Raw genomic sequence first — 72,089 nt, forward strand, 5'->3', positions numbered from 1 at the left:
TCTTTCCATTTCCCAGGTTTTTATTGGTATGCTGCTTGTATATTTTGGAGCTTAATCCTTTGTCAGTTGTTTCATTTGCAATTATTTTCCTTTGCTGTGAAAAAACATTTAAGTTTAATTAAGTTCCATTTGTTTATTTTTGTTTTTATTTCCATTATTCTAGGAGGTGGGTCAAAGAGGATCTTGCTATGGCCACCTTTTTTGGCAAAAGGGGCAAGAATATACAATGGAGAAAAGACAGCCTCTTTAGTAAGTGATGCTGGGAAAACTGGACAGCTACAAGTAAAAGAATGAAAATAGAACACTTTTAACACCACACACAAAAATTAACTCAAAATGGATTAATGATTTAAATGGAAGGCCAGAAGCTATAAAGCTCTTAGAGGAAAATATAGGGAGTGTACACTCTTTAACATACATCACAGCAAGGCCCTCTTTGACCCATCTCCTAAAGTAATGTTACTTCTTTATTTGCATCTCTTTTTGACCACTGGTACACAATCTTGTCTTTTCTGAGTAGAGTATATTGGTTGTACACTTCCTGAAGATTTGCAAATTTGATTTTCCTGTTATCCCTATATGAAAAGGACATTTTACTGAGTTATAGGACTCAGTATTGTGTTCTATTTCATATTATCATTATTTGACTCAATGTTATAGCTATTTCCCTAAAAAAGTAATGATTCTTCTTCTTTTGGCCTTTAATGTTACAAAGAAGCTATCTGACTCCAGTCTGTTTTTTAAAAGAATTTTTCCTCATTGTTTTATGGACAACCTGGAGTGCTGGATTTGTTGGATAATGTTTTCAGTTCAATCATTCAGAAGTCTGAATAGGGTAGCGAGGGAATGGGAGTCACATGTGGATCAGAAATGAGGGAAATCTATACATTTGTCTCCGAAGTTATGCTTCCACTTTTTTGCTGAAATTGTTGTACCAGAGGCCAGATTTTTACATTTGGTATTTTGTTCATCCTTCTAACTCCAAGGATACAGGGTGGGTACAACTTTCTCTGGGATCTTCCTGAGGGATTTTGCCCTCCGAATTGAGAGAGTGACTTGTCATCATGCAGGACTGTCCCTCTACAATGTTCCCAATTACTTCTAATTTGGTAATGTGTTTTGATGTATCAGGAGGAAATGGCTAGGGAGATAAAATTTTGGATGAGAGAAAGCTTGGAGCCAGTACCATGGGCCACTGGTTCAATAGATGCTGGAGTGAGGGCCAGCACAAACGTGCCTCCACGAGGAGTGGTCTCCATCTCTCTCATGGTCTTTCCTACCCTGTCAGAGCGGGATCAAGGGTCCTGCTTCCTTCCCCATTTCGGAAAGTACTTCTTCAGGTCAAAACACATCTGCTGTGAAGCATCTGGGTGGCGGCAAGCTGAGTTGCTGCAGATTTTCTTCTGTCTTCAGGGCTTGCCTTCCCTGCCTGCCCCAGCCTCTGAATCTGTGGTCCATCCGTCATCAATCTCTCCTCTTGCCTTCATCACTCATTATTAGAGATTGCTGGTGAAACTTGTCAAGATTTGCTTTACTCTCTTCCTGTAACCCTGCATTTACAGGTGGGAAAGCTGAACTGATTTTTAGTGACATCTTCTGATCCTGTTTATCCCCTACTTTATAGGTTAGATAATCTTCCTTGTTTGTTGACAACATACCTTACTTTCAGTACTGAGGAACTGTTTCCTATAACTTTTATGATTTTGTCTGTGTCTGAGAAGAGATTTGAAGCTAGTTGTTCCACTGTTACCTTACCTAGGATTTAAAAGATTAAGAAGAATTTTTGCATAAATTGTGGTTTATCTCTTCTTAAGAATCAGAAAGATTTCTTTGCAAATTCTTCTCAGCATGTAGCTTAGCTCATTCATTTTTTCCTTTTTCTGGACAGCCAACCTAGAAAGAGATAGCTAGATCTCTTCATTTTTTAAAAAGATTAAAAAATTTTTTTATTTTGTATTGAAGTATAATCAATTAGCAATATTGTAATAGCTTCAGGTGGACAGCAAAAGAACTCAGCCATACATATACATGTATCCATTCTCCCCCAAACTCCTCTGCCATCCAGGCTGCCACATGATATTTAGCAGAATTCCATGTGCTATACAGTAGGTCCTTGTTGGTAATCCATTTTAAATATAGCAAAGTTTCATTCATTTTCAATAGATTTATATTAGCTTTCCTTATACTTGCCCCCCACCCCACCCACCCTGCAATTTGGAAGTATTTTTTTTTTTGAATAGTAACTATTTTATTGGTAAGCATATGATTTCAGTGGCAACAATACATTCACTTGAACAGGAGACAATAGGCAAGTCAAAGAATAAATGCTTGCTAATCATTGTAAAATCTGTGGCCTTTAAGACATTCACGTAGAAATCCAAATCACTCAGAGGTCAAATCTTAAACAAGACACATTCTCGTATTAGTTTGCATAAAATAGGTCCAACAGTACCTGCAGTCTGTAGAATTCTGTAGATTTTCACCTTCTGACCAAATATGATGTATTGGCACATAACTATAGCTTTAAAAATTATTTATTTATTTATATGGCTGTGCTGGGTCTTGGTTGCTGGATTCTTCAATGCTGTGAGTGAGATTTCTCTAGTTGCAGTGAGTGAGGACTATTCTCTGGTTGTGGTGTGCAGGCTTTGCATTGCAGTGGCTTCTTGTCACAGATCACAGACTCTAGATAGCAGGCTCAGTAGCTGTGGCACATGAGCTCAGTTGCCCTACGGCAGGTGGGATCTTAGTTCCCTGATCAGGGATCAAACCCGTGTCCCCTGCATTGAAAGGTGGATTCTTAACCACTGGACTACCAGGGAAGCCCCAGCTATAGCTTTGAAAGAAACCTGATGGATTATTGCTGAGGATTTTGTCTCCTTCCAAAGCAGTGAGATCAGATCAGATCAGTCACTCAGTCATGTCCGACTCTTTGTGACCCCATGAATCGAAGCATGCCAGGCCTCCCTGTCCATCACCAACTCCTGGAGGTCACCCAGACTCACATCCATCGAGTCAGTGATGCCATCCAGCCATCTCATCCTCTGTCGTCCCCTTCTCCTCCTGCCCCCAATCCCTCCCAGCATCGGAGTCTTTTCCAATGAGTCAACTCTTCCCATAAGGTGGCCAAAGCTGAGGACTTTCAGCTTTAGTATCATTCCTTCCAAAGAAATCCCAGGGCTGATCTCCTTCAGAATGGACTGGTTGGATCTCCTTGCAGTCCAAGGGACTCTCAAGAGTCTTCTCCAACACCACAGTTCAAAAGCATCAATTCTTCAGCGCTCAGCCTTCTTCACAGTCCAACTCTCACATCCATACATGACCACAGGAAAAACCATATCCTTGACTAGACAAACCTTTGTTGGCAAAGTGATGTCTCTGCTTTTCAATATGCTATCTAGGTTGGTCATAACTTTCCTTCCAAGGAGTAAGCGTCTTTTAATTTCATGGCTGCAGTCACCATCTGTAGTGATTTTGAAGCCCAGAAAAATAAAGTCTGACACTGTTTCCACTGTTTCCACTGTTTCCCCATCTATTTCCCATGAAGTGATGGGACCGGATGCCATGATCTTCATTTTCTGAATGTTGAGCTTTAAGCCAACTTTTTCACTCTCCACTTTCACTTTCATCAAGAGGCTTTTGAGTTCCTCTTCACTTTCTGCCAAAAGGGTGGTGTCATCTGCATATCTGAGGTTATTGATATTTCTCCCGGCAATCTTGATTCCAGCTTGTGTTTCTTCCAGTCCAGCGTTTCTCATGATGTACTCTGCATATAAGTTAAATAAACAGGGTGACAATATACAGCCTTGACGAACTCCTTTTCCTATTTGGAACCAGTCTGTTGTTCCATGTCCAGTTCTAACTGTTGCTTCCTGACCTGCATATAGGTTTCTCAAGAGGCACGTCAGATGGCCTGGTATTCCCATCTCTTTCCGAATTTTCCACAGTTTATTGTGATCCACACAGTCAAAGGCTTTGGCATAGTCAATGAAGCAGAAATAGATGTCTTTCTGGAACTCTCTTGCTTTTTCCATGATCCAGCGGATATTGGCAATTTGATCTCTGGTTCCTCTGCCTTTTCTAAAACCAGCTTGAACATCAGGAATTTCATGGTTCACATATTGCTGAAGCCTGGCTTGGAGAATTTTGAGCATTACTTTATTAGCGTGTGAGATGAGTGCAATTGTGCGGTACTTTGAGCATTCTTTGGCATTGCCTTTCTTTGGGATTGGAATGAAAACTGACCTTTTCCAGTCCTGTGGCCACTGCTAAGTTTTCCAAATTTGCTGGCATATTGAGTGCAGCACTTTCACAGCATCATCTTTCAGGATTTGGAATAGCTCAACTGGAATTCCATCACCTCCACTAGCTTTGTTCGTAGTGATGCTTCCTAAGGCCCACTTGACTTCACATTCCAGGATGTCTGGCTCTAGGTCAGTGATCACACCATCGTGATTATCTGGGTTGTGAAGATCTTTTTTGTACAGTTCTTCTGTGTATTCTTGCCATCCCTTCTTAATATCTTCTGCTTCTGTTAGGTCCATACCATTTCTGTCCTTTATCGAGCTCATCTTTGCATGAAATGTTCCTTTGGTATCTCTGATTTTCTTGAAGAGATCCCTAGTCTTTCCCATTCTGTTGTTTTCCTCTATTTCTTTGCATTGATCACTGAAGAAGGCTTTCTTATCTCTTCTTGCTATTCTTTGGAACTCTGAATTCAGATGTTTATATCTTTCCTTTTCTCCTTTGCTTTTCGCTTCTCTTCTCTTCTTCCAAAGCAGTCACTCTTTTACAAATATTTGATTTTGGATCATTTGAGCTTTTTGCAATCACAATGTCACCTTTTTGGATGTCATAAAAATGTTAAGAGTCTCTGCAAATTTGCAAAAATTTTAATATTTGAATTTTGAAATGTAGAATCCACTGATGGTCTAGAATTCATGACAATACCATCAATGTGTTCAACAACACAATAAGCTACACAGTCATACTGAACAGTATAGCCAACAACTTGAAAGGTTTTTTCCAGCAGGTCATGAAGCAGAGTTCTAGGTAGACTCTGCCATCACTGGCTGTCAGTCTGTTCTAAAGTACAATCAATTTTTAGAGTAGTTGCAGGGTTTCTAAAAGAAACATCTAAAACATGTCTCAAAACATACATGGATGATACTTGGTTTCAAAGAAGCCCAGGTGGTCCTTTCTCATGAGCCCCATCCTCCATGATGTTCTAACCATGACAGCCCTGAAGAGGTGAGGTACATGTCTAGAGGAAAGGAGAATTGCAATGAGTAGGCTTGCTGGCAGTCATGCTTCCCTTGGGCTGCCTAGGGTGGCTGATGGACGGCAGAGCCATCAATAACGTGCTTGATCTCACTCCTTTCCACACTCTCAGGGTTCCAGGCTGCATGACCTACTGACAGACACAATTTGCTCTGTTGATTATCTCTGGAAAAATTTTATTTATCTGTGCCCTTGAGAATGCCATTGGGTATGTTTCCCTATCCATCAGGTAATGAATATCCAAAAAGGGAAACAAATCTTAAATATAATTGGGAAGATAAATCTACTGCAAATAATGTGTGTGTGCTTACTCACTCAGTTGCGTCTGACTCTTTGCAACCCCCTGGACTGTAGCCCACCAGGCTCCTCTGTCCATGGGGATTCTCCAGGCAAGAATACTGGAGTGGGTTGCCAATCCTTTCTGCAGGGGATCTTCCCGACCCAGGAATTGAACTGGGGTCTCCTGAATTGCAGTCAGATTCTTTACCAACTGAGCTACAAGGGAAGCCCTCAAAATAGAACAAATATAAAAAATTTTTGGATTATCTTTGCTGCTGTACATGACTAGCATAGATGATGAGTTGGATCTAACAATGTTGATTTACTTGTGCATTATTCTATAATTCTACCTCCATTTCTTAAGTACATTCCTTACTGAAATGGTTTCATGTACTGGCAGTCACATTTCAATGCTTTCAACACAGCACCTTGGCTGTCTTTATGAATGTTATTTTTTAACTATTCCTACCAAATGAGATTTAGATTTTGAATGCTATTATATTTACATTATTTTAACATTTTCTTTTCTGTAAAATGTATGCATTCTAGCTTATTATGTAAGGAATTAAGAATGGGGTCCTAGCTTAGAACATTTCTATTTCTTTCTGACATTTAGTAAGCTGTTACAGAACACTGATGAGGATGACTTACTGTCTTCAAGTTACATCAGCTATTTAGTGAATTGAATGAGAATACATTAAGCTTATTTTTAGAATGTTCCTTCTTATAAATGTATCATGTACGTCATAGAGACAGCAGCCCCGCTAATGTGGGAAGTCAGATATCACTCCCTTTATGGGGTCAGGTTTAATTGAAACTTAAGAAAGGGAAGTAGGGGACCACTAAAGAAAACTCCAAGTGATTCAAGTAGCGGTATTTATAAACCTCTGAGTCAGTAATGATTCAGCACTGAAGCCCCGTGCTAAGGACACTGCTTGGCTAAAGAGACAGTGGGGTAAAATCAAAGCTAGGATTACGTGTGGTTCTTATTTGTGGATCTGTGGCATCACAAGTGGGCAAGAGCATTTGGCATGAGATCCTGTTCACTCCAGGTTCATCTTGTCATTCTGCACAAACTTGAGAAGTAAATTTAAACACTTCCTCCCAACTGCTTTAAAAAAAAAATAGGACAAACAGAAAAAATAATATCTTTTTGAAGTTTATTTGAAAGTAAAATTTGAAGTCTAATTAGATTAAAAAATACTACCAGCATTTCTTAGATACTTTATACCAGATACATTACAACTGTGTTGTTTGTCTTACGATACCCATTTTACAAATGATGAAGCCCTGGCTTAGAGATATTAAAAACTTGCTGAAAGTCACAATGTAGCTCACAAAAAGTTTTTAGTCAAGATTCAAACTCAGATACTGCCCTCAGACAGACCAAATTTCCCAACAGCAGGCTGTCTCCAGTGGAGGAAAGAAGTGAAGTACCATGTCAAATGAGCTGAACTTCTAAACTCAACCTGGGTTAAAAGTAAACTTCCTAAAATTTGAACCACTGAATGAGGGAAAGAACCTCAGAAATCATTTTGAAATTTAGGAAAATAAGAGCATGGTGTAAATGAAGACAATACCTCTCTATCATTGGTTTGATATTGTTAAAATTTTAATCTTCAATTTTAACTTTTTTCTTTTAAATTTTAAGGTAGATTCAGGGCAACTTTGCCATATTTGTGATGATTACTATGGATGTATCTGGGCCAAAGAATTGGTGCTTTTAAACTGTGGTGTTGAAGATTCTTGAGAGTCCCTTGGACAGCAAGATCAAACCAGTTAGTCCTAAAGGAAATCAACCTTAAACATTCATTGGAAGGACTGATGCTGAAGCCGAAGCTCCAATACTTTGACCAACTGATGTGAAGAGATGACTCATTGGAAAAAACCCTGATACTGGGAAAGATTGAGGTCAGGAGGAGAAGGGGATGACAGAAGATGAGGTGGTTGGATGGCATTGCCGACTCGATGGACATGATCTTGGGCAAACTCTGGGAGATGGTGAGGGATAGGGAGGCCTGGTGTGTTGTAGTCCATGGGGTCATGAAGAGTTGGACATGACTTGACGACTGAACAGCGACAACGCCAGTATCTGAGAATTTTTCTTTTAGAGTGACACTGGATTGTGATGTTTCCCCAGTAACATATGTGGGAGACCAAGCTTGTGACATCAATTGACAGTGTGGGAACAGATCCACCAGGCTTAGCAATGCTTGGCAATGCAGTGTATTCTTCTAGTCTTCCAGGACAGGACTCTGTACCATGTAGTCCCCATCCCTCCAGGGGAAATCTGGTTCCTTGAATGACTGGACCATTCCATTGCTGGTCAAGATGTGTTTGCAGATTGAGAGGTAGTGGTAGAAATGTATCTGTGCAGCATGGATAGTCCTTAGAAATACAGAGAAGGGGGGACCTCCCTGGTAGTCCAGTGACTAAGGCTCTAATCTTCCACTGCAGGGAGCATGGGTTTGATCCCTGGTTGGGGAACTAAGATCCTGCATGTGGCACACGATGGCCACACACATTGAAAATGTGTAGGGAGGAAGCCACGGAAAACAGGGGTCCCCACATATTTGAATTCACAGAGTTATACATCTTACATCTATCATAAATTATTCGAGGGGGCATTCATAGGGTTGGCAACATTTTTTTTTCAAGTAAGATTATTAATGATAAACTCTGCCATCTGCTATCATTTCATAAGTTAAAGTCTAAACTATAAAGAGGAAGGACATATTAAATAGTATCAGAATAAAGAGCAATTGTCTAAATAGAATTGATTTAGCTTTACCAAAGCTCACTATCTAGAAACTAAGTCATGGGTCAGCACTGCCTATGGACCATTGTCCCTGAATACGGAGCATTTGGAAGCCACACGTGAGTCCTACAGCTCTGGCACATTCACCAGATCTCAGAAGAGTATTGGGGAAAAAAGAGCCCTAATTAAGAAGACGCTTGTTCCTTGGAAGAAAAGCTCTGATAAACCTAGACATTATATTAAAAAGCAGAAACATCACGTTGTTGATAAATCTCTTTATAGTCAAAGCTCCAGTAATCATGTATGGATGTGAGAGTTGGACCATAAAGAAGGCTGAGCACCAAAGAATTGATGCTTTCAAACTGTGGTGCTGGAGAAGACTCTTGAGAGTCCCTTGGACAACAAGGAGATCAAACCAGCCAATCCTAAAGAAACTCAATTCTGAATATTCATTAGAAGGACTGAGGCTGAAGTTGAAGCTGCAATACTTTGGCCACCTCATGGGAAGAGCCGACTCATTGGAAAAGATCCTGATGCTGGGAAAGATTGAAGGCAGGAGGAGAAGAAAGAGGCAGAGGATGAGATGATTAGATAGCATCACCGACTCAATGGACATGAATTGGAGCAAACTCCAGGAGAAAGTGGAGCCTGGTGTGCTGCAGTCCATGGGGTCACAAAAAATAGTCAGACATAACTTAGTGACTGAAAACGACCAAATAAAGAAATCCAGGACAGGGCCTTGTACATCTGTGTACTCAAAACATGTTTATTGTGGAAACTGAAGAGGGATGAATGCTTTCTAAGTGCCAGGAGTTAATCTAGGGAGTGGCTGGCAGAGGACAGAGAGAACTCCCCATCTCCCTTCAAGACGCTCCCACCGGGGTCAAGCGTTAGTAGTGGGGCTGCAGTGTGAGACTCAGAGGGTCCTGGCGGAGGCCTGGGGTGGAAGGAGGGCCTGAGTTCGTGCTGCACCAGCAGGGCCAGAGCATTTCCTCGGAGGGGCCCCAGGGACTCTGTTCTGCTCTCTCTCTGGTGGGCCCTGTGATGGTCCTGGCTGGGTTCCCTTTGGCCCAAGGGAGTCAGCACAGTGCGGTAAAGGGACCACCAGCTTTCAAAACAAGTAGACTGGTTGGAATCTTTATAAGTAAATTTAATATCTCCAGCCCTTCTTCTATGATTAACTGAACCTCAGGGTCTCAAACTATAAAGTCACCTGCACTAAACACAGCAATATGAATATAAAAGTGATATAATAAATGTAATCATTAAAATAACCCACTATAGAGTTAAGGTTTATGTATAATTTCTTAAGAAGATGATCTTAAGAAGATGTTTCTTAAGAAGAAACATCCTAATGATGTTTGTTTCACATATCTAGCTTTTTAGATATTTGGTACACAGAGATTCGTGACTGTTCTATCCTTTTCGTAAATGGAGTCTACGTTTGGTAAACTTCCTCTTGTCCTGATTAATGCTTTTAGTTAATTCATTAATTTTTGGCTGCGCTGGGTCTTTGTTGCTGCTCATGGGCTTTTCTGTAGTTGCAGCACAGGATCTAGAACGCCGGCTTCAGTACTTGCAGTTCTAGGGCTTAGCTGCTGTGTGGCGTGTAGAATCTTCCCGGATGGACCAGGGAATCAAACCCATGTCCCCTGCATTAACAGGTGTCTTCTTAACCACTAGACCACCAGGGAAGTCTCTGATTAATGCTTTTAATCTTAACTGCTGCTTTGCTAGTTATAATTGTATGCTGCTTTTTCTGCTTAACTTTTCTTAAAAAAAAAAAAAAAAAAGTATTTTCCTGATATCTGTTTGCCTATTTATTTATTTCCTACATTAAAACAAATATGCCTGTGGCGGATTCATTTCAATATATAGCAGAACCAATACAATATTGTAAAGTTTAAAAATAAAATAAAAAAAAAAAGAAAGAAAATGAGAAGTGAAGTGAAGACGCTCAGTCGTGCCCGACTCTTTGCGACCCCATGGACTGTAGCCCACCAGGCTTCTCCATCTGTAGGATTGTCCAGGCAAGAATACTGGAGTGGGTTGCCATTTCCTTCTCCAGAGGATCTTCCCGACCCAGGGATCGAACCCGGGTCTCCCGCATTGTAGGCAGATGCTTTACCGTCTGAGAGACATCCACTAAAAAAAAAAAAAAAATTCAATCTGACAATCTTTGTCTTTGAAAGATGCATCCAATCTATTTACATTTAATTGAAAACAGATATCTTTGATTTTCTTTCTTTCATTTTACCTCATGCATATTATTTATATTATGCTGTCCCCCCCTGCCCTTAATTTTGGAGGGTTGATTGAAGTACAATTAGTTGTCTACATTTTCCTTACTGAATTTAGAGTTTCTATCACATTTCCCCACTCTTCTAGGCATTACTCTCCCATTTCGTTTACTTCTATTGAACCACTTCTTTCTCTGCTGTCAATATGAAAATAAGATACCGACCATATCTCTCCATAGACATGTTCATTTCCTTGCTGTCCTCTTTCACCTTTGTAAAACTTTTACTTCCCTACTCAGTTGAAACCTTAAGAAAACTTCCACTTCCCTTCTCTACTTGTTCCTTCCTCCCTTTCCGAGGACTTGAGATCATTTAGTATTCTTAGACATTTTTAGGTTTTCCCCTGTAGGATGTTCTCTTTATATGATCGTTGTTTGGCACTAATGTTACAGATTCCCTGGCATTCTATCATTTTCAATTTATATTTAAGTATATGTATGTCTGCTTCCCTGGTGGCTCAGCTGGTAAAGAATCCACCTGTGATGCAGGAGACCCCAGTTCAATTCCTGGGTTGGGAAGATCCCTTGGAGGAGGGATAGGCTACCCACTCCAGTATTCTTGGGATTCCCTGGTGGCTCAGCTGGTAAAGAATCCACATGCAATGCGGGAGACCTGGGTTAGATCCCTGGGTTGGGAAGATTCCCTGGAGGAGGGAACGGCTAGCCTCTCCAGTATTCTGGCTTGGAGAATCCCCATGGACTATACAGTCTATGGGGTCACAAAGAGTCAGATATGACTGAGAGACTTTCACTTCACTATATGTATATCTAAGTGGAAAATTTAAAAGCTGAGACATTACTTTGCCAACAAAGGTCCATCTAGTCAAGGCTATGGTTTTTCCAGTGGTCATGTATGGATGTGAGATTTGGACTGTGAAGAAAGCTGAGTGCCGAAGAATTGATGCTTTTGAACTGTGGTGTTGGAGAAGACTCTTGAGAGTCCCTTGGACTGCAAGGAGATCCACCAGTCCATTCTGAAGGCGATCAGCCCTGGGATTTCTTTGGAGGGAATGATGCTAAAGCTGAAACTCCAGTACTTTGGCCACCTCATGCGAAGAGCTGACTCATTGGAAAAGACTCTGATGCTGGGAGGGATTGGGGGCAGGAGGAGAAGGGGACGACAGAGGATGAGATGGCTGGATAGCATCACTGACTCGATGGACATGAGTCTGAGTGAACTCCAGGAGTTGGTGATGGACAGGGAGGCCTGGCCTGCTGTGATTCATGGGGTCACAAAGAGTCGGACATGACTGAGCGACTGAACTGAACTGAACTGAAGTGGAAAATTGTATACAAATGCACCTGCAGAGAGACAGAGATGCATTCTCATGCTATTTCCTCCCCTTCTTGTGCCCTACTGGGAACTCTGTTGTGATCGTCCCGTTGCCTTAGGGTCCTTCCTAAAGCATTGCTGTGGTGGAAGATGTACATGATGTCACACATTTGCCCACACCCTCTCTCACCCTGGCAGGGGGCTGTCTCAATGGGGAGTAGGTTTTGGGGTTGGCGTCCTCTTCCCTCAGTGCTCTATGGGGGTAATTCTGTTTTCTTCTGTCCAGTGCCTCAGTCCTATTTGTGTTGGCCCTTTCCTTTGTATGTGATGCAGTTTTTATGTGTGACAGCCTATACATTTTCTTTATGCTTGAATTTAGGAATTCTGCCTGGATATGCCCAGCTGGGTTTAAAAAAATTTTTTTTCCTCATTAATTATGTCTGGAACTCAATGAGCACTTTAAATTTGTAGACTTGAGCCTTTCCTCAAACAAGGGAAATTTCTTCTATTATTTCCCTAATTAATGCACTCCTACATCTGTTCCCTTTCCCTCCCTTGGAACTTTCATTATTCACATGTTGAGTCTCTGCATCTGTCCTGCAAGCCCTTTTTAAAAATTTCTCTTATGGTTTCCATTTCTTTGTGTTTTTACTTTCTGTGTTGAGAAATGTATTGCTTAATCACATAGGCCTGAATTCAGTCCCCAGCAGAAAATAATAGCTCCTTTAGTTCCTCTGTAGGATTTGTAAAGTTATAAAAAAACAAAAACAAACAAACAAAAAAACACAACTCTTTGAATTCCAGAGTCTCTTTTTTTTTCTCTTCATATATTAAAACCGAATTTTTGAGTACCATTGTTATTGTTCTGTTTTAAATCTCAGAAATTAAAGCATCCTTATTCTCTAGCAGTTCTGGTTTATGAGGGGCTGCCAGTTTTAGGCATTCTGCTGTTTCTCTCTGGTTGCTGGGTCCTGTAGGTGCTACTGTTATTTTCTTTCTCCTATGAGTGGCTCCATTCACCCCTGAGATATTAGCAATAAGTTGAGGAGGCTCTTGAAAGATGGTAAAGCCAGGTGAAGGCAGTAATCTGTGTTATATGGACCTGGCGATGGACCTCCTGGAAAGCAGTCAGTCAGTCCTTGCTCACAGAGGTTCTCCTGGACTGCTCTGCTCCAGGCCGTGACTCAGGCATTCAGGTACCTTCTATTTAATACGCCTTTAATCATTTGGTACTTTTCCATGATCTTCTGCAGGATCTAGTAATTATAGTAAATTGCATACATTTTAGAAAGCCTACTAAAATAGAGCAGGATAAGGAGTATGTGTGAATATATTAGAAATACGTATGGGGGCATAAGTGCACTTAAATAGAGATGATCAGAGTGGACTTTGTTAGGAAGGTAACATTTGTGAAGAACATCAAAGAGTGTTTATGCAGGAGAATAAGTGAAGCAAGAGCATCCTAGGGGAACAGCCAGTGCAAAGGCACTAAAGTGAGAGCAAGTCTGGAGCACTTAGGGAGCAGCTGGTATGGATGGAGTGTAGTGGTAGTGGGATGAATACAGAGGAGCCTATGAAGAGATCAGGTTAGAGAGGTAATGGAGGGCCTGAGGTTACTACAATAATCCAATAAGAGTTGGTGATGGCTGGCTCTGTGGTGGTAGCACTGGGGGTTGTGGAGGGGAGTGTAATATAAAGCACTCAGATTTTAGATACGATTTGGAGGTAAAGCCAAAAAGATTTCTGGATTGATTTGAGAGATAAAGAAAGGGATTAAGGATGTTATTTAAATAACATTTATATAGCACTTACTATGCCTAGGCATTTGACAAATACTAACTCGTTTAATTCTCTTACCATCCTTAAGGGCTGTAATTATCTCATTTATAAGATTAGTAAACTGAAGCACAGAGACCTTAACTCAAGTAATTTGCCCAAGGCCACACAGATAGTGTCATACTAGGATTTGAACAAGCAAGCTCCAGAGTCTATGATCTTAACCATCATTACTTGGCCCTTCTTGTGGGAATCGTGACAATTCCTGAGAATGTCAATTCCAAGTAAACCTTGAGGTACTAGGGAAATCATGACAGTGTGAATCTCTTCATCTGCTGGGTCCATGAAAGATTTAGGCCAAAATTACATTTATCACCTGACTTCCAGGGGTCCCCACAGTGTGGGGTGTGGTAGGCCACAGTGGCATTTTGGGTTCTTAGGAATGGGTCTCACCTTAGAGCCAGTCTTCAGTAACCCCAGAAAAGTTTGGGTATTTCCATTTCCATAGTGCACAGTCACACTGATAAGTAAGTTACCACCTTCCCTTTGGGGAAGACTAGAAGGAAGATTTGTGGTACTTGGGGCACTCAGTCCTTTCTTAAAGGGATCTATGACATTTCACTAAGACCTCTCAGGAAAAGAAAGAAAAACTCTTACTTTACAGAAATTAGATGTAAAATCTGAGATTTGGGGGCTTGAGCAAGTCCCAAATGGATGGATGTTTCTGACTGACATGGGAAACATTATGGGTGATCCAAATCTGATAGTGCCAAAGAGATCATGAGTTCTGTTTGGGGAATATTAATTCTGAGACGCTTTTTAGACAGTCAAATAGAGTAGATGGTTTAATGGATGAAAGAAGATTTCAGAGGAGAGATCCAGCATGGAAGTACCACTCTGGTAGTCATTAATATAAAGAGGGTATATAACACCATGAGGTCTCAAGAGAGAGTGTGGAGAAATAAGAGGTCCAAGAACCAAGCATTGGGCTTGGAGAAGAGGATAAAGCAGCAAGAGAGGTGACCAGTGCATAGCCATGAATTCTAAGTGAAGAAAATATTTCCAAGAAATTGAATGTTATCAGCTCTGTGAAATGTTGCTGATATGCCAAGTGGGATGAGGACTGAGCACTGACCATTGGACTCAGCAAAATGGAGATCATTGATGAGCCTGGAAAGCAGTTTGGGGAGTGGTGGTGGCAAAAGCCTAATTAGAGTATAGCAACAAAATTAAACAAAGAAATAGTGAATAGTCAAGTATCTCAAGAAGTCTTGCTGAAAAGGAGAACAGAGAAATGAGCAGTAGCTGAAGGGGGAAGTACAGTCCAGAGAGGGCATTTTTATAAGATGATAAGGATAAAACTATGTATATGTGTTGGAAATGATCCAACCAATAGACAAGGAAAAATTGATGATACAGGACAGAGGAGGGAACATTCCCAGAGTGATGTGTCTGAATAGGCCAAAGGCAGTTTAATTACAAATGTCAATTAAAGCATAAGCTCATAGCCACAGAGATTCACTCTAATTCCCCACTCTTTTGCTTCTGTTTTCCCCCTGCTAGATCTTCATTGCCACATCTTAGTAAAAGTCATGTGTCCTTGTGAACCACTGTGCAGAGGAACCTCCACTCTTAGTCTTAAGTTTACATCAATGCAGACACATTTATACTTGAAACTTCACAGTATGCAGTCTGAGAATGCCACTTACCATGACTCTAGGCATGAGGAAGTGGGTAGGAGGGGACAGCACTGGATTTTAAGACCTAGAGAATATTTGGTTCCATTTCTCACAGCACATTGCTCATGTCCTCTACCTTCATACACATTTATCTTGTCCCTGAAAATGCACCAATGTTTCACTGGGAGGGACTACAGTTTCTATCTTCCATTTAAAGCATCACTATGGAGCCTTTGGCCAGCTGTCCCTTGATCTTCACTGTAGGCATCTGCCTTTTAGTACCCTTGATGCTTATTCATTTTCTTTTTTTTTTCTGTCAGATTATCTATTTATCTACTTTAAATACTACATTGTTAGCAATTGTTTAATCCTCTAGTTATTCCATTTAGAAATCAAGACCCTGCCAGCTTAGCTTTTAGCTTAAGAAAATTAAAAAATGGAAATCTTTAAACACAAGTAATTACAAAACCTAATTCTGTTTTTCTTTTTTTTCCCAAAGCAAACATTTCTTTTTCAGTATTTTCTGTAATATCATGAAAAAGTAGATTCCTGGTGGACATAAAGTTGAAATATTCCAACTGTGGCATGATAGTGCAATTGTCTGAGGCTTTATGAAAAAGAAAGAATATTGACTCTGAAAAATTATTTCCCACTGGCTCTTCTCTGCTGTTATTCTGATTATTCAATCTCCTTGTGGGTCTAATTCTTAATTTAGCAGCTTCTAAATTCAAAGCGCAGTATATTTTGTGTATAAGGCTGAAGCCACTGAGGGACGTAGCACTAACCAAGGATCAATGGAGGGAAATTAGGATGCTGTCATACAGGTCCCCTGTGCTTGCTGTCTGCTTGCCCTGGGCAGAGAGGCTGAGAGTATTATTAATAGTTAGCATAAGAAGCTATTGTTGGAACCAGAATTTTGGTTTAATCAGATGTTTTCATAGGTAGGTTTATTTATTTTTAGTTTTTGGTAGGTAGTTTTCATTTCATCAATTTCTTGTATGATTAGATAAAATTCTTAACTTCCTGGATCTCAACAATTTCTTTTGTAAAATGTGGGTAAAACTGATCTTGATGGACTAGTGTGAAGATTTAGTGAGATATTATATAAACATGGCAGAGATAAAATAGCTGCTGTCACCACCACCGCCACCACCACCATCATTGGCATCCTCATCTTTCAACCATCAGCTCATGGATGCTGTCCTCTGTGAAGGCCTCCTTGACTCTAGGCAGCATTAGATACTCCCTTTCATGTATCCTTTAGGCATTTTATACACCCAGCACTCATTGCATTATATTGTCTTTGTTCCTTTTCATGTCAGTTCTCTATGGGGCTGAGCCACTTACAGATGGTAACTTGGTCTTATTAATCACTAGTTCTCTAGTATCTAGCATCTAACATGCCAAAGAATGTTCAAACTACCACACAATCGCATTCATCTCACACGCTAGCAAAGCAATGCTCAAAATTCTTCAAGCCAGGCTTCAACAGTATATGAACCAAGAACTTCCAGATTTCAAGCTGGATTGAGAAAAGGCAGAGGAGCCAGAGATCAAATTGCCAACATGTGTTGGATCACAGAAAAAGCAAGAGAATTCCAGAAAAACATCTACTTCTGCTTTATTGACTATACTAAAACCTTTGACTATGTGGATCACAACAAACTCTGGAAAATTCTTAGAGATGGGAATACCAGACCACCTGACCTGCCTCCTGAGAAACCCATATGCAGATTAAGAAGCAACAGTTAGAACTGGACATGGAACAACAGACTGGTTCTAAATTGGGGAAAGAGTATGTCAAGACTGTATATTGTCACTCTGCTCATTTAACTTATATGCAATGTATACCATGCGACATGCAGGGCTGGATTAAGCACAAGCTGGAATCAGGATTACTGGGAGAAATATCAGTAACCTCAGATATACAGATAACACCACCTTTATGGCAGAAAGTGAAGAGGAACTGAAGAGCCTCTAGATGAAGGTGAAAGAGGAGAGTGAAAAAACTGGCTTAAAACTCAACATTCAAAAAATGAAGATCACGGCACCCGGTCCCATAACATCATGGCAAACATATGGGGAAACAGTGGAAACAGTGACAGACTTTATTTTCTTGGGCTCCAAAATCACTGCAGATGGTGACTGCAGCCATGGAATTAAAAGATGTTTGCTCCTTGGAAGAAAAGCTATTGACCAACCTAGAAAACATATTAAAAATCAGAGACATTACTTTGCCAACAATGATCTGTATAGTCAAAGCTATGGTTCTTCCTGTAGTCATGTATGGTTGTGAGAGCTGGACCATAAAGAAGGCTGAGCACCAAAGAACTGATATTTTTGAACTGTGATGCTGGAGAAGACATTTGAGAGTCCCTTGGACAGCAAGGAGATCAAACCAGTTGATCCTAAAGGAAATCAGCAATGAATATTCATTGGAAGGACTGATGCTTTAGCTGAAGCTCCAATACTTTGGCCACCTGATGTGAAGAGTCGACTCATTGGAAAGGACCCTGATGCTAGGAAATATTGAAAGCAGGAGGAGAAGGGGATGACAGAGGATGAGATGGTTGGATGGCATCACCAACTCAATGGGTATGAGTTTGAGTAAGCTCTGGGAAATGGTGATGGACAGGGTGTGTGGTGTGTTGCAGTCCATGGGGTCACAAAGAGTCAGACACGGCTGACCGACTGAACAACACTGGACTTGTCACCTAAGATTGGCTCATTAAGTGTATACTGAATGGCTTCAGAAAATAAAAAACTTTTACTTGGGCATAAAGTTGGCATTCACCATATATCTGAAAAAGTAAGATGAAAATGATAGACCCAAATCTGGGAGACTGAATATAAGTGTAACAATTGTAAATATGGAGATTTAATAGGATTATATCATTTTGTAAACTCTACATGCAATTATAGTAAATTGGGACTGATTTAAACATCAGCATACAAGGTAAATTTATGCTCATTTATAGCACTTGAAATATTAATTTGTTATTTTATGTAATTTCAAACATAGTAGTTTTTTTTTTTTTTTTTTAAGATGGCTTTTGGATCAAGAATGCAAACCCTAATCATAGTATTATCTGTCTGAGAGACTGCAACTGATTTAAACTTTCTTGCTTCGTCACAAGGTTTTTTTTTTGTTTTGTTTTTGTTGTTGTTTTTTATAAAAAGGAGTCTGCCTGACTTTCATTATGTTTAGAGTCATCATTCAGGGGTTTCCATCTCTGCAAAATCTGAGGCAAGTATGTAAAGCACTATTTTGAATCTGTTTCCTTATAGCACTCTCTGGTCACTCTCAACAAATTTTCATCTCCTTCTCACCTCTTGAAGGCTGAAAGCTGATACCAGGAGCTGGGGGTGGGAGGATCATTCAGCTGATATTTCAGTAATTTCTGTTGTTTTGGGAGAATTAACTGGAAATATCTAAATGGTTAGAAGGTTTGATACATATTCCTTGCTTTTGTTACAGAAACTCAGGTACATGGGATGCCTGGGCTCAAATTTGCTTGGATAGCATTTTAAAAGGAATCAGAGATAGTCTTGAGCTTTGGATACCCAAGTACAGTGTGACTTGGGAGGCCATCACTAGTAGAAAGAACATGGGCTTTGGCGTCAAAGAGGTCTGCCAACATAAACTCAGTTCTGCTACTGTTAGTATTCATTGTTTAAGCTTTTATTTCCTGATCTTGTATCTAGGGGTGTGTGTGTGTGTGCACTCAGTTGCGTCTCTTTGTGACCCCATGGACTCTAGTCCACCAGGCTTCCCTGTCCATGGAATTTTCCAGGCAAGAATACTGGAGTTGGTTGCCATTTTCCTCTCCAGGGCTCTTCCTGAATGAAGGATGGAACCCACCTCTCACGCATGTTCTGCATTAGTAGGTGGATTCTTTACCAGCTGAGCCACCAGGGAAGTCCCTGTATCTAGGTAGTATAATATCTATGTGTGAGGACTTCTGGTGATAAATAAGTATGACAATATCCATAAAGTGTCTAGCATAGTTTCTGGCCCATTTATTGTTTAATTTCGGTATAAAAGGAAGAGGCTGGGGGGAAATTAAAGAAAGACAAAAAGGGAGCCTACAGATTGAAAGAGATTTAGAGTACATGTCAACTAATTGTAATATACGGAGTTTATTGGGGTCCTCATTTGAACTACTAGAAAATACATTGGAAAGTTTAAATGCTGAGTGGACATTCACTGATATTAAGGAGTTATTGATTTTTTAAGATGTGATAATGGTATATCCATGTTTCATAAAAATAAGTTACTAGCTTTTAGAGATACACATTGAAATATTTATGAATAAAACAAAAATTGTTTATAAACATTTCCATGATAAAGAGCTGTACCTATACATTTTTTTTTTTTTTAATTCAAGCCTGTATATATAGATGCAAATAAAATTTTGCAAGCAAATAAAATATTCCTACACATATGCACTGGGGTAAATTAAATGCCAGGCAAAGTTCAGACACATTTGCTCTGTTTCTACTCTCACTGGCACTAATAGTTAACTGGGAAGAAGTAACATTGTGTTGTGATGTTTTGCTGTACATATTTTTGGTGCTTTTTGTATATTATGAGTGCTTCTTTTCTGACATTATGAAATAAATGCATTCAATTTTAGATATTATAATTCATATTTGAAATAAAAATTACCACTCAGTTCATTTCAGTTCAGTCACTCAGTCACATCCGACTCTTTGCGACCCCATGGACTGCAGCACGTCAGGCTTCTCTGTCCATCACCAACTCCCGGAGTTCACTCAAACTCATACCCATTGAGTTGGTGATACCATCCAACCATCTCATTCTCTGTCATCCCCTTCTTCTCCTACCTTCAATCTTTCCCAACATCAGGGTCTTTTCTAATGAGATGGTTCTTCAAAACAGGTGGCCAAAGTATTGGAGCTTGAGCATCAGTCCTTCCAATGAACATTCAGGACTGATCTCCTTTAGAATGGACTGGTTGGATCTCCCTGGAGTCCAAGGGACTCTCAAAAGTCTTCTCCAATACCACAGTTCAAAAGCATCAATTCTTCGGCGCTCAGCTTTCTTCACAGTCCAACTCTCACATCCATACATGACTACTGGAAAAACCATAGCCTTGACTAGATGGACCTTTGTTGACAAAGTAATGTCTCTGCTTTTTAACATGCTGTCTAGGTTGGTCATAGCTTTTCTTCCAAGGAGCAAGTGTCTTTTAATTTCATGGCCGCAGTGACTATCTGCAGTGATTTTGGAGCCCAGAAAAATAAAGTCAGCCACTGTTTCCACTGTTTCCCTATCTATTTGCCATGAAGTGATGGGACTGGATGCCATGATCTTAGTTTTCTGAATGTTGAGCTTTAAGCCAATTTTTTTACTCTCCTCTTTCACTTTCATCAAGAGGCTCTCCTTCTTCACTTTCTGCCAAAAGGGTGGTGTCATCTGCATATCTGAGGTTATTGATATTTCTCCTGGCAATCTAGCTTCCAGCTTGTGCCTCATCCAGCCCAGCGTTTCTCATGATGTACTCTGCATATAAGTTAAATAAGCAGGGTGACATTATACAGCCTTGACTGACTCCTTTCCCTATTTGCAACCAGTCTGTTTTTCCATGTCCAGTTCTAACTGTTGCTTCCTGACCTGCATACAGATTTCTCAAGAGGCAGGTCAGGTGGTCTGGTACTCCCATCTCTTTCAGAATTCTCCACAGTGGTAATTTTCCAGAAAAATTACCACTATTCCTCTCTTAATCCTCTAGATTTAATTTTAGACCATCCTGAGATTGCAAGGTGAGCTGTCAACAAATAAATACACCTTCAAAACTACTTGTCTGCGAAAGTCATGATCTTATTTCTTCTGTGTGATCAGAACAAAAGATATAATGTGAATACTAAGTTTGATGTAAATCAAAACTCAAATACAGGAGTTTGTGTTCATCTGTGTATTATTCTCACAGACTGACTATAACAATGAGTTATACTCTTCAGGGAAAAACTGTCTAGCAGGAGAGGAACAGGCAAAAACAAGGTTTGACTCCTCTGTGAAATGATCTTACTAAGCTACTTCCCAAACGTCAAAGATAACTGATGTTGGAGTCACTCCTGCCTGCCCTCCTGTTAGCACTGACGACCACACGTAATATTTTAGAGAAGTCATGTCAGTGTACACTTTTCTCTTTGTTTCTGTGCTGATGTCAATTAACTCCTCATCAACATCAGTTTCATCTCTTTTTCTCTAGCTTCAGAGGAAGATGGTCTCTTTTTGAAAAAAAAATCTTTTTTTACGTTGTGGTAAAATACATATAATGTAAAACTTCCATTTTGACTAGTTTTGAACGTACAGCTCTGTAGTGTTAAGTATATTCACAGAAGTCTTTCTTCATCTTGTAAAACTGAAATTTTATACTCATTAAACAACTCCTCATTTCCCGAGGGAATAGTTCAAACTTACTTTCCTGGCTTTCTTACCTCTTCCCCACCCATTACCACCAAGATCCTTTTTGTTTACTTCTCTGAGGTCTGCTAAGGGACTTCCTTTTGGTAGCATTTCACACTCCACGCCTGCCATAATAATAATGTTCTCCTGGCTGCACTCCTGCCCTACTGAACGTTCCTTCTTTAAACCACTGCTAAGTGTTGCTAAATGTTTCATTGCTAAACACTCTCTAAATGTTATTTGTTGCATTCTTTCTGCCCTTGGCTTTCTACACCCATTTCAGATAATCTCACTCACCGGCTGCAATGACTTCAATTTTGAAGTTTCCCACATCTGTACAAACCTCCATCCCTGGCCTCTTGCCTGAGCTTTAGGCTTAGCAAGACTCATTTTATTGTTACTCTGCATCAGGATCTCTTATAGCACTAAATTTTCAGAGCTGAAAAAGACAGGGACAAGTTGCTGCTGCTGCTGCAAAAGAAGCTTCACTTATTATAATGATATCTTACTTAAAAAAAATTATATTGTAAAACCATTCATTCTTTTCTTGGCTTCTGTGAAGCCACAATATCTTTTTCAAACTATAGTTGCATCTCCTTCTCAACACCTAGAGCTGGTTCTTGGGTAACATCCTCTCCTCCAGTTACACCATCTCCTTGTTTTCCCAGCCAGTTCCAGAGCTTTAGAAACACTGCATGGGGGTGACTTTAAATCTTTATCTACAGCTCTGACCTCTCCTTGGAACTTCAGCCATGTACATACATTTGCCAAACTGTCATCTCCACTTGGATGTAATGGTTCTTTCACATTTAACATGGTCCCATAGAAATTCCCAGTTTTCTTTCTCTGACCTGCTCCTTTCTCAATAAACATTTCCAACATCCATCCACTGCACATGCTGAATGTTCATCAGTGTTCTTTGATAACACTTTTCCTCTCGTTCCCCAGTTTAGTTCACCCTTCAAGACCTTTTTTGGAAACTTACATTTGGCGGCTCAGATGGTAAAGTGTCTGCTTGCAATGTGGGAGACCTGGGTTCAATCCCTGGGTCAGGAAGATCCTCTGGAGAAGGAAATGGCAGCCCACGCCAGTACTCTTGCCTGGAAAATCCCATGGATGGTGGAGCCTGGTAGGCTACAGTCCAGGGGCTCACAAAGAGTCTGACATGACTGAGCAACTTCACGTTCACTTTTAAAAGACCTTTTTAACTCTACAAGCATGTCCCAGTTCCCTCTGCTTCTCTCCATCTCTACTGCCATCAACCTAGTCCACCCTGATCCCTCCCATGGGGATGACTACTATAGCTTTCCAATTTCCTTCTACTGCTGCTCTGGTCTACTTTCCACAAAGCAGCCTGTGACCACATAAAAATACATGCTAGACCATGCCACTTGTTTGCCTAAAAGCATGCAGTGACTCAGTTGTGTCCAGATCTTTGCAATTCAGTGGACTGCAGCCCACCAGACTCCTCTGTTCATGAAATTCTCCAGGCAAGTCCATGGGGTTGCAAAGAGTTGGACACAACTTAGCAACTAAGCAATAGCAATGCAGTGACTTCCTATGGACCTTAAAACAAAATCCAAATCTGTTGCCTCAGACCACATGGCCTTTAAATTCTGGTTTGGGTCTACCTATTTAAACTTAATTGCTTACCCTTCACCTTCTTGATCCTGTTCACTGACCTTGTTTCCATTTCTTGAACTGGCTAAACTTTTGTCTTCTTAGCATCAGTGTTTCCTTAGCTTGAAATGCTTACCTCCCAGTCATAGATTGACTGACTGGCTTTCAGATTCTGCTCAGAGAGGTCTTTCTTTCTATGCAGTTTAAAGTAGCCATCAGACAGTCTGTCTTATGTCAGCCTATTTTTCATTTTTACACAGTGCTTAACGTTATCTTCTAATTTTCTTGTTTATCTCTTCCCTTGTCTGGTTATTATCTGTTTGCCTCTGCTAAAACACTGTGAGCCTAGAGATCTTGTCTCTTTGGTTCATTCTTGTATTCCTAGAGCTTAGACAGTATCTGGCAGTTAAAAGAATATTTTTAAAATGCTTGAATGAATGAATAAAATGTCTCCAGACATCAAACTTCCTAATTCAATCTCTAAACAGCTGCCAGAGTGAGCTCCTGAAAACACCTGTCTCACCAAGTCATTCGCTACTTGAAACACTCCAAAACTGCCACATTGGCCATTGGCAAGAGAACATAATCCAAAGTGCTCAATACAGCATACAAGATACCCCACAACCTGGACTCTGCTTGCTTCTCTCATCTCATTTCTCACTAGCTCTGTGCCCAATGACCTGCAAGATGCCTAATGATTGGCATGTCCAAGGGGTCATACTGTTTCACGGTCCTGGGTCTTTGAACTACTTCTTCATATCTGGACTGTTCTTTCCCCCTATTACTCCTTTCACTAAAATCCCCTTATTTACTCAGCTTTTAAAATACAGCTTAAGTCAGGAAGCTATTCTGATCCCCCTATCACCCCAAACTTCAATCTTTTCCTCTATTACTTATATTTGCCTCCATTATAGCTACTTAACTCTACTGCTTGCTGAATGTCTGTCTTTCCATTTGGACTATAAACTCCATGAGGGAAGGCGTAGTTTTATATGTCACATCATATTACATATCATAGTGTGTATACAATTCTATTTCTGGATACTACTCATGGTTGGCAGTTGCATATGTTAGTTGACTGACTCACTCACTGACTATATAAAAATGCAAGAAACTTGAAAATGCTTGACATCACTTGCCATTGGGTTGACAGATGCTGCTCATTATGTTGTGTTTATTGTAGCTCAGGCTGTCATACTGAGCATGATAACTCAGATGAGTGAAGATGAATGTCTTCAACTCTTAAGAAAAATGTGCTCTGGAAGAACATAGTCAATTTATCACCTACAACCAATTCTTAGGTCATCACCGGGGAAATGAATGGGTCTGACAGGAATGTGAAATACTTAAGGAAAAGTTGATTAAAGAAGGCTTCATGAATGATTAATTATAGAGTTTAATATTGGTGGGAGAGAGTCTTACTGTCATTTGAATAAATGCCAATAAAACAAGGTGCAATTAAGCATTTGCCATAGCAAATAAAACATCATCAAGGTATTTGTTCTGAATCATAATTATATAGAAGTGGAAAGTGCAACTCTGAAATGTATGTTCATATTAGGTCTGACTCCTTGGTTGAAGTCTTACATTTTGGACACGTATTTTTACGTGATAATTGCAAGTCCTGCTATGCAAAGGTGAGTGTACTGCCTCTCCTTTCTCTGGCCACCCAGCCCATCTGCAGTCTACTGCTTTCGGGTTTCCAGTTATCTCTACTTTAACTGACACCTTTTCATAAAGTCTCCAGTGACCTTCTTCTGATGAACATATCCAGTGGTCCCAGCTTACTTGAATGTATTTAATCTGTTGATTGAATTACTATTTATGTATCACCCATGCTGTGTTACTGTTAGGCACTGATTTGACGCGTGGTAATAAAAAAAGGAAAGGCCCCTTCCCTCCCAAAACCAATCAAATAAACAAAGCAAAACCACCAAGAAAATCCCCAAGTACATGCACATGTGTGTGCGTGCACGCACACACACACACACACACACACACAGGAAACAAAGATAAAAACAGAAACCAAGCCAAACAATGACAAACTAAACAACTAAACAGCAAAAAACTAAACTGTGAAACAGACTTGTCTCCTGACCTCAAATATTCAATTCTTGTAGGAAAGTTAAATAAATAAGCACAGAGATAAGCATTTAATTAAGTTGTGATGAGTGCAGTGCATGAGACAGGGTGCTCGGGGCTGGTGCACTGGGATGACCCAGAGGGATGGGATGGGGAGGGAGGTGGGAGGGGGTTCAGGATGGGGAACACGTGTACACCTGTGGCGGAGTCATGTCAATGTATGGCAAAACCAATACAATATTGTAAAGTAAAATAAATAAATAAATAAAACTGAAAACAAAGGAAAAAGAAAAGTGAAGCACATGATGTTCTGAGAAATGATAACAAGGAACCCAGTTTGAATCAAGGATAAAGGCAGAACCTCTGAAGAAGAGATCTGAAGGAGGAGAAGGGAGAAAAAGTCCAAATGGAGAGAGAAAAATAAATAAGAGCTCGGAAAACATGTTTGCTTGAACAACACATGAAGAATATGAATCCTGTTTGGCTAATCATTTCCGCCAAGCAACAGATGAAGAGGAAGAATTGTCCGCTATCACAAATAAACTAAGCAGTCATGGGGGTAAACATGATACGATCAAAGACAAAGCATTCTGGAGCCATATTAGAAAGCAGATAAGACAGGGACTAGCTTGCAACATTTTTTGTTTTTTTTTTTGAGGTAATTCAGGAAAAAAGAATAAAAAGCCAAATTGCTTAAGAATGTGGAGAGTAATATGCAGATACTTCAGCAGAAGGAAGGAAAGAAGTTAGGTCCCTGTTGAGACACTGATTCTTGCTACATTCCAGCCAACATACCAGGGAATTTCTGGGAAGATGTTTTCCCTTCTGACATATAGCAGACATTCCCTTAATCCCTAATGGTACATAAATGTAGGGTACATCCAAGGCCTCAAGTCCGGGGAAGATGAAATCATTGGCTGAAAATTGTTTTCTACATCTCGGATTGCAAACAATAAGTATGAAAGAGAAACTGATAGTCTTTGCAGAAATGAAGCTTCCTTTGTGTGGTTAGTACATGTGATTAAAACAGAAACTGCAAAGTGTACTCACCACCCTGTTTGGACTTTTCTGGATCTTTGGCACTTTCATTCCTTGCACAAAAATAGGGGGAAAGTCTTTCTCTTTTTCTTTTTAAAAATTAAAAAAAATTCCTAAGGTAATAATTCTCAACCTTGCCTATACATCAACTTTACCTTGGGTCACTTTGAAGGCTCCATGTGCCTTTGAAGCACTTTAAGACCTCCTTATCAGTTTGTCTGGGATGGGTGTAGGGATCAGTTTTAAAAATCTTCCCAATTGATTCCTATGTGTGTCCAAGTTTAAGATCTATTTTAGTAAGCCTTTATGTATTGTCTATCTCTTTTTATTTTTAAAAAGAATCCATTTTCTGAAAATTAAGTAAACATTGATAAAACCAGCCCCAAACTTAAATGAGCAGATACCTTAAAATAAAAAGGAGAAACTTGGAAACTTCCAGTAGAATGTTTATAGTCTTACTGTCCTGTCCTCAACAGCCTGCCTTGTACATGGTGATAAGTAGCTGGGCCACAGGTCTTGATAGGCAAGTCTGGCTTTGGCTGGAGAACCTGTCTCAGTTCAGTTCAGTTCAGTCGCTCAGTTGTGTCCGACTCTTTGCGACCCCATGAACTGCAGCACGCCAGGCTTCCCTGTCCATCACCAACTCCCAGAGTTCACTCAGACTCATGTCCATCGAGTTGGTGATGCCATCCAGCCACCTTATCCTCTATCGTCCCCTTCTCCTCTTGCCCCCAATCCCTCCTAGCATCAGAGTCTTTTCCAATGAGTCAACTCTTCATATCAGGTGGCCAAAGTATTGGAGTTTCAGCTTCAGCATCAGTCCTTCCAATGAACACCCAGGACTAGTCTCCTTCAGAATGGACTGGTTGGATCTCCTTGCAGTCCAAGGGACTCTCAAGAGTCTTCTCCAACATCACAGTTCAAAAGCATCAATTCTTCGGTGCTCAGCTTTCTTCACAGTCCAATTCTCACACCTGTACATGACCACTGGAAAAACCTGGTAGGGTTTCTCAAATATTCTCACTCACCCAGCCTCTGCACGACTCTAGATGTCTACACCAGTTCTCTATCTAGTACCCTCTGCCTTTGACAGATCACATTTTCTCATCTGGCATTCTGAAAATTGGGCCCCTGGAGTCATAGCAGCTTCCCTTCCTTGCCATGATTTCCCTTCACTTTGCTTTCAGTTTCCTCTAGCAGATGCCAGTACAGGTACACAAGCTTTTATCTGCAAACCTTGGGGCTGCATGTGTCCTGAAATTCAGCACGTCTTAGGCTTTGGAAAGGTAGATTCTGCATTCCATGTCTCATGGACTTCTCTTAGTGTGGTGAAGCAGTATCCTGTAATCAAGCACTTGCCTGTTTCTTCAGGAAACATGGGGCTACTCCCAAGAAATAGGATAAATAATGACTGCAAACAGTCTCATGTCTGTTCACTTCAAGTTTTGCCACCAAATAACTTCGCTAGAACTTTGTGAATAAAAACCTTTAGTTAGGCCCAGAGAGCAAGAAGACCTGTGGTAGTGGTATTATTTAAAAATTGTTTTGCAAGACTGCCTTTTCATTGACTTTACTGGTTTTTCTCATTGCTTATAACAGAAACATTGTAACATGAAGTTAAATGCATTTCCATTGTTGGTTGCTTTCTGTGTGTTAATACTTTCCATTTTGTCAAAATGGAAACCCCAGATAACCCTAGATTTTTTTGTTGGGGGAGAATAAAACTAAAATAGATTGAACAAACAGACCTTTAGAAGCTGTTATCGTTGAACCCTGTTGACTCAAGCTTGGAAAACGAAATAGCTGATTTAAACCTCAGGTGGGCCATTTCAACCATGGTCATCTTTATAACTCTCTTCAGCCTTTAGACATCTTTTCCTGCTCTAATCATAAATTATTTAGTCTTCACAGTTGTAGTAGGTGAATTTCTATTGTATTGGCCTTCCTCATATCAGTCAGGACATGGGTCCAGGGATTCCAGTGGGGGAGGTGGGCATGTTGTAGAGATAGAGCTGTTAAATATTATGTTACCTCATTGTTTTCACTGGCTAGTGAGGCCCAAGAGAACTCTGAGTCATATGCATCTATTTTCCTATTAGATTAGCTACTTGTTAAGAGTAGAGTTTCTTCCTTGTCTGCTCCTTAGATCATGTAGTATAGATCGTGGATGGTTTAAAAAATTCTAATGTTTTTTTTAATAGTTGATAGTACAGTTTCCTTTGGGAATAAGTGGTCTTAAAAGAAGAAAGTACCTTGGAGCAATTGGATATTAAAAAATAGGCCCATGATAGAATGCAGAGGGTGAGGGCAGACTAAATGGAGGGTAGAACTAGTTTGTATTAAAAAAAAAACAACCAAAAAAAACCCCAAAACTGGTAGTCATTGGAGGGGACAGAAAGAGAATGGCTGAGCAATGTGGATAATCAGCCAAAAAGACTTTCTAGAACAGAATGACTATTAATAGTAATTGTGATGGATCAGTAGTGCAATCCCCATCTATTACTTAATTTTTCTAAACTTTTTGTAAAATCTGCTACACAGAGGCTTTGTGTGCATAATTGTGTGTGTGTGTCTGTAAAACTAAGAAAGGTAGCTGAAAAACCCACCCAATAAAGAACAAGTTGCAAGATGCTAAAGGTTGTTACTGAGCTGTGAAAGATGCCAGGATTCTTGGCCTCCAGAGGAGAAGAAATCAAGCAGGGGCTAGTGACGAGGCTTGATCACTCAGAGCTTTTGTGTAGTAAAGTTTTATTAAAGTATAAAAGAGACAGAGAAAGCTTCTGACATAGACATCTGAAGGGGGCAGAAAGAGTGCCCCCCTGCTAGCCTGTAGCAGTATGTTATATACCTATCAGCAAGCTGTTAATTAGAGAAAGGAGATGTCTTAAAACTCAGAGTGGCACAAGGTCCCTCATCCACAACATGCATTTTGAGATAACATTGACAACAGGTGAGTCATCCCGGGCCATAAAACGATTGGCATGAATCTTGAAGAAAGGCGGTTTTCAAGTTTCATTAACATGGATTAGGAGAAAAATGTATGAGTAAAACATACAGGTTTCTTGAGCTCTTTTTGGTTCTGAGTCTTAAGGGGAACTGACTTGAAGAAAGACAGAGTCCAGGGTAAATAGATAGTTCATTAACATAGCTTAAGAAAAACATTTCCACAAGAAAAACACATTGGTTAGCTCAACGTTTGAGAAAAGTTAAATTCAGGTGGAGCCAGGTGTCATCTGGCAACACAGAATTTTAGGAGAAACCTCCTTTTAATTTTGTATAGAGAAGGAATAAAATCTGACACTTGTGGTTTGTTTCCTCCTGCCGCTTAAGAGAGAGATAAAAAATGTCTGACACTTGAAGCCTATTTCCTCCATTTGGAGACCCCTAGCCTTCCTGCCTGTTACCCTCTCAATGCCAAGTGGAGAACAAGAAGTCAGCTGAAGCAGAAGGTGGTCATGAAAATGAAAGTCCCCCAGAAATGCACAGAAATCTTGGACAGGGATTTAGGCTTTCAACACGAGGTGTGTTGGAGACCAGTCTTATCTAGATTTTAGGAGGCAAGATGACCATGAATATTATGTAGATTAAGTAGTAAATGCTCAACAAAGGTTACAGATGACATTAAAAAATGATAAACATTGGACTTAGTAGAATGTTATAATTATCTATAAAATGGAAAGGGTCCTGGAGAAGAAATTAGAGGTTCTGGGTGTGAATTTTTTCTTTTCTTTTTTTTTTTATTATTTTCTTTTTTCTTTTCTTTGACTCCCAGCATCTTCACTTTTCCTAGAATCTAGATACAATGAACTCTAGCAGAACAGTTACCACTATTTAAGCCTTAAACTTAAGATTCTTTGAATTAGTTCAATATTTGTAAATATGAGAATTCACATTCTATCACATCTAAATACTGAAAAATTTACTCAATATTAATGTAACTACACAAAATTTTGTATGCAGCACGTGGACTTTCATATTGCAGAATTTTTTTTAAAAAATTGAAGTATAGTTGATTTATAATGTTAATTTCAGGCATACAAAAAAGTGCTTCAGTGATATGTGTGTGTATAACTTTTTCAGACTCTTTTCCATTGTAAATAGGCTATTACAAAATATTGAATATAGCTTTTGCTCTCCTATACAGTAAATCCTTGTTGTTTATTTATTTTATACATTGTAGTGTGTGTCTGTTAATTTCAAACTCCTAATTTATCCCTCCTCCTCCCCTTTCACCTTTGGCAGTCATAAGTTTGTTTTCTATGTGTGTGAGTCTATTTTTGTTTTGTAAATAAGGTCATTTTAATCATTTTTTTAAAAGATTCCACAGATAAGTGATATCACATGGTATCTGTCTTTGTCTAACTGACCTCACTTAGTACGATAACTTCTAGGTACATCCATGTTGCTACAAATGGCAATGTTTCATTGTTTTTCATGCCTGAGTAATATTCCACCATATGGAAGCAACCTAAATGCCCATTGACACATTTGTCAATGGGCATTTAGGTTGCTTACATGTCTTGGTTATTGTAAATATTTGCTGCTGTAAATATTGTAAATATTTACATGGTGGCGCATGTATCTTTTCAAGTTAGAATATTCATCTTTACCAGATATATGAATGTGGTCTTTTTATAAGCTCTTATCTATAAAAAATTTTTTTTGCTTATCTGTCCTAACCTATGAAAATTTGCAACCAACAGACCCCCTCCCACAGCTTTTCACTATATCCTTAAAATATATAACTGATTCTTCCCCTTAGACAAGAAGAAATTAGCAAAATTCCTACCCAGAAAAAAATGTTAACCCAGAATTATCAAATTTTGGTTTCAGCAGATAAAACACCAAAAGTAGATTATAGGAAACTCTTACTTAAATCTTTTAAACCCCACGGACGGAGAAGCCTGGTGGGCTGTAGTCCATGGGGCCGCTGAGAGTCAGACAGGACTGAAGCGACTTAGCAGCTGCAGTACTATAGAGATTTACAGTCTTGACCAAAAGAGGATATAGGTTTCTCATTAAACTCTGTTTTAATGTGTCTCCAACTTCTATAACCAGAGAAGGCAATGGCAGCCCACTCCAGTACTCTTGTTTGGAAAAGCCCATGGATGGAGGAGCCTGGTGGGCTGCAGTCCATGGGGTCGCTAAGAGTCAGACACGACTGAGCGACTTCACTTTCACTTTTCACTTTCCTGCATTGGAGAAGGAAATGGCAACCTGCTCCAGTATTCTTGCCTGGAGAATCCAGGGATGGCAGAGCCTGGTGGGCTGCTCTCTATGGGGTCGCACAGAGTCGAACACGATTGAAGTGACTTAGCAGCAGTAGCAGCAGCAACTTCTATAACAGCTTTTTAGTCAACTTGTTTCCATTAGATATTACTGATTTTATTTATTTTTATATTGTATTTTTTAAATTAGAGGATTATTACTTTACAAGACTATGGTGGGTTTTTTTGCCATACATCAATATGAATCAGCATTAGGTACGCATATGGCCCCTTCTTCTTGAACCTCCCCGCCACCTCCCTCCCCATTCCACCCCTCTAGGTTATCACAGAGCACTGGCTTTTTGTTCCTTGCACCATACATCAAACTCGTACTGGCTATCTATTTTACATATGGTAATGTATATATTTCAAAGCTATTATATTTACTGTACATCAGAAACCAACAGAAATTGTAAATCAACTATACTCCAATAAAAATTTTTCAAAAAAGGCAAAAAAATTGCTGATTTAAAAAACTGACAACTTAAACTTGCCGTACACACAAAAACAGAAGCAATCTACAACACATTTGCCTTTCCTTCTGAAAGTTTTACGATGCATAATCATTAACCAGTCTTTTACCTTTAAACTTAAATGGCCAACAGAAGCAAACAGTTCTGAGACTATTCTTCCACACTTAAGGACTGATTAAGACTAGGGTGGCAGGTATTAGGCATATTATTCACTTAGTTTTGTGAACTTTCTGGGTTGACTTAGTGACTTTCCAGCTCCAGCTGTCTTCGCATCCACTGCTTGATGACACTCAAGACAGCTGTCTTATGTCGCAAGCAGCAAAATCATAAGGAGGACTGTCAGAAAAGCTCTCAAAATGCATGAACTTTCTAGGAACCATATGAACCATGCTAGCGTCACCAGCTTTACAGAATTTGGAGCCACTTTCCAGCTTCTTCCCAGAATAATAATCAACCTTCTTCAGTGCAGCAAACTTGGAAGCAACACGAGCTATGTGACAATCCTGCACAAGGGCAGAGCCGGCAGTGATTTGGACTATATGCCATAGGATAATTTCCTGAGCTGTGAAGCCAGCTGCTCCCACTGGTGGGTCATTTATGCTTTCACCAGTCACACTGCCACAACCAACATCTTCGAAAGACATGCTCTTGACATTGAAGCCCATCTTGTCCCTAGACAGTTGCCGTTGTTCAGTCATGTCTGACTCTTTGTGACACCATAGACTGCAGCACTCCAGGCTTTCCTGTCCTTCACTGTCTCCTGGAGTTTGCTCAGACTTGTGTCCATTGAGTCAGTGATGCCATCTATCTGTCTCATCCTCTGTCATCCCCTTCTCCTCCTGCCCTCGATCTTTCCCAGTATCAGGGTCTTTTCCAGTGAGTCGGCTCTTCACATCAGATGGCCAAAATATTGGAGCCTCAGCTTCAACATCAGTCCTTGTAATGAATATTCAGAGTTGACTTCCTTTCAGATTGACTGATTTGATCTCCTTGCTGTTCAAGGGACTCTCAAGAGTCTTCTCCAGCACCACAGTTCAAAAATATGAATTTTTGGCACTCAGCCTTCTTTATGGCCCACCTATCACATACATATATGACTACTGGGAAAACCATAGCTTGACTATACAGACCTTTGTTGGCAAAGTAATGTCTCTGCTTTTCAATATGCTGTCTAGATTTATCGTAGCTTTTCTTTCAAAGAGCAAGTGTCTTTTAATTTCAAGGCTGCAGTCTCCATATGCAGTGATTTGGAACCCAAAAATCTGTCACTATTTCCATTGTTTCTCCATCTATTTGCCATGATGTGATGGGACCGGATGCCACGATCTTCATTTTGAATGTTAATTTTGAAGTCAGCTTTTTCACTCTTCTCTTTTACCATCATCAAGAGGCTCTTTAGTTCTTTTTGACTTTCTGCCATAAGGGTGGTATCTGCCTCATCTGCTTATCTGAGATTATTGATATTTCTCCTGGCAGTCTTGATTCCAGCTTGTGATTCATCCAGCCAGGCATTTTGCATGATGTACTCTGCATAGAAGTTAAATAAGCAAGGTGACAATATACAGCTTTGGTGTGCTTATTTCCCAATTTTGTACCCATTCATTGTTCTATGTCCAATTCTAACTGTTGTTTCTTGACATGTATACAGGTTTTTCAGGAGGCAGGTAAGGTTGTCTGGTATTCTCATATCTTTAAGAATTTTCCACAATTTGTGTGGTTCACTCAAAGCTTTACAATGCATTTCAAAAGATCTGACTTCAGTTGTAATGTTGATTAGAGTAAATGTGACTATTATGCTGGGTTCAAGGACACCAGTCTCCACAGGGACAGTACCAATACCACCAATTTTGTAGACACTCTGGAGGGGTGGATGCAAGGGTTTGTCAGATGGAAGAGTTGGTGGCAGGATCCAGAGGTTCAAGCAGCATGGTTTCACTGGCATTGTCATCTTTATGAGTGACTTTCCATTACTTGAGCCAAAACGTGTTTGCACTTGGCTGCAGCATGCTGTCACTATTCCAAACAGAAACTGGTGCAAATGATACTGTGTTGGAGCTATTGCCAGTTTTCTTAATGTAGGTGCTGACTTCTTAACGATTTCCTCATATCTCTTTTGGCTGCCGGGTGTCTCAGTGGAATCCATTTTAATACCAATAATCAGTTCTTCTACTCTCAGTCTATAAGCCAGAAGAGAACACCCTCATGGGTCTGCCCATTCTTGGAAATACCTGCTTCAACTTCACCAACACCAGCAGCAACAGTCAGGACAGCACAGTTAGCCTAAGGTGTGCCTGTATTCATGCTTTTGAGAGTCTCTGTGTTCCAGGGCTGGCCTTGAATTTCTACAGGGAAATATCAATGATGGTACCATGCCCACGTGCAGCTTTCACTTTGTCCAAGATCCAGGCATACTTGAAGACATCCTAACCTGTATCAGTCACCCCCTTCTCAAATTTTTTCTATGGTTCTTTTGTTGATACCACCATGTTTGTAGACCTTGTGGTGTAGACTTGTTATAATCTATGTCTAGGGAGAACAATATTGATATGAGTCTTTTTCTTTCCCATTTTGGCTTAGATTTAGTTGTGATACTTATGTCCTGGCAGCAAATCTGTTGTGAAAAAGTAGGTTTGAATTCTGTGGCATTAAGTAATTAGGTAACTTTGGGAAAAAGCTTTACTCTGAGCTGCAGTTTTCTTACCTGCCAAAGGACAGAAAAAGCTAATTATTGGTTTTCTTATCTGTAAAATAGCTCCAGTGTTAACTGAAATGCTTGAGGAAGGAGCCCAGAATTTGGAATAAGAAATATACATATAAAATATACCTATGTTTGCATCCAGCTCCTGCCACTCTCTGGCTGTGCCACCTCCAGTTAGCTACTTAAATTCCTAAGCCTCGGTTTCTTTACCTATAAAGTATAAAATAACACCTATGCCTCAGATGGGCTTCCCACATGGTGCTAATAGTAAAGCACCTGTTTGCCAATGCAAGAGACATAATAGACATGGGTTTGATCCCTGGATTGGGAAGATCCTCTGGAGGAGGGCATGACAACCCACTCCTGTATTCTTACCTGGAGAATCCCATGGACAGAGAGCCTGGCGGGCTACAGTCCATAGGGTCACAAAGAGTCAGACACAACTGAAGTGGCTTAGCGTGCATACACACACACACACACACACACACACACACACTCACACACACACATGCCTCAGAAGGCTTTGAAAGGATTAAATATTTCAGCCTAGGTAGACATGCTTGATAAATATTAGACCCATCTCTTTCAGATTTAAATTCAATTTCTTTGCTCAGTTTCTTTCTCCATGACCTTGAAAGGGAAAAATTTCTGGTTCTGTTGTACAGGGTGGTCCAACTTCACACCAACTTTGTTCTGTTGAGAAAAGGAAATAATGCTAATTCATCTTTGCATTTATCAATTGTATGGAATTTAGCAGCAATATTAAAATCCATATGCCACTATTGTTACTGATATAAGGTACTAAATATTAACCAAGTAGGTATTATTTAAGGAATGGCATCCAGGGAGGTGATAAATTTTGCCTACAATTTGTTTTATTACTGCGTAGTTTCTATATCTCTTATAAAGATAATACTTTCCCAGCATCAATTCTAAATCCCAAGTCCTTTCGTTTTAATAATCCTGGAAGACACAGTAGTAGTGGAACTCTTGCTCACTTTCTTCACCCCTGGGAATAATTGGAAGCTGTATCTGTCACCTACCTCAATCCTAATGCCACTAAGCTGGGAGTAACTCCATTTAGGTTTACAGCAAAAGATAGTGCACGGAGAAGAAGATATGAAACCCTCAATTTTCCTGTGCAAACAGGAAGTCCATTTCTTTATCTGGATCATGTCCTAGTGTTTCTTCTCACTAAATAGCCAGTCATCATCAGGATGCCTTGGACAGGACTTTATCTCACTAAATACTGCTTTTGCAGTATTGTTGAGCAAGGGGACAAGTCTAACTATCTTACATCTGTCTATATTTCTTTCCATCTTCCTAGATTTCTAGTATCATGAAAAGGGAAAGGGAGCTCTCCTCAAGACCTAAGGAGTGTTGATGGGCCACCTTTTCTGCCCTGAATCTTGTATTCCCTGTGGGTCTCATGCTGTCTCCATTTCACCCACAGTTTGTACCAGAGCTTTACCTACCAAAGAAAGTTAAACTTAGGGTAGTGGGTCTGAGAATGGGAGGAAAGCATGCAACATTATACAGGATGTAAAAATATATATTCTTAATTTTGGTTCATATTTTCATCCATTATCTTAACAGGATGAGATCTTAATGGTAGTATAGGCTGTATTGACCCAGTCCCTTTATAATCACTCCTAGGTTGAAAAAAATGGTTCTAAGCTGATGAAGAATTTCCAAATGATTATTGTATTTCAAAAAATGCTCTACTAGGCATTGTGTTGATATGTGCTGCCTATATTCCTGAGCTAATATTAATATTTCTTTTTATTTGTATTGCCCATAATCTTTTTTGCTGAGTATTAATGATCTAAATTCTAAATTCCTAAAAGAAATGAGCAGGTTATGAATGATTCTCTACCACATTGTCATTAGGATGGTAATGGAGCACAAAAATAGTTGGTGCTGATTTATTTTGCCCTGGAAACTCAGAATACCCCAAGTTATAAATATACCTTAAACTGGGAGGTTCAGTGTTTCAATGTAGATATAACATGAAAACTATGCCTTCGATTTTGACTGATGACCAAGAAGACCTTTGTCAGGTCAGCATGATGAAATTGTGCTAATAAAGGAAAATGAGACATAGAAAAATGATTTTAGAGGTTCAGAACTTTATTAGAATTAACAACTAAGTGATAATGGGCTGTAAATATATCCTATAATGAACAGAGGGCAAGAAATATCTAACTTAAAGTAGACAGGCTATTTTCCAGAAGTTGATTGTTTTGTAACTCAGCATAGTTTCACATAGGATTAGTAAATGGTGGTTGTTTTCTCAAGGCCGTATATGCATTTGTAAATGTGGTGTATGAGGCCTAGAACTTCAGAGAATGGTGTCGGCATGGGGTGAAGGAGGCAGCAGGTGCAGGGAGCCCGAATAAAATTGGGCTTCTCTGGAGCACCGTGGTGAGTAGTCAGAGTCACCTGGAGCATGCATGCTGCAGTCTAGTTCCAGTGATGGCCCATGGCACCTGGGCCTTCTGATTTATTGGAGTCTGACCAGTAACCACAAAGCCATATCGATTCAACTTCCTAAATGCTTATTGTACGTGCGTGCTAAGTCGCTTCAGTCATGTCTGACTCTTTGCAACCCTATGGACTATAGCCCGCCAGGCTCCTCTGCCCAGGCATGAATACTGGAGTGGGTTTGCTGTGACATCCCCCACGGAATCTTCCTCACCCAGGAATGGAACTCGTGTCTCTTACATCTAACCTGCACTAGCTGGTGGGTTCTTCGCCACTAGCATCACCTGGGAAGCCCAAGCGCTTACTGCTGCTGCTGCTAAGTCGCTTCAGTCGTGTGCGACCCTGTGTGACCCATAGATGGCAGCCCACCAGGCTCCCCCGTCCCTGGGATTCTCCAGGCAAGAACACTGGAGTGGGTTGCCGTTTCCTTCTTCAATGAATGAAAGTGAAGAGTGAAAGTGAAGTCCTCAGTTGTGTCTGACTCCTAGTGACCCCATGACTGCAGCCTACCAGGCTCCTCCATCATGGGATTTGCCAGGCAAGGGTACTAGAGTGGGTTGCCATTGCCTTCTCCAAAGTGCTTACTAAATCTGTGTAATTCTCCTTAATTTTATTACCAACACCATCTCCCACTAGGACTCCTGGAATAATTTTCTAATCACTCTGCTCTGCATCTATACTTTCCCACTGAGTGTCCATAATACAATCAAACATCTTTAAAGACTCAACTTTTAGAGAATTATTGTGGTATTTGAATCTGTCAATAATTTTCCATTGTCCTTACAATAAGGCCCCAAATGCTCAATGATCAAAACATTTAAACTCCATTCAGTGATTGTAAGGCAGGCAACACTTTCCCCAACAACAAGCAGTTGTAATGAAGAGACTGCAATTTGTTTGGCCAATTAACTGACATTTCAGTATATAGCTATTAATAAAATAATTCCAATATTTACTATAACTCAATTCTATTCAAGAGTCATTAACTCATGGTCTGCAGTCCAGAACCCGCCTGTAAACATGTTTTGTTTAGCTTATACAGTATTAAAAATATTTCAGGCAGTATTTTAAAATTGGGAGAATGAAAATAACTGAGACTTCCAGCTCTCTTAAACCTGGGAGAGACTGAAGACCTGGGATTCATATTCCCCTCCTGGTAGCAAGAACCTGGAACAGAGTGGCAGGTGTCCGTTTTATGGAGAGCAGTGGTTCTCAAACATTTTAGGTGGGCATGCAGTATATGACGGAGAAGGTGATGGCACCCCACTCTAGTCAGTACTCTTGCCTGGAAAATCCCATGGACAGAGGAGCCTGGTAGGCTGCAGTTCATGGGGTCGCTAAGAGTCGGGCACGACTGAGTGACTTCACTTTCACTTTTCACTTTCATGCATTGGAGAAGGAAATGGCAACCCACTCCAGTATTCTTGCCTGGAGAATCCCAGGGATGGGGGAGCCTGGTGGGCTGCCGTCTATGGGGTCGCACAGAGTCGGACACGACTGAAGCGACTTAGCAGCAGCAGCAGCAGTATATGAAAATCACGTGGAGGCCTTGATAAGCCATAGATTGCAGGTCTCACCAGGGAGTTTTCAATTCAGTGGATCATGATCCAAAAATGTGCATTTCTGACTATCTACCAGGTGAGGCTTATGCTGCAGGTCTGAGGTCCATACTTTGAGAACCACTAAGGTAGGAAATGTGCTTTCCAGCAAAGCATGGTCCTTCCACTTACTGGTTCCTGTACCTCGGGTATCTGCTGCCACTTCATCACCAAGCTCACACTACTACCTTTAGTCTATTTAGAGAAATATTTCCCCCTATGTATCTCTCCAGATAATGGGAAAATTAAAAAAAAAAAAAAAGAACTGTTTGTCTTTGTGGAAGCAAAGAACATTTCAATATGTTTAAAATGCAAACACTTAGGCCTTTTTACTCAAACTTGACTTTGTGAGCTGTTTTATGGCAACTTTCACACACGCAAGAAGAGTTTGCCAATAAACCTGAAACTAAGGATTTCAGTCATTTACAACTGGGTTTGAGCTCCTGGCTCTGACTTTTACCAGCTTTGTGACCGTGGAAAGCTTTTGAATCTTATTAAGATTCATTTCCTTATCTATAATATAGGGATTTTTAACGATATGTATGTTAAAATAAAAAACAAGTGGAAACCAGCCTCAAAAATTCCCTAAGCAGATGAAATCAGCAAAACTTAATTTAGTTTATTTTGCAAGACTTAACTTGACCTGCATCATTTCTTGCTTATGCCTCTGGAAATCATAAGGAAAACTTAAACTGTTTCCCAAAATTGTTGAGGTAACCGCGGATTAATTCCCTATCTAAGAAAATTCTAATATTATAGTCTATCACTGTGAAGAATAAACAGTCACTTCACTGTTTTGTCATTTTATAAGATGGACAGAGGGGCCTGGTGGGCTACAGCCCACAGGGTCACACAGAGTCAGACGTGACTGAAGTGACTTAACAGAAGCTACTTCGGTAAAATATATCCCAGAGCCTCCTTCCATATTTTGGTTTGAGTTCTCCCAGTTTGCAAACTGTCTTTTTGGTGTGTGTGTAGTAAACTTTTACTAATTACTACTTTGGTGATTTGTTGGGTTTACTTTTGTTATTTATAAACTTTTGATAAATTTTATAAATTTATCTGGTTTTATCATGGTTTTACCTGGTTATCACTGGTTTTATCATGGAATTAAAAGATTGCATGGTGCCTGGTACACAATAAAGTGTTCAATATCTGCCAGTTTCATTGCTGAGATTTTAATACAGATTTTAAAATGATGTAACCAGAAGCTGGAAGGAGAGGAAAAATCTAAGCAAAAATGTAAAGCATTCAGAACATGGAAAACCTGGATCAGAAAGTTTAAAACCCAAACTGAGTAGAGGTTTGCAAAGAGGACATAGGACAACAAAAAGAGAGCCTCAGTTGTTTTTAGGGAAGGAAAAACAAGGAAGGGGTACCTGCTACTTAGAGAAATTGTGTAATGTTAACAGACAACAGAAAGAAAGCAGAACTATCAAACTAGTGTTTTTATTTTTTTTCTTCTTGGTCAAAGAGAAGTATTTGCAGTCAGAAAAGGAAGAATAAACATTGGTAAGAGGAGTCTAAGTTTCTTAGAGACAGAAAGAGAACCATCCAAATGAGTTCATGTTAGCCACGTCATGTGTGTGTGCCAAGTTGCTTCAGTCGTATCTGACTCTCTGCGACCCTATGGTCTCTAGTCTGACAGGCTCCTCTCTCCATGGGATTCTCCAGGGAAGAATACTGGAGTGGGTTGCCAGGCCCTCCTCCAGGGGATCTTCCTGACCCAGAGATCAAACCCATGTCTCCTGCTGCTCCTGCGTTGCAGGCGGATTCTTTACCACTAGTGCCACCCGGGAAGTCCCATAGGCTACTAGGAAAAGGGCAGGCAAGATTGGGAAACCCAAATGGCAATCCATGAGGAATCACAGAGCATGAGCACGTGTCCAACACATGCGGCACAGAGTTTATCCTGATTTCCAGAAGAGACAAGGGTCTTCTCAGTCTCGTAACTTTATGTATTATAAACCAATAAGCTTGATGTTTACCCCACGTAAAGCAGTACATGGATTGTTTATAAGCATTTAGAGGGCTTCCCTTGTGGCTCAGCTGGTAAAGAATACACCTGCAATGTGGGAGACCTGGGTTCGATCCCTAGGTTGGGAAGATCCCCTGGAGAAGGGAAAGGCTACCCACTGCAGTATTCTGGCCTGGAGAATTCCATGGACTGTATAGTCCAGGGGGTCACAAAGAGTCAGACATGACTGAGCGACTTTCACAAGCATTTAGAAAAGGTAAAAGATGATTATAAACATTAATTCCTAAATGTCAGCTTTGTCATTTTCCTTTCTGGGATGATTATTAAGCTACGAGATCATGAAAATTAGTCACTCATCTGGTGAATAGCTATTGAATAAAAATGTGTCTGTCACATTTTTATTGGAGAAACGAGCAATACATTCATGTATTAATGAATATGGGATAGAATCAAGTGTTCTAGGAAGGAATGAGACAGAAATCTGACCAGGTACACAAAAAAAGAGTGGTGGCAGTCTTTACCAAAATGGAAAAGGCAGTAGTTGCTGAATGGAATAATAGAAAACAAATTACCTTTTAGACTTAAAATATATCAGTGATGTTGAGATGTCTATTAAGATACAGCTATAGAGTTCAAAGGCCCTGGACTGGAGATAAAGATGTGGGGTTAATTAGCGTGTATGATTGTCAGATTTTCACAGTGGCTGAAATTTCTGAGTGTTGAGTGAGAAGAGAGCTTAGAATGCAGGGGAAAGGCTAGAATGCAGGGAACACTAATATTAAAGAAAGAAGAAAGGTACTGACAAAGAGGCCTGAGAGACAAAGCTCAGTTTGATGAGAGGAGAGCCAAGAGAGAGTGCTGTTACCCCGATGAGGGGAGAGGGCATTGCTACATGGTGTTGAGGGAGCGTGTGGTTTGGAGACATGGTTTGTTGTGACACTAGTTGGCACTGATGTGTGACTTTTGTGCATCAGTCCTCAGCTGTAGGACTACACCCTCACCTCAGGATGAAGGATAGGAAGAGGGAGATGGACTGAGTGCTCAAAGAATGAGAGGTCTGCAGAAATGGTAAAATGAAAGAGCAGGGAGTAACAGCAGAAGCTGTTGAAAACAGTAGATTCGTACGGTGATTAATTAAGATCATGTGCTATTGAGTGGGCAGCCAAAATACTGGTTAGCACAACTGAGACTCAAAATAGCATTGTTGGAACAAATGGTCAAATCTAGCAGAGCGAAAAAATCTCATCGGATGTATGTCTGTTCCTCCACTTGTCCAAGGAATTGGCAAAGTCCTGAATGAAACAGACTATGACAAATTCTGTGGAATGAAGACATATATACCACACTTGCTCTTTTTTTATTTCCCTTAAAGGGACAACAAATATTTGATTAACATTTTCTTTCTTTAAGAAGGGATTTTAAGAGAGCAATGAACTGAATCAACATTTTCCATCTGGACACAAAAACATGTGGAATTTAACTGACAGTCATACAAATGAAAAATACCTTTCAGATTTTATGTTGTTCAGTTGCTCAGTCTCTTTGTGACCCCATGGACTACAGCTCGCCAGGTTTCCCTGTCCTTCACCACCTCCCAGAGCTTGCTCAAACTCATGTCCATTGACTTGATCATGCCATCCAACCATCTTGTCCTCTGTCATCCCCTTCTTCTTTTGCCTTTGATCTTTCCCAGCATCAGGATCTTTTCCAATGAGTCAGCTCTTCCTATCAGGTGTTCAAGGTTTTGGAGCTTTAGCATCAGTCCTTCCAGTGAATATTCAAGGTTGGTTTCCTTTATGATTGCCTGTTTAATCTCCCCGGAGTCTTAGGGACTCTCAAGAGTCTTCTCCAACACCACAGTTCAGAAATCATCATTTCTTTGGCCCTTAGCCTTCTTTATGGCCCAATTCTCCCATGACTACTGGACATAACTTTGACAATACAGACCTTTGTCAGCAAAGTAATGTCGCTGCTTTTTAATATGCTGTCTAGGTTTGTCAGATTTTGTAGCTGACTTTGAATTCACTAATAAAAATATTAATAACATAAATAACATTTTGAGCATTTATTGTGTGTTAGGTAGTTATAGATGTTTTATATATATAGTAGATATATGAATCTCATTCCAAAGACCCAGTTAATTTAGGAAAATAACTTAAACATTTCTTCTAAATCAATTCTATGTTAACTCTCCTACTGCCTAGCTAAGAGTAATAATTTCAGGTGGTTTTTGTTTCTCTCTTCAGTCCTGGGTTGAGACAAAGGTTCTGGAGGGATTGACACTGTCCATTGTCTAGTAAATTGCAGAAGTGGGGACTCATCTCTGAAGTTGAGTTACTCTAAAACTGCCTTTGGCCTGTAGCACAGCCCTGCCCTTTAGGGTTGGAGTCTCACACAGATGTTTTGTTATATCATGTAAGGGCAGGGAAACTTTAAGAGGCAACGGACCATTAATGCTGAGACTTTGCAAGAAACCATTTCCTCTTTGGAATCTGACTGCCTCCCCAGGAGCACTGCCCAGAAAGAAGGGAACTTGGCTCCAGGACCCCCACCATTCTGTCTGTTCTAATTGCTTCTCCTTTACGTTCTCTTTCTCAGCCCATGGAAAACCCTATTCTAGGCAGAGAGTGGATGAAATTATGGCTGTCTGACCCTTACATCTCCAATATATTTTGTCTATACATCATCCCCAAGCTCTAAGTTCCCCCCTTTAAAAGTTTTTGACTAGCTGCATCCCCTCTCTGCAGTAATGAGATCAGGGTTGCCTATATTTTTGGAAAAGAGGAAATGCCAGGAAAAAAATGTGATGAAATAACTGTATCACCACACCCACAATAAATTCTTTGTTCTTGAAGCAACAAACTTAGTTAACAAACTGATAGGGTCATTGATGGTTGCAAGAAAGTATCCTTCCAAATCTAAAATTCTGCAGTTCTGCTAATGCTAGGGGAGGCCATTTGGTTTGTGATGCTGGAAAGGACAGGAAAAATATGGGCATCATTTGAGGTGTCAGGCAGCAGTGGGTCAGACACTGAAAAAGGGTTCTGACTATTATATCTGAGCATGATTTCAAGATTCTTAAGAAATAATGTGAATGGAACTGAAAACTCTTCTCTGATGCCTAATTGTTGACTTTGCCTTCTCTCTCAAGACCTCTAGTCATTAACTTCTCTTGTAGGTTGCTGGTGCTGCTGCTGCTGCTAAGTCGCTTCAGTCATGTCCAACTCTGTGCGACCCCATAGACGGCAGCCCACCAGGCTCCTCCGTCCATGGGACTTTCCAAGTCATTAACTTCTCTTCCAGGTTAGGCCCTGCCATTTCCTCAGCTCCAAACCCCTGGCTGTGCCTTGATAGGACATCTCAGCCCTTGGACACCCTCATTCTTCTGCCTTGGGGTCAGGACATGGTGGGCTCTGAAATTTTATGGGACATTATTATCAATGAACATTTATCAATATGGGGTGTTTAGAGCCCTGTGATAAAGTTTCACATGCTGTAAACCTCAAGGGGCTTCCAATCATGTTGGAGAAATGAGGTACATGCATAATGCACCCCGTCCCAAACAGCCTGTATGTCACTGCTCTAGGAGTTGGGAGAAGGAGAGGAGCACGAAAAGGAACTCTCAGCTGCTGAGTCAAGAAGGCGTGCACTTATGCCACTTGAGTTGCAACTGCTTTTCAAGCCCCACCTAAAAATAACTCAAGCTCAATCTGCAGAAATTCTGCCCAGAGTGGGTATGCCTGTGTTCAAGAAGGATGAGTGATTCTTAGACCTCAGCAACTGAGCGGGAAGTTTCGACCTCAGCAACATCAGCAATTAAGACTAATAATATCTCCCATTCTGCTTTGAAGATGAGAAGACTGTATAGGTGAAAGAGCACTAGTTGCTGTTCAGATATTTACTGGGATTGTTCATTATTATTTCACATTCAAGAGGTACAGCGGGTGCTTTTACATTCTGATCTGACTACTAAATCCAGAGTGAGGCCCTTCCCTCCAAACTGATCACTCTGGTGTTTAATCAGATTCTGAAAACCTCACACTACCAAAGCACCCATTTTTGAAATTGCTGTTTAAGATGAATGTCCTACACTTTTATGTTGTATTTTTGAAATGGATTTGATCAGAGCAGTCCTTTGATATTGTAAATATCTACACATCAGCTCAACTACTTTCAGATTAATCAAAATATTTAGGCATCTGCAGAGCAATTTCTCATATTCATAAAACAAGGCTATGGTTATTGACTTCCTGATATTATGTTTTGGGAAATCTCTTTATGACTTGTGTAAAAGGAATAAAAGCTAGTTTCGTGGAACTACATTGTCAGAGTAATGAATGCTTTAAAAGTACATTGATTCAAAGCCTACCAGGCTCTCCCCCTCCAGCTGCGTGAGTGTGCCCTAGTGAGTGTTCGAAGGAAGGAAGCTCTTCCTTTGCCCCACTTCCTGTGCCTTCTCAGAGCTGGGCTTCGAGCCAGTGGGAACGGAGAACGGCCAGACTGTTAAAAGGTCAACGGCCGACATGGTGTTCTCAGCATCTCTCAAAGGTTCTTAGGGAATGAGTTGCAGGGAGCTGAGTGGCAGCGAGTGTACCCCAGAGAGTACACTTGAGTTTTTTATTTCACATGATTACATATGCAAATTGGTTTTTGATTCCCTGGGTGCCACCAGGGTTACGGGGTGTCGAGGGAGGTGGAAGAGAAGTGTGCTGGGCATGCATGGGGGGTGGAGGAAGCTGGTCTGGGGTTAAAAATGTGCTACAGACATTTCCCTAAAGTGAAAAAGCTCCACAATCACAAAAATCCAGACAACGAGGCAAGAACTGTGAATCTAAAAAATGAGACTGAATTTTCAAGTGACATATGATAATCCTGTGATACTTTAAGAATTCTACATTAGCAAGGACTTATTTTTTTAAATACTTCATAATTGGCTTTTAAAGGTTTTCCTATTATAGCCAGGTAAGTTAACACATATCCACCCTGCTCTCTAGACTAAAACAACCCCCAGGAATGAGTAAATGTCTGTGACATTTCGGTTAATTGGAGTCGGTGTTGGGGAACCTTTTGACTGTTAACGGCTATAAGCATAACCTTTATTTGTCTTCACTAATGTGGTTTGAGAAGATGCAGGGTTGTGTTGGAAAGTGTGGGCAGAGGTGGGGGATTTTGAAAGCATATGAAGTTGTTTATTAGCTTTGTACGTTTGTGACATTTCAAAGACAAAACACGAACTTTGCAAAATCATATTCTTCAATGATAGAAATAGTATAACTAGGGATATGGACATATAGATAAAAGAGAATACAGTCTGTTTGAAACACATTATAAGGGTGAAAATCCTTATCAAATTTGCCATTTCCCCCACAAGGAAAGTGTAAGAGATCTAACTGAGATGTGCTGCCAGACATGGGAGGGTCAACCACAGGAGGAGGGAACTGGATCAGGAAAAGTGGGACTTGGGGAATAAAATGCAGCAGAGACTGGAGGACCTTGCACAGCATTATCTAGAAGGTCTGACAACAGACTGCAGGTGATGGCTGGGCAATGTTAACCACAGAGAATTTCAGAGCAAATGATGTTCAAGGGTCTTACCAGCACTGCCCAAGGGGAAGATGTAATTTAACACTTTTTAGTAGCGACATTTTAAAAAGTAAACAGGAACAGGTGAAATAAACTTTAAGAACTTATGGTGTTGAACCCAGTACATCCTGTCAACAGGAGGCACTAGCGACTTCCAGTGCCGGGTAGCCACACGTGACTATGACAGGGAAGAATTCAGTCAGGTTTTGGCACCAGGAAAGTCTGTCAGAGGAAGGCTAGCCTCATGAGGACTGATGGGAATTCTTCTGTTAACTGTTAGTTTACAGAAGAGAAAAAACAGGTTAGAAACTTCATCAAAAATTTCCATCTTTTTGCAGTGAAAGCTATAAACATTAAAATATCAGTGAGATACTGTTTCCCACCTGTCGAAATGGCCAAAGATTTTAAAAAATTGCAGTTGTTTGAAGGTACCCATGCTGCTATTAGCAGTGTAAATTGTTATAACTCTTTTTGAAAACAGATTTACATTTCATGTCAAATGTGTTCGTTTTTTTTTAACTTCTAAGATTCTACTATGAAAAACAATAAAATTGATTATTTACTGAATGATGATCTTAAAACAGATAACATGCTTAGTGTATGTTGGAAGTCTTTTAATTCTAACTCGTTGTGACCCCTTGGACTGTAGCCCGCCAGGCTCCTCTGTCCATGGGATTCTCCAGGCAAGAATATTAGAGGGGATGCCTTTTCCTTCTCCAGGGAATCTTCCCAACCCAGGAATTGAACCCGCATCTACTTCTGTCTCCTTCACTGGCAAGCAAGTTCTTCACCACTTGCACCACCTGTGATGGAGTTATTATTATCCAGTTTTAATCCCTTGAGATAAGCCAAAGTATGGAAAAATTTATTTTCACCATATTACTATAACATTGTTAAAAGAAGCAAAAAATTAAGCTCCCTCCACCCACTAGGAAAAAAAACAGATAAAAAACTTGATTCAAAAATCAAGGAATGATTACTTAAGTGAACCTACTCAAGGCAATTGATGTTTTTACTAAAGTGTTCTTAAAGATATATAATTTCATGGAAAATACATGTCTTAGTCTGCCATTGCCTCAATAAAGTCCTATAACAGAAGCACTGAATCTGCGTGGCATACAACAATAAGCACTTATTTCTCATGCACACGTTTGCAGATTTGCTAGGATGTGGCTCTGCTTTGGGCTTCAGATAAACTGACTTTGGCTGCAGGCTCATGTATGATGCACTGTATTCATTGTAGAGCCTGTGATGAAGGACATCTGCTACTGGGGGAAGCTCTTCTCATGGCAGACCCTGGAGTGCAAGAGGGCGTGAGGGCACAGGAACAACAGTAATTGCACAGCACATTTTAAGCATCTGCTTTCTTCATGTCTGCTAACTTTCCAAAGCAAGTCACATGGCCAAGCCCCTGGCCTAAATTTGAGGAGTGGAAAAGTTCCTCTCCCTGCCATGAGAAAGTGGCAAGAAAATTATACATAATTTTATTACAGCAGAATAGAGAATTCAACCTACCATGTTCTGGTTTCCAACACTGTTATTCACATCCCTGCCACATATACTGACCCCCATTCCAACATCCCTCCAACTCTCATTCCATGATGGCACCAGGCCAAGAAGAAAGCACCTCTGGATCTATGTCTAGATGTCATTCCTTTTGATCTAGAGACCTTTGAGCTAAAAAAGACAAGTCATCTCTCTCCTCCCACATCTTACATACAAAAGTGGAACAGGAACGAGATGACCACAGTAAACACCCCCATTCTAACAGGGGAAGACTGAGAAGCATATAGTAGTCATGGGCTTACAGCAATTGCAAAATCCTGGGAGGCAAATGTTGCCAGGCTCCCTTACCTGGCTGAAGAGAACGTTCTTGGATTAGATTCCGTTACTGTGCCCTGGGAGGATCTGCCCATACCCCAGTCTGGTCTTCCCTCAAGCTCTTGGTACTACTCTTTGGGAGGTCCTTCTTTGCCAAAACTCCCCTCTGGCCGGGTCTGAATGCAGCATTAGGGAATATGCCCAATTTGGTAGCTGAGCAACCTTCTCAGCTTGCTTCCTGCCTGAAAATAGTTGGGGAAAGAGAAGGTATTTTCATATCTAAAAGAGCCATGATCACTTTTAATTCAAGCTGATGTAAATTTTTCTCAAAACAGTTAAATTTTTCATTCCTACAAATCCTAGTATTTCTGAGCTCTGTTCACTCTCAATTCTTTGAAAACTTGCCCTGTTTTTCTCTGCTTTCATCTCTTACAGTACCTTTTCAAATGCAATTAGCACCAACCCACTTATCCCATCAACACTGTGCATTGCGCTTGCCCATCATGCCAACTTTATCAAGTCCACTTTCAGACTTCCGGTTTATTTAAAGTAACAGCTATAACAAATGTTTCACCACTAAATAACAGGGATCAACATTGTCCCAGCCACCCGTGACAATATCCCTGTTGCCTGCTCTCTAGTCCCCAAGCTGCTGGCACATGTTTCAGGATTTGTTACCGCAGCCTCCTATTTCTAGTCCTTATTTTAGTCTTAGTTAGCTATTGTCACAATAATGCTATATAACAAGCAGCTATAAAATCTTAGAGGCATGCAGCAATAAGCATTAATTTCTCACTTATGTGGGTTGGCCGAGGTTTGGCTCAACGTCCAGCTCAGTGGCAGCTGGGCTTAGGTCTTGGCCTTGGGTTGGATTCACGTCTGCTCCACTTGTGGTTGTTCCGTAGCCACGGCTGCATGAGCTCGTCTCATTATGGATGAACACACTGCAAGAGAACAAGCCCAGCCACGTCAGCACATTCCAAGCCTGTGCTTGCATCATGTTGCTTTGTCTTTTTATTCTGTATTTTTGATGCTTTAGCATTTTGGGGGCCTTGCTGACCCTGGAGGGACTGCCCCTCCCAGGATTAGCTAATTCCTGGAGACAGTGAATAACTAAGTTTTCCAGTATGCTTTTCATATGCAAATGGATATAGAGGCCATACCCCAACCATCTCTTTTATGGAGCTCTTACATTTCTGGCCAATATTTCCCTGCTCTAATCACCCCAGGGCCAGGTGCCAGACAACTAGGAACAACACAGAACCCACTGAAACTATTAAAAATAGTCAATCTGCTTACGCTGCTTTACCCATTCCTTCCCACAGAAACCACAATAAAGATCTTGCCCACATTTTCCCCTTGTTCCTTCTGCCTCTTGACTGACCCTGTGTGGCCTGTAGTATGGTAGGTCTCCTTTTCTTGAGATCTGTAAGTGAACAAACTCTCTCTTCAATGGCATTTATTTCTGGATCTGTTGGCCTTGCCATACCTGAATAACTACTAATATCCCTTTGACCAATTTAAGTCACTTGGCCAAGCCCAACATCAAGGTGTCAGGAAGTACCCTCTGCTCACCAGCTTTGGCAAGAATGAGTACATGCTTCCATTAGAAGGGAGTGAAGAATTGGACACTGTTTACCAGAATGGCAAGCCTGTGGATGTCTAATTCTATTAGAGGAACTGGGACTCTAGAATCCCAATTCTATTAGAAGAGTTAGGACTCATAATTCAATTTGCTGAAGCTGAGATAGGGAGTATGATTTCAGATATATACAACTGAATCTATGCAGAAAAATAAGTCTTGAAGGAAATACATTAAAATATTAATAGGGTATATTTTGGGGTGCTAAGACTGTGGATGATTAAAATTATTTTTTACCAATTGTCTTTCATGAGGATATATTTATTTTAAAATTTAAAATGTACAATATTAACTAGAAACTGAGTCTTCTAAGTATTAAACTAAAATTGCTTGAATATCTTATGCTTAAGAATGGTCCTAAAAGCATGGGAAAGGAGAATTTGCTGCTGATTCCAAGTGTTAGAACAGAAAGGCTTCCAGAGCAGAGAGCCATGAAGGGCCTGGCATGGGCCACCCTCTTTTTATTTGCTGTTGAAAGTGTGGTGCACAGACCACCAGCATCAGCATCACCTGGACAGTTTTTTAGAAGCGCGTATTTCTTCAAGTGGTTTGCATGCACATTAAAACTTGAGATGTACAATGTTTATTATCAGTTCAGTTCAGTTCAGTCGCTCAGTCATGTCTGACTCTTTGTGACCTATGAACCGAGGCACACCAGGCCTCCCTGTCCATCACCAACTCTTGAGTCCACCCAAACCCATGTCCATTGAGTTGGTGATGCCATCCAACAATCTCATCCTCTGTCATCCCCTTTTCCTCCTGCCCACAATCTTTCCCAGCATCAGGGTGTTTTACAATGAGTCAGCTCTTCGCATCAGGTGGCCAAAGTATTTGAGTTTCAGCTTCAGCATCAGTCCTTCCAATGAACAACCAGGACTGATTTCCTTTAGGATGGACTGGTTGGATCTCCTTGTAGTCCAGGAGACTCTCAAGAGTCTTCTTCAATATCACAATTCAAAAGCTTCAATTCTTCCGCTCAGCTTTCTTTATAGTCCATCTCTCACATTCATACATGACCACTGGAAAAACCATAGCCTTGACTAAACGGACCTTTGTTGGCAAAGTAATGTCTCTGCTTTTTAATATGCTGTTTAGGTTGGTCATAACGTTCCTTCCAAGGAGTAAGCATCTTTTAATTTCATGGCTACAATCACCATCTGCAGTGACTTTGGATCCCAGAAAAATAAAGTCTGACACTGTTTCCACTGTTTCCCCATCTATTTGCCATGAAGTGATGGGACCAGAGGCCATGATCTTCATTTTCTGAACGTTGAGCTTTAACACAAATTTTCACTCTCCTCTTTTCACTTTCATCAAGAGGCTTTTTAGTTCTTCTTCACTTTCTGCCATAAGGGTGGTGTCATCTGTATATCTGAGGTTATTGATATTTCTCCCGGCAATCTTGAGCCTAGCTTGTGCTTCATCCAGTCCAACGTTTCTCATGATGCACTTTGCATAGAAGGTACATAAGCAAAGGTGACAATATACAGCCTTGATGTACTCCTTTTCCTATTTGGAACCAGTCTGTTGTTCCATGTCCAGTTCTAACTGTTGCTTCCTGACCTGCATACAGATTTCTCAAGAGGCAGGTCAGGTGGTCTGGTATTCCCATCTCTTTCAGTATTTTCCTGTTTATTGTGATCCACACAGTCAAAGGCTTTGGCATAGTCAATAAAGCAGAAATAGATGTTTTTCTGGAACTGTCTTGCTTTTTTTGATGATCCAGCAGATGTTGGCAATTTGATCTCTGGTTCCTCTGCATTTTCTAAAACCAGCTTGAACATCAGGAAGTTTACAGTTCACATGTTGCTGAAGCCTGGCTTGGAGAATTTTAAGCATCACTTTACCAGTGTGTGAGATGAGTGCAATTTTGCAGTAGTTTAACATCATTTAAATTAAACACATTTTTACTTCATAATTCAAAGTAATTGATAGTTATCATTATTTTAAAGTTAAAATAGGCAGATAGTGGGATCGATAGGTGAACAGATTGGTTCAATGATAAAGTACCCAAAATTTTCATGTGACAAAAATTAATTATTCAATCTATAATATTTATTGATTGCAAGCTTGATGTGGGTCCCTGTTCCAGGTAGGATAGCATTATCCTCCTCCTAATTTGTAACACAGACTATAATTCTGGGAGATGTTAGTTGGAGTTTAATAGGTGTCCACCGTGGGACATTACTATGGCTGTAATAAATGACTATAAACTGGATGAGTTAACACAGCACAAATGTACTGTTTTACGGTTCTGGTGGCAAGATGTCTGAAGTGAGTCTCTTTGGGCTGAAACCAGGCTGTGAGCCCGGCTGTTTTCCTTCTAGAGGCTGCAGGGGAGGCTCACCCCCTTGCCTTTTCCAGCCTCTATAGGTGGCCTACATTCCTGTGTCCCCTTGCATCTCCAAAGCCAGCCATGGCTGGCTGTGGAGTGCTTCTCAGGCTGCCTTACTGACCCTCTTCCATCTCCCAATTCCACTTTGAAGGACTTTGGTGGCTACATTGTGCCCACCTAGATAATCCAGAACTTCTCTAAGCTTAAAGTCAGCTGATAGACAACCTTAATTCCCTGGAAAGTTCCAGGGATGAGAACGTGGATGCCCTTGGGAGGCCATTAGCCTGTCTTCCACACCCATGAAATGGGAATTTGGTGGTCACATAATTCTTCAAATAATATTTTCTTCTTGGAGTTTTTGAGATCTTCATCAGCATAGTGAAGTCTCAGAGAATTCTTAAAGAGGCCTTTTAACTGTGCCCAGCCCATGAACTCTTCTTTTACTTGTACACTTCATCAAGTTGAGCCTGAAAAATAGGAAGAAATTTGGAGAAAATCAAAGAACTGGCTTCTTCCCTAAAGGAGTTGAAGAAAGCTTTTTATTTTTTCAGTCATTTCAAATTAATCGTGAATTCATCAGTGCTGAGGGAATGCAGGGTGGAAGAGTGAGTGAGGACATCTGTAGTAATAAGAGGCCCCAATTACCTGGCTTCTATCCCATTACACGGCACCGCTGAGTGCAGCAACGGTTGTGGGACTCAACACCTATTTCCATTTTCACCAGGGACATATTGTGCCATTATGAATAATTTAAAAAATATGTCCTGGTCTCTATCACTCTGTTTCTTATATGTAAAATTGGGTTAATTGCATCCCTTTCATCCAATGCCATTGTGGGGTTTTGATTAATGTTAAAATGCTCTTTGGCATCTATGTGCAGAAAGAGTTATCAAATTTCAGCACCAAATATTATGATGGTAATGAGAACTAGCTCACCAATATTTCATTATATTTGCAACTTTTTTGCCCACTAATTTACTGCATAAGTCATCAATGGCTACATGTAGTATTATCTCGATAGGCAGAACAGAAGCTTCTTTCATCTTTTAGATATCTCATGTTGAAACCACAAAATATAAACTAGAGAAAGCTGTGTATTATAAAAAAAATTCCCAGAAGGCTTTTTTTTTTTTTTTTTACTATGGTGAGCATAATGATTGCTTACAACAAAAAAGCCTTGAAAGGTCTCACATGTTCTAAGATTATTCATGCAGCAATTATGCTATTGATGACAATCTGTTTTTATGATAATATGTTGTAAGCTATTTGAACTCACTCTAAAAGCACAGTATAATACTTGCAGTCTTCCTCAGGGCCTCTCTTGCCAAGATACCCATTCACTTCCTTGATTAGAAAAAGCTAAAAAATAGATTTTAAAAAAAGAGATAAAGTTTGTCTACATTGAATTGAAACTTGTGATTTTAAAGTGAAGACTCACAAAAAAGAGAAATTGTTGGGTACACGGACTTATATTCTCCCTGATCTTATTTATCTTAGTGCGAATATTGTACTTGTGAGCCACTACATTATGTGTATGGCACAAAGGACGGGGACTTATTTATTTGCAATTTGCCAAGAACAAAAGGGCTTTCCCAACTCAGATCTTAAATGTAACCCTGTGTTGTTATTGGTTTCCAAGTAACTACTCGTCTTTCATTTAGGTTCTTAAGATTCTGGCTTGTTTTTGCAGAGTATGTAGTAAATACCCTGGGGGAGTCTCCAACAAAAATAAAGTTGAATTACCTTTTAAAAGAAGGTGTGCTTTCTGATGTTAAATGGTTAAATCTCACTCTTGTTTCATTCAAGTTTAGTTACAACACGAAGTTGAGGTTAGATCCATATGGGTAGAGTGAAACTGCCCCACTGAAACACCTGTTTGATGTCATCATCTGTGTTCATAGTCTCAAAAATATACTAGTTATTAAATGAAAGATGCTTTCCATCCTAAAGAGCAGGGTGTTTTTCCCCTCCACTTCATTTTCTTTCTTTCTTTTTTTTATTTTCTACTTCATTTTAAATGTAGATATAATCTGGGTAAATAATATGAAGATGGGTGAAAGAAAAGTTTGGTTGAGTCTGCTGAGAGTAAGCAAATTGATTACTATTCTGATTTTTGTAAGCTGGGATACAGAAATATTTAATTATGTAAAATAAAATTTAAAAACAGACGTAGAAGTTAGGGTAAAGGGAAGTGGGTAGAGAAGAGTAAAATGAGGTGAGGTCACACTTAAAAATGAACCCTACTTTTGTAGCACACACAAGCAGGTTTCTCTACTAACACACACAATTCAGGCTAATTGGGATACATACTCTATAGATCTGGGACAAACACATTTATTTCTATACTTTTTTAGCAGCTCATGAAACAAGAGGAAATAACCTCTGATGAGAACCTCTTGAAGATAAAGCGAAGTCAGTTAGCCAGAGTCCAATTATTTTTGACAAAATTGGAATGAATGAAACTTTCTCTGTATTTCTCTCTGTCTTTTTTGGGTCTCTGTCTCTACTTCTCTTTGTCTCTTTCTCATTCTGGGATTAAAGCTGACTCTGTACAGTTGAATTCTCTAAAGTTAGATGTGCTTATGGTACAATGCAATTGTTTTCTGAATTTGGCTGTTGAAAGAATAGAATTTTAAAACCTACTTACCTCTGTTATTTTCAGAAAGGAGGGAGTGGGGTAGCTGATCATCAGATCATATCAGATGATACAACGTAATTTTATTTTTAGCTTTGAAATGCAACCAGGGGACTTTAAAACAAAATCCAATGTACTACAACCAGTCACGACCAGCTGGCACTGCAAAACACTGAAAATCACCAACAAAGGGCATTATCAGTGAAAGCCAGGAGCTAGAGGAAGTCCTCACTGACAGCTGATCGGTTTGCCCCAACCATAGAGGAGTTGTGTGTTGCTTATAAATCAGAGATAGCAACATCTGGTGAACCCAGAGATTCCCACCATCAATTTTTGTGGATAAAAGTGGTTCTTGATTTTGAACACTCACACTTCAGGGTGCTTCAGAGATGTGGAATGTTGTTCTGGCTCTGTTACTAACTAGCTCTGTGACCCTGATGTAATTAACCCTCTGCTTGTCCCTCTGTTTCCTCTCAACACAACGCGGATTGGACTAAGATAGCTTTAAAGTCCACTCCAGGACCTCACGTTTAGGCAGGGCAGTAATATCCTGTCTGTATATGTAAGTGTGTAGTACTTTTTAACCTCTCTTTAGCTGAACTGAATTCTCATAGTCCCTATTCTAATGATGGTGGAGAGAGAGAGAGAGAAACATATAAATGAAACAAATAACAAACCACTGTATTTTGCCACTTCAAGGTACCTTATTTTCTTCTAGTTTAGAATTTAGTCTTTTGGTGTAGTTACCCAGTATTTAAATTTAGTTGATTAAAACCTCAAGGTCTCTGTTAGGGTTGCCTTTTCCTCTCTAGGTTTTTACCCTGTTTGCCTGTCCTTGCCTTGCCTTTTCCTCCTCCTGATTCCCTCCGCTTCCTCCTTTTCTTTCTCCTCTCCTTCCTCCCTCTCCCCTGCTTGTCCTTCTCTGCTTGTACTGCTTCTCTTCCTCATGATGGCTTCTGGGTGCAGGGGCTGCCTGTATGGTAGTGTGGCGTAGAGGTGGGGTTTCTGGCCCGGAGTTGTCTCCACCTGAGTATCTCACGCTGCCAGTCCCTGCTCATCCTTCTGACAAGTACTGGCATCTCCGCTGGTGCCCTTGGTTGCAGTCGTGCCATCTGATCTTCAAACCCGTGGACTTTGTGGCCTGCTTACTCTGTTCCCCACTGCTGCTGGAGCATGCTGGAGCTGTTAGAAGGGAGCCAACTCTGAGGGTCAGGAATTCTAAGGCATCTCTACCAATATGCTATGTTCCGTTTCTGTTCTGAATCTAAACTGTGATGGTTTAGGGCACACAGAAGGACTCCCCCTCCCACTCTGTCTCTGTTTTTGGTGTAAAGCAGACTCTTCTTTCCTTAGATTCTTAAACACACTTAAGGGTTTCCGTTTTTCACCAAGCCGGTCCAATCCTGGAAGGAAGTATACTCACCTATGTCTTACTATTTCTCTTTTCTGCCTCCAGGCTGGGAGCAATGCTTTCTTTGTTTGTTATAATATCATATCCTGATCATGTAAGTATTCCCATGTTTCACACTAAGCATTCTATATTCAAGTCCCTTACGTTTTGCTGCTTCAAAGTCTGCAGAAGTATTCCCCCCCTCCACCCAGCTTAAAAAAGTTTGGCTCTTGAAAATTAGAAATAAATATCTGGCATTCTTATCTTCAAAATGTGCATGAAACGCTTACTTAAGAAGTTACAAGCTGAAGTCTGGCTTCCTTGATTGCTTCTAGGCAAGAGATTCTAAGATTTCTGTGGACAGGGGACAAAATGGGTAGCAAGAATTAATAAGCATAAAAATGGCACAAGCTAATATCTCAATATATTATTTAAAAATAACACTGGGTTCTACTTCTGGAATATGGAGTAGACATGCTTTTCCCTATTTCTAAGAACACCTATTTGCTAAGAACAACACCCCCCACACATTATATATATATCAAGCAAACATGAAAATGCTCTGAAAAGTAGAGAGAAAGCAGATTGCCTAGGGACCTTGGGACTCGGGCAAAATACTGCAATCATTTGACTGGATTTTTTTTTCCCCTCATATATCCCATATGTGCAGCCAAATAATGGGCAATCTGAAAATAGCAACAAACACAGACAAATTTAAATAAAAGGAAGGCTAAAACAAAAAGGTTGCTTTTTTTTTAATCAAAGGAAATACAGATCAGATGGACAAATGAAACTATTTTTTTGCAAATGACCTGGTTATCCATGTAGAAAATCCCAAGGAAACTAGTAGGTTCTTTACTACTGGGCCATCTGGGAAACCCCAAAAAGAATTACATTAAAACTAATTAGTGAATTTAGTATTGTTGCATGATACACACTAAACATCTCTCTCCCTCTCAGAAGTCACTCAGTTGTGTCCAGTGGGCTCACTGTAGCCCACCAGGCTCCTCCCTCCATGGGATTCTCCAGGCGAGAGTACTGGAGTGGGTTGCCATTTCTTTCTCCAGGGGATCTTCCCAACCCAGGAATCAAACCCGGGTCTCCCGCATTGCAGTCAGACGCTTTAACCTCTGAGCCATACTAAACATAGGAAATCAATTATACATTATATATATAGTATATATACTATTTTTTATAAATGAACATGTATACATCAAAATTAAAAGAAAATACTATTTATAATTGCCCAGTGATTGTGACTACATTGAAACAATGAAATACTTAGGTGTAAATCTAACAAAGCATATCTAGAAAGTATATGCTGAGAACTATAAGACACTGATGAAAGAAGTCAAAGATGAGTTGAATAAATGGAAAGACATGTTATGTTCATGAGTTGGAAGACTTAACATAGAAAGGACAGTAATTCTTCCCAACATGAAATTCACACCAAAATCCTAGAAAGATTTTTTGTGTGTGTGTGAAGACACAATTATTCTTAAGTTTATATGGAAAAAAGTAAACAGTTAAAACAGTTTTGAAAGAGTAAAACAAAATTGGAGGAATCTGTCTACCTGATTTCAAGACATCATTTAGCCACAGTAATTAAACTTGTATGAAATTTGTGGAGAGATAGACACAGAGATCTGTTGAACAGCTTAGAGAACCAGTAAATAAACTCACACAAATATGCCAACTGATTTTTGACAAAAGGTGCAAAAGCAATTCAATGGAAGAAAGATTGCCTTTCAGCAAATCATGCTAAAGCAACTGAACATTCATAGGCAACCCCACCCCATGAATTTTAACCTAAACTTCATATCTTAAATAAAAATTAACTCAAATGGATTATGGACTTAAAAATAAAATGTAAAACTATCAGGTTCCTGTAAAACAACAACAACAACAAAAACAGGAGAAAATCTTCAGGATCTAGAGCTAGGCAAAGAATTCTTAGACTTGACAATAAAATTAAGATCTCTACAAATTTGATAAATTGTATATCATTAAAATTAAGCACTTTTGCCTTGAGAAACACTCTGTTAAGAGGATGAAATGACAAGCTACAGATTGAGAGAAGATATTTGCAAACCACATTTCTGGCAAAGTACTAGTGTCTAGAAAATATATATAAATATGTATGTATAAATTAATGAACTCTCAAAATTCAATGGCAAAATAATCAAAGCATGGGCTTCCCTTGTTCCCTAGTGGTAAAGAATCTGACTGCCAATGCAGGAGATGTAGGAGATTTGGATTCGATCCCTGGGTTAGGAAGACCCCCTGGAGAAGCAAATGGCAACCCACTCCAGTAATCTTGCCTGGGAAAGCCCATGGACAGAAGGCCTGGTGGACTACCGTCCATGGGGTTGCAAAAGTGTCAGACATGACTTAGCGGCTAAATAAAAACAATCAATCTATTCAATTCCAGCAAGGAAATAGGCAAAAGACACGAAGAGATGTTTCATTAAAGAAGATATACTGATGGCAAATAAGCATAAGGAAACATGTTAAACACCATTAGTTAGGCATCAGATAAATGTAATATACAATGAGATATCACTATTATTAGTGATACTATTAATCAGAATAGCTAAAAAAAAAAAAAGAGGGACAATACCAAAGACTTGTAAGGTTGCAGAGAAATTGAATAGCTTATACATTGCTAGTAATAATAAAAATAGTACAGCTCTGGAAAGCAGTTGGCAGTTTCTTAAAAAACTAAACATTCAACTACCATACAACTCAGAAAATGTACTCCTGGACATTCATTCCAGAGAAATCAAAATTTATGTTCACACAAAATCCTATACATAAATGTTCATGGCAGCTTTACTTGTAATACATAAAAGCTAGAAATAACTTAGAGGTCCTTCAATGGACAAATAAACAAACTATGATATATCCATATCATGGGATATTACTCTGCAATAAAAAGTAATGAACTATGAACAACTTGGATGAATCTCTAGAGAATTATTCTGGGTGAAAAAAGCCAGTTTCAAAAAGTTGCATACTGTATGACTCCATTTATACAGCAATTCCAAGATGACAAAATTATAAAAATGGAGAACAGATTAGTGGTTACCAGGGGTTGAGGAGTGGTCCTATGGGAGGTAGTAAGGTGAGTTGGGTGTGGCTATAAAAGGGCAGCATGAAGGATCCTTGTGGTGATGGAGTGAAAGTGAAAGGCGCTCAGTCATGTTTGACTCTTTGTGATCACGTGGACTGTACAGTCCATGGAATTCTCCAGGCCAGAGTACTGGAGTGGGTAGCCTTTCCCTTCTCCAAGGGGATCTTCCCAACCCAGGGATCGAACCCAGGTCTCCCACATTGCAGGTAGATTCTTTACCAGTTGAGCCATAATGGAAGCCCAAGAATACTGGAGTGGGTAGCCTATCCCTTCTCTGTGGATAGTTCCAACCCAGGAATGGAATGGGAGCCTCCTGCATTGCAGGAGGGTTCTTTACCAACTGAACTATCAGGGAAGCTCCTGTGGTGATGGAAACACACTTTTATTGATTGTATTGATGTCAATACTGTGGTTGTGAAATTGTCCTTTAGTTTTGTAAGATGTTTCCTTTGGGGAAAAATGGATAAAGGGTCAATGGAATCTTTGCATTATTTCTTATAACTCAATGTGAATCCACAATTATTTCAAAATAGCACATTTAATTTAAAAGTGTAAGTGTTTTAAAAAAGCAAAGATGATCTCATATGCAGTACCTGTGCCCCATACACACTTTTTGGTACCTAGAACAGTTCCTGGTAGATAGAAGACAATTAATTTTGCTAAATGAATAAGCTATGAATTTGTAACAAGAAAATGATTCATAAATTGATTTTATTTAAAATTCATAAAACTTAGAACCTCCAGGAGAGATAGGAACGCTTTATCTTCCATCATTTACAGATGTTTCACAGTCTGTTCACCTTCCCCTGTAATATTGATTTGTTCTAAGTTTGTGGACCTCTGAAGGATTGTTGGAATCAGAATATGCTTGAGAGCACAAACATTCCACAGAAACCAGTTGAAAAAATTTTCATTTTTCTGAAGAAATTCTATTCAGTTTTTTTTTTTTTTTTCCCTTTCTCACTGGGAATACTAGTTTTGTGCGTTTCTTCCTACTTTGCATGCACTTGATATCCAGGTCTTGGCTGGCTCAGAGTGTAAGTAGTCATTTGGCCCCACTCTAACTCACAGGACCAGTATCCTCCCCAGTTCCTCTATCATTTAATCCAGCACCCAGTGAGGCTTTTGGAAATGAGAGTTTGGAGAGAGAGACGGGGGCCTATGCCTTTGGTGTTTACTATTGAAATTCCCTGGAAGGACTCAGTTTACCCCTCAACCGTAAGTAGTGTTAGTCAGGAGACATTCTGCAGAAAGAAAACCAGGTCTCTGAGAACTCATTCTGCTCAACAGCAGTGTTTCGACTCAGAACTCCGAGTCTGGGTGAGTACATTTTGAAGGTCTCGAAATAGAAATAATCAGATCAATGATCAATTTATGCTTCCGAGGAACCTGGTATAGTTAGAGCCAAGAGAATGCGGAGCCTGAAGTCGATTGATCACACAGCTGATGGAGCAGCTCCCTCTAGTGGTCAGAGTCTGCGCTGCCGAGTGAAGCAAAAAGGCGTCTTGTAACTTAGAAATTAAGGTAAAACAAAGTAGAGACTTAACTCAGCCACTAGCAACATCTGACGTTCAAAACTGCATTTTCAAGGCTTATAAAACAAGCCAGCCTCCACAGGCAAGGAGAGGGGAGTCTGGATTCTGATTAGGAAACAGGTGCCCAGAAGCAGACCGTGAGATGCTTGTTTGCTTTGATGCCCCTTCAGCACTTCTGTAAAACCTCCCTGTTCCTCTGAGTGCAGCCCATCTCATACTCATTAAGGATTCAGTGCTATTGCCTTGATCAAGATTTGTGATCTAGCATTGCGCTCTTACATTTTTCTGTGAAATTAAGTCAACAGATTCCCATTTCCAATGGATATACATTCTAAGTACTGTTCTAAATGTAGCATTAAAGGCCATAAAATTACAAGCATCAAGAAGAAGTAAAAATTGGTTCTGATATTAAGATGAGCCCAGTCCAGCCCAGCTCTGCCCAGCTCTGCCCAGCTCAGCTCAAGTCTCAGATTCCTCATCTGTAGATGGTTCTGGGTGTTGGGGAGGTCATGGATCATGACTTACAGCATTTTACTGAGGCCCCTAATTACAAGGGATTTGATTTTGGTCATACCTGAAAGTTTTCCCTACTTTCTTTAATGTAAGTCTGAATTTTGCAATAAGAAGTTCATGATCTGAGCCACAGTCAGCTCCTGCTCTTGTTTTTGCTGACTGTATAGAGCTTCTCCATCTTCGGCTGCAAAGAACATAAACAATCTGATTTTGGTATTGACTATCTGGTGATGTCCATGTGTAGAGTTGTCTGTTGTGTTGTTGGAAGAGGGTGTTTGCTATGACCAGTCTGTTCTCTTGGCAAAACTCTGTGAGCGTTTGCCCTGCTTCATTCTGTACTCCAAGGCCAAACTTGCCTATTATTCCAGGTATCTCTTGACTTCCTACTTTTACATTCCAGTTCCCTATAATGAAAAGGACATCTTTTTTGGATGTTAGTTCTAGAAGGTCTTGTAGGTCATCCTAGAATGGTTCAACTTCAGCTTCTTCAGCATTAGTGGCTGGGGCATAGACTTGGATTATTGTGATATTGGATGGTTTGCCTTGGAAACGAACAGAGTTCATTCTGTCATTTTTGAGACTGCACCCAAGTACTGCATTTTGGACTCTTTTGTTGACTATGAGGGCTACTCCATTTCTTCTAAGGGATTCTTGCCCACTGTAGTAGATGTAATAGTCATCTGAATTAAATTCACCCATTCTGGTCCATTTTAGTTCACTGCTTCCTAAAATGTTCACTCTTGCCATCTCCTGTTTGACCACTTCCAATTTACCTTGATTCATGGACCTAGCGTTTCAGGTTCCTATGCAGTATTGTTCTTTAGAGTATTGGTCTTTACTTCCATTACCAGTCACATTCACAACTGGCCTTATTTTCTCTTTGGCTCTGTCTCTTCATTCTTTCTGGAGTTATTTCTCCACTCTTCTCCAGTAGCATGCTGGGGACCTACCGACCTGGGGAGTTCATCTTTCAGTGTCCTATCTTTTTGCCTTTTCATACTGTTCATTGAGTTCTCAAGGCAAGAATACTAAAATGGTTTGCCATTTCCTTCTCCAGTGGACCATGTTTCGTCAGAACTCTGCAACATGACCCGTCCATCTTGGGTGGCCCTATTGAGCTAGACAAGGCTGTGATCCACATGATCAGTTTGGTTAGTTTTCTGTGATTGTGGTTTCCATTCTGTTTGCCCTTTGATGGAGAAGGATAAGAGGCTTGTGGAAGCTTCCTGATGTGAGAGACTGACTGTGGGGAATCTGGGTCTTGTTCTGATGGGCGGGGCCATTCTCAGTAAATCTTTAATCCAAATTTCTGTTGATGGGCAAGCCCGTGTTCCTTCCCTGTTGTCTGGCCTGAGGCCCAACTATGGTGGGGGTAAAAGTCACCTCCCTCCAAAGGACCCACACCTGCATTGTTGTATTCAGTGCCCCTGACCCCGCAGCAGGCCACTGTCAACCCACGCCTCCACTGGAGACTCCTGGACACTCACAGGCAAGTCTGGCTCAGTCTCTTGTGGGGACACTACTCCTTTCTTCTGGCTCCTGGTGTGCCCAAGGTTTTGTTTGTGCCCTCCAAGAGTCTATTTCCCCAGTCCTGTGGAAGTTCTGTAATCAAATTCCACTGGCCTCCAAAGTCAAATTGCCTGGGGATTCTCATTCCCCTTGCTGGATCCCCAGTTTGGGAAATCTGTTGTGGGTCCTAGAACTTTCCATACAGTGTGAGAATTTCTTATACAGTGGAAGTGACAAAATAGATTCAAGGGGTTAGATCTGATAGACAGAGAGCCTGAAGAATTATGGATGGAGGTTCATGACATTTTACAGGAGGCAGTGATTAAGACCATTCTCAAGAAAAAGAAATGCAAAAAGGCAAAATGGTTCTCTGAGGAGGCCTTACAAATAGCTGAGAAAAGAAGAGAACCTAAAGGCAAAGAAGAAAAGGAAAGATATACTCATTTGAATGCAGAGTTCCAAAGAATATCAGGGAGAGAAAAGAAAAATAAGAAAGTCTTTCTCAGTGATCAATGCAAACAGAGGAAAACAACAGAATAGGAAAGACTAGAGATCTCTTCAAGGAAATTAGAGATACCAAGGGGATATTTCACGCAAAGATGGGCTCAATAAAGGACAGAAATAGTATAGACCTAAGATATTAAGAAGAGGTGCCAAGAATACACAGAAGAACTATAGAAACAAGACCTTAATGACCCAGGTAACCACGATGGTGTGATCACTTACCTAGAGCCAGACATCCTGGAGTCTGAAGTAAAGTGGGCCTTATGAAACATCACTACAAACAAACCTAGAGTAGGTGATGGAATTCCAGCTGACCTGTTTCAAATCCTAAAAGATGATGCTGTGAAAGTGCTGCACTCAATATGCCAGCAAATTTGGAAAATTCAGCAGTGGCCACAGGCCTGAAAAAGGTCAGTTCTCATTCCAATCCCAAAGAAAGGGAATGCCAAAGAATGCTGAATCTACTGCACAATTGCACTCATCTCACATATTAGTAATGTAGTGCTCAAAATTCTCCAGGCTACGCTTCAACAGTATGTGAACTGTGAACTTCCAGATGTTCAAGCTGGATTTAGAAAAGGCAGAGGAACCAGAGTCCAAATTGCCGACATCCATTGGATCATCAGAAAACCAAGAGAGTTCCAGAAGAACATCTACTTCTGCTTTATTGACTATACAAATTTTGAAAGGTGTATGTCAAGGCTTTATATTTCCACCCTGCTTATTTAACTTACATGCAGAGTACATCATGAAAAATTCCAGGCTGGATGAAGCACAAGCTGGAATCAACATTGCTAGAAGAAATATCAATAACCTCAGATATGCAGATGATACCACCCTTATGGCAGAAAGTGAAGAGGAACTAGAAGAGCCTCTTGATGAAAGTAAGAGAGGAGAGTGAAAAAGCTGGCTTAAAACTCAACATTCAGAAAATGAAAATCATGGCATCTGGTCCCATCACTTCATAGCAAACAGATGGGGAAACAATGGAAATAGTGACAGACTTTATTTTCTTGGGCTTCAAAATCCCTGCAGATGGTGATTGCAGCCATGAAATTTAAAAGATGCTCACTCCTTGAAAGAAAAGCCATGACCAACCTAGACAGCATATTAAAAAGCAGAGACATTACTTTGTTGACAAAGATCCATCTAGTCAAAGCTATGGTTTTCCCAGTAGTCATGTATGGATGTGAGAATTGGACCACAAAGAAAGCTGAGCACTGAAGAATTGATGCTTTTGAACTGTGGTGTTGGAGAAGACCCTTGAGAGTCCCTTGCAAGAAGATCAAACCAGTCTATCCTAAAAGAAATCAACCCTGAATATTCATTGGAAGGATTGATGCTGAATCTGAAGCTCAAATACTTTGGCCACCTGATGTGACGTACTGACTCATTGGGAAAGACTCTGATGCTGGGAAAGACTGAAGGCAAGAGGAGAAGTGGACGACAATGGATGAGATGGTTGGATGGCATCACTGACTTGATGGACATGAGTTTGAGCAGGCTCTGGGAGTTGGTGATGGATAGGGAAGACTGGCATGCTGCAGTCCATGGGGTCACAAAGAGTCAGACATGACTGAGCAACTGAACTGAACTGAGGCCTCTAAACTCTCTACCAGCTCTGAAAGTCCTTTTTCACAATGGATCTTTTGGCTGGAAACTCTGTCTCCTCAAATATCTTCTGTGTGTGTGCTCAGTCACTCAGTCTTGCCTGTTTCTTTGTGCCACATGGACTGTGGCTTGCCAGCCTCCTCTGCCCATGGAACTTTCCATGCAAGAATACTAGAGCAGGTTACCATATCCTACTCCAAGGGATCTTCCCAATCCAGTGACCTGCAGGTTGATCCAGAGACCCCTTCCTGCATCTCCTGCATTGGCAGGTAGGTTGTTTACCACTGAGCCACATGGAAAGCCTCAAATATTGCTTATACACTTTAAAAGTTTCTTTATTTTGCTATTTTTTTCTAAAGTGGATAATTGTCATATTATCATGTTATTGAGGGGAGCCTGTCTCTGACCTTTTGCATCTCTTTATTGTGGTTTGACTAAGTGCATTTAAAAATTACCATTGCTTTAATATGTACTGTAGCACACTTTTTATTTCAAAGTTTTAAATACCATTAAAAGTTTTATGCCTTAAAAGATATTTATGCTTTTGAAAAGGAGGCAACGAGGTATGGGTGTTAGAGTTGGACCATAAAGAAGGCTGAGTGCCAAAAGGATTGATGCCTTCGAACTATGGTGCTGGAGAAGACTATTGAGAGTCGCTTGAATGCAAGGAAATCATACCACTCAATCCCAAAGGAAATCAACCTTGAATATTTATTGGAAGGACTGGTGCTGAAGCTGAAGCTCTAATACTCTGGCCACCTGATGCAAAGAACCAATTAATTGGAAAAGACCCTGATGCTGGGAAAGATTGAAAGTAAAAGGAGAAGGGGGCAGCAGAAAATGAGATGTTTAGGTAGTATCACAAACTCAGTGGACTTGAATTTGAGCACACTCTGGGAGATAGTGAGGAACAGAGAAGCCTGGCATCTTGCAGTCCATGAGGTCGCAGAGAGTCAGACAAGACTTAGCGACTGAACAACAAAAAACAACAAAGTGTAAGTAGCTGCTTGTTTGCTTTATACATGTCCTCTACGGTCCCCCTCCCAAAAGTCCTGTGGCCCTTTCACAGAATACTGCATTATGAGCAGAAATTAAAATGGTTGTAAGTAATTTCATCATAATGTCCCAATTGTCTTCTTTCTTTACCCTTAGAGGCTAAAGCATGTGTATGCGTGCATGCCGAGTCGCTAAGTCATGTCTGACTCTTTGTGACCCAATGAACTTCAGCCCACCAGGCTTTTCTGTCTATGGGATTCTACAGGCAAGAATACTGGAGTGGGTTGCTACTGCCTCCTCCAGGGGATCTTCCCGACCCAGGGATCAAATCCGTGTCTCCTGCATTGGCAGGCAGATTCTTTTACCACTGAGCCACTTGGGAAGCCTATAGAACCTAAGGCAGGGTTTTGCAGTTCTCATAGTTTTCTCACAATACTGGATTAAAAAAAATAAAACAAATCCCAATATTTGGGCTCCCAATTTTTACATTTTAAGTATACCAATAAATGCAACTGTCTTTAAAAAAGACTTTGAAAAATCTTTGAACAAAAGTTTGTTTCCAAGTATCCTCCTTATGTGTGTCATTAAAAAAATCGTATAATTATTTGAGAAAAATTTGATTTAAAAAATATGCCATTCAGATATATCTCCTTATCTTTCTGCTTGTCTCTATCTCTCACACACATACACATTTAGGAAATAATTTAATTTCACCCCCTTGCATTTGGGACATGTTTGATAGCAAGCTTGGGGACAAAGTGGAAAAATGATCATTTAGCCTAAGAAATTAGATTGTAGTTTTACTTTACCAAGAAATAACTGTACATAGATGAGAAAATATTGAACATTTATGTCAGTAATTTAATGTTACCCATTTAAAATTCATCTGACACTTTTAAATTTGGAAATTTTAGTTTCTTATTCACATCAACAAATACTAAAACTTCTATGATTCCTTGTGGCTATGACAGTCTTGATGTGCATAATGACTTTAAAAAGTAATACTCAACAGAAAAATCTCCTAATAATCTGGAGTTTGGAAGAAGCCAAATCACTTTTTTATGGCAACTGAATAGCTTCTTAAATCATTAACATGTTTCTTCACTTTAGCCAGTGTTTTCAGTGAGGTGTAAATCTTGAATATATAAATATTTTCTAGGACTGTGGTTCTGGAGGGGACTCTTGAGAGTCCCTTGGACTGCAAGGAGATCAAGCCAGTCAATCCTAAAGGAAATTACCCCTGAATATTTACTGGAAGGACTGATTCTGAAGCTCCAATATTTTGGCCACCTGTTATGAAGAGCTTACTCATTGGAAAATACCCTGATGCTGAGAAAGATTGAGGGCAAGAGGAGAAGGGAGTGACAAAGTATGAGGTGGTTAGATAGCATCATTGAGTCAAAGGACATGAGTTTGAGCAAACTCCTGGAGATAGTGAAAGACAGGGGAGCCTGCCACGTGGCAGTCCATGGGTCACTAAGAGTTGAAAATGACTGAAGCCCCTGAGCACAGTATAACACAATGGTGTAAAAGACACATCTCTGTTGAAAGGGAGTGTGCTTCCGTATCATAGCAGGAATGATGACTCCAACCCAAGATTCTAAGACACAGAAATATACCTCTTAAACATAAACATAAACAAAACATTAAGTTCAGTTCAATTGCTCAGTCGTGTCTGACTCTTTGCGACCCCATGAACCACAGCACACCAGGCCTCTCTGTCCATCACCAACTTCCAGAGTCCACCCAAACCCATGTCCATCGAGTCGGTGATGCCATCCAACCATCTCATCCTCTGTCATTCCCTTCTCCTCCTGCCTTCAATCTTTCCCAGCAACAGGGTCTTTTCCAATGAGTCATCAGGTGGCTGAAGTATTGGAGTTTCAGCTTCAACATCAGTCCCTCCGGTGAACACCCAGGATCTTTTTTTGGATGGACTGGTTGGATCTCCTTGCAGTCCAAGGGACTCTCAAGAGTCTTCTCCAACACCACAGTTTAAAAGCATCAATTCTTCAGTGCTCAGCTTTCTTTATAGTCCAACTCTCACATCCATACATGACCACAGGAAAAACCATGGCCTTGACTAATTGGACCTTTGTTGGCAAAGTAATGTGTCTGCTTTTTAATGTGCTGTCTAGGTTGGTCATAACTTTCCTTCCAAGGAGCAAGCGTCTTTTAATTTCATGGCTGCAATCACCATCTGCAGTGATTTTGGAGCCCAGAAAAATAAAGTCAGTCACTGATAGTCTAGTTCTCAGTATAGAATGTACTATACTTTCCATAATAAATCGTACTAATATTAACAGAAAACTTTAAGCAGGAACCAAATGATATAAAAGTATGGTGAGTGTTAATATGGAAATAGTAAGTTATTTATCTAAGATACCCCAAATCAAGGTTTTCCATTATTTTCTTATTGGAGAAAGAAATGGCAACCCACTCTAGTATTCTTGCCTGGAAAATCCCATGGACAGGATGCCATTTCCTTCTCCAGGGGGCTTCCCTGGTGGCTCAGAGGTTAAAGTGTCTGCCTGCAATGTGGGTGACCCGGGTTCGATCACTGGGTTGGGAAGATCCCCTGGAGAAGGAAATGGAAACCCACTCCAGTATTTTCGCCTGGAGAAGGAAATGGCAACCCACTCCAGTATTCTCGCCTGGAGAATTCCACGGAGGGAGGAGCCTGGCGGGCAATAGTCCATGGGGTTGCAAAGAGTCGGACATGACTGAGTGACTTCTGAGAGAGAGAAATTTTATATAAACATGTTTCTTTCTTTCTGTTTTTTGTAAGCAGCAATTCAGTAATTTTCTTTGTATCATATTTAGATAATTGAGAATTCATGTATAGTATTAAACACAGTCTCTTCTTCCTGAAATAAAAATAACTTGACTTCTTTAGTTGCATTTTCAATTCTCCAAAAACTGAAGAAACAGTGAAGGATTGGCTTCCTGAAACTTAATTCTAAGCAACAAAAGGTATTTAGGATGGGCAAGATTTCTTAAGTGACAATTAATTGGTTATACCTATATTTTATATTTCGATTCAGGAAAACAGTCAAAAGCAGAGAAATCTGATGTTTATTATTCTTGGATAAAAGCATGCCAGGGACCAGTAGAAGGTGTTGTAAACACATGTCTTGACTTTCAAGACGAGTGATTAAGGATTTGTTTAAAAGTGTTAACATGGAGCTAAAAGAATGTTGCCCTCTCATTATCTCAGACTGGAAAGACAGGAAATTCTGGGAGGAAAAAACATCCTCTGGATTTGAAGATATTCCTAGAGAACAGTGTTCTCTGGGGGAAAATTTAGGCATGATTTCATGAGTAAACCTTCAGCTGAACCTCAGAATCCTTTTTCAGAGAGGTTTCAAAGACAAGCTGATTTGACCAAACATGTCAGGACTGCCAGAAATGGCATTCTTATCAGAGATTTTTTGAAGTAGTATCAAAAAAATTGTTTTAATGTTGATTTAAAATTGGAGGACAACTCATTTTACTTATTCTCTTATTCTGGTTTTACCAAGATACCATATTTATTGCTATTTCCACATTTCTTACCATTCTTCAAAAGTTAAACTACAGATGTTAATGAAATGTCTTGTTGTTGTTCAGTTGCTAAGTCATGTCTGACTCTTTGTGACCCAATGGACTGCAGCCAACAGGCTTCCCTGTCCTTCACTGTCTCCAGAGTTTGCTCAAACTCATGTCTATTGAGTCAGTGATGCCATCCAACTATTTGATTTTCTGTCACCACCTTCTCCTCCTGCCCTCAATCAGGATCTTTTCCAATGAGTTGGCTCTTCCCATTAGGTGGCCAAAATATTGGAGCTTCAACTTTAGCCTCAGTCCTTCTAATGATTATTCAGGGTTGCTTTCCTTTAGGATTAATTGGTTTGATCTCTTTGTTGTCCAAGGGACTCTCAAGAGTCTTCTCCAGCACCACAATTTGAAAGCATCAAGTTTTCTGGTACTCAGCCTTCTTTATGGCCCAACTCTCATATCTGTTCATGACTACTTGAAAAATCATAGCTTTGATTATATGGACATTTGCTGGCAAAGTGATGTCTCTGCTTTTCAATATGTTGTCTCAGTTTGTTATAGCTTTTCTTCCAAGGAGCAAGTGTCTTAATTTCATAGTTGCAGTCACAGTGTGCAGTGATTCTGGAGCCCAAGAATATAAAATCTGTCACTGTTTCTGTTTTTCTCCATCTATTTGCCATGAAGTGATGGGACCAGATGCCATGATCTCCATTTTTGAATGTTGAGTTTTAAGCCAGCTTTTTCAGTTTCCTCTTTCACCTTCATCAAGAGATTCTTTAGTTCCTCTTCTTAATGGCTTTCAGCCCTAAACGTGGTATCACCTGTAAATCTGTGGTTACTGATATTTCTCCTGGCAATTTTGATTCCAGCTTGTGGTTCATCCAGCCTGACGTTTCATATGATGTACTCTGCACAGAAATTAGGTAAGCAAAGTGACAATTTACAGCCTTGACATATTCCCTTCCCAATGTTGAGCCAGTTTGTTGTTCTATGTCTGGTTCTAACTATTGCTTCTTGATATGTTTCTCAGGAGGCAGGTAGAGTGGTCTGGTATTCTCATCACTTTAAGAATTTTCCCCAGTTTCACACAGTCAAAGGTTTTCTTGTAGTCAATGAAACAGAAGTATATGTTTTCCTGGAATTCTCTTGCTTTTTCTATGATCCAACAGATGTTGGCAATTTGAACTCCTGATTCCTCTGCCTTTTCTAAATGTCTACTGTGTGCATTTAGTAACTGTGTTGGAGACTCTGGTGGAGAAATAGGTAACAACCCATTCTTTTTTTGCATTAAAACCATTGCATTCTTTCTCACTATTTTGACTTCATTCCCTTGATTACCCTTCCCCTATTTACTTATTTGTCCTTCAAAGTTTTAACTTGAATTTCATCCTCTCTGATGTGGGTTTCTCAGGTGGTGCAGTTGATAATCTGCCTGCCAATCTAGAAAATGTAGATTCCTTCTCTGGGTTGGGAAAATCCTCTGGAGTAGGAAATGCAACCCACTCCAGTATTCTTGACTGGAAAATTCCGTGGATAGAGGAGCCTGGTGGACGACAGTCCATGGGTTCCAAAGAATTGAACACAACTGAAAAGGCATGCATGACACATCTACCCATAATCAGCCAAATTAACCTAACACCTTCCTCCTCTCTGTTTCCAAAAAAAGTGCTCATTGTGCACGTTATGACATTTTAAATGTTATATGAGACTTTGTTTCCATGTTCTATCTCTACCAGGTTTGCAAGATTATGTCTGAGTCATTTCTGCCTCCATCTCCCACATAAGATCTCATTAAAGATTTTATTATCTTTGAGGAACTTACTGTCAAGCAATAAGCATATTTAAAATAATGAAAAATCATAGGAGGCAATGATTAATTCATTGATTTGTTCAACAAATTTTTATTAATTTCCTATTTTGGCTTAGTTAAAGAAACAAATAAGGTAGAATTGGTACCTGACTTCAAAGAATTTAAAATTTGGGCTTGTTGTTGTTGTTCAGTTGCTCAGTCATGTCCAACCCTTTGCAAATCCATGGACTGCAGCACGCCAGGCCTCCCTGTCCTTCACCATCTCCTGGAACTTGCTCAAACTCATGTCCATTGAGTTGGTGATGCCATCCAACCATCTCACCCTCTAAGGTCCCCTTCTCCTCCTGCCTTCAATCTTTCCCAGCATTAGGGTCTTTTCCAATGAGTCAGCTCTTTGCATTGGGTGGCCAGAGTATTGGAGCTTCAGCTTTAGCATCAGTCCTTCCAGTGAATATTCAGGACTGATTTCCTTTAGGGTTGACTGCTTTGATCTTGAAGTCCAAGGGACTCTCAAGAATCT

At 40.2% G+C, this 72,089-nt stretch overlaps 2 pseudogenes; both read right to left on the reverse strand.

Moving 5' to 3' along the window:
* Positions 1–2,331: 2,331 nt before the first annotated feature.
* LOC138990922 (mitochondrial inner membrane protease subunit 1-like) lies at positions 2,332–21,993 on the reverse strand (annotated as a pseudogene).
* A 10,554-nt stretch (positions 21,994–32,547) lies between these two features.
* On the reverse strand, positions 32,548–34,824 carry LOC102280929 (elongation factor 1-alpha 1-like; annotated as a pseudogene).
* Between the last annotated feature and the right edge of the window lie 37,265 nt (positions 34,825–72,089).

The sequence above is a fragment of the Bos mutus genome, chromosome 15 (assembly GCF_027580195.1).
Source record: "Bos mutus isolate GX-2022 chromosome 15, NWIPB_WYAK_1.1, whole genome shotgun sequence".
Classification (NCBI taxonomy): domain Eukaryota; kingdom Metazoa; phylum Chordata; class Mammalia; order Artiodactyla; family Bovidae; genus Bos; species Bos mutus.